The sequence below is a fragment of the Neopelma chrysocephalum genome, unplaced genomic scaffold (assembly GCF_003984885.1).
Source record: "Neopelma chrysocephalum unplaced genomic scaffold, ASM398488v2 Primary Assembly neopelma1_67, whole genome shotgun sequence".
Classification (NCBI taxonomy): Eukaryota; Metazoa; Chordata; class Aves; order Passeriformes; family Pipridae; genus Neopelma; species Neopelma chrysocephalum.
In genome coordinates this window covers 728,160-800,248 of record NW_020897726.1, presented here as the reverse complement: position 1 = coordinate 800,248, position 72,089 = coordinate 728,160, and the positions used below count along the sequence as shown (strand labels likewise).

The following is a 72,089-nucleotide window of genomic DNA, read 5'->3' as shown; positions in this document are numbered from 1 at the left end:
ATTACAAATGTCATTTTCTTGTGAAAATTAGCATTCCATTTAAAGGCCTGTGTGCTTGTGACTTTCTATAACTAAAGGTGAACTAAATTTAGGTTATTCATGATAAGAGTAGAAGAGAGAAAAAATGCCATGAAAGGTTTTCTCTTTGTAAAGAATCTTTATATCTATTAGATTAGTAGAATTTATATAATTAATATGTTTTTACAAAATGGAACATTAAAATGTTTCACTTGTTTTTTGGTGATTAGGTCTGTCTCCATATGGTATGAATGAATTTGCAGAATTCTTTTCCCTTTGCATGTGGAAATATGAGCATTAATTTGACTCATGTTTTTACACATTTTTAGTTTTTAGTTTTTTTGGTTTGTTTGTTGGTTGTTTTTTTTTAATTTTATTAGTTTCCTGTAGAATTCTGGATTCTGGTAAACAGTAAGAACTTAATTACTTTACCTTTATGATTTGCAGCTTACCTAGGAGCATGGAAATTGCTTGTAAATCTGATATCACTTACAGGATTTCAGAAGCAAATCCACAGGGAAACAAAACACATGATGAAGGTGGGGGGGATACTGTAGAGAAGTAAGAGAGCTGCTGTTTGGAGAACATTTCTAAGAACAAGTTTCATGTTGTCAAAAAAGCTGTTTCATACAATACCAAACACCAGTGCTTAGAACAGCTAGAGAGAGAACTTGTGCAAGAAATACCAATCCCTGAGGACTGACGCCCTGGGAACTGGAGAGTCACACAGAGAAAGACCTCATGGAAATGAAATTTCACAGCAGTGCTCTTTTTAAAAGTTCAAAATGCATTTTCCAGAGTTTCTCTTAATACACTGTTGGTGGCATAAGATCTTTCAGAATAGCGTAGTGGAGAGGAGAGGGGAAGGGAAGGCAATAATTCTGAGGAGGATTGCATTACTGATTAGCAGTCAATCCTACAGTACCTTTTTCTTTGCCTTACTTTCAGAGTACATGTGAACATCTTAACATGTTTTTATTTTCTGACAGGCATGCATATGCAAAATGAATATATACCTTAGGATACTTGTATGTATTTGCACCAGTCAATTGAAAATGAAAAGCACATTCTCTTTTCTGTTCTTTTTTTGGTGTTCTGTATGACTACAAGCTGGATATTTCTCCACTGCAAGGTATAATAAGCTGATAGACATGCCATACTTCTGAAAGTGCTCTGGCTATTCTCTGCTGGCAGACGGTCAATTGGCCAAATAGAGGAGTTTCACAGCTGAAGACCTCAGAGTCTGTAAAGCTGTAACAAGTTCCTTTGCCCTATTCCACCCCTGTAGATGAGATGAATCAGGATCAGAAGTCACACAGAGCATTTAACACTGCTAATGTTGGTACAAGGAACTGAAAGAGCACGGAGACTTCAAAAGCATTCTGCTTATCCAGTTAGTGGTTGCGGTAGATCATGAATGCACATAAATCAATGAAAAGAAATGAAAAGTATTTTTTCCCCTCTATAAGCACTTAGAGAATCCTGAGGGAAATTTGCAAAACAAACCAATACAAATGTATGTTTTATAGAAAACTAAGGCCAGCTTGTAGTAAGATCACAATATCAATAGAATAGATGATGGTAGAAGGCACCTCTATTCAGTACTTCATGTGGCTATTCAGTACTTCATGTGGCTGTGGTTAACATCCCAACAGAATGGTTTGATAGGTCTGAAGAACCTAATGTAAAAGACTGAGAAATCTTTTCCTGGTTTGGGTGGAAAAGAATTCCAAAATGGCTCGAGAAAGTACCTCAGAAGGCAGAGAAACACTTTCTGAAGTTATATTGAGTGTGTGATGTAATTTTAAACATTAGAAAAAGACTTGTGCAAGAAGAGGGCAATTTGTTGAAGCAAATATGAAGATTTTTATGATTTTTCCTTTCTGACAAAGATGAAAGATATAATCAAACGGCAAGTTATGGGGAAACTGCAATAGTGCAATTAGACTAAAGAAAAGGATGCAATGTCTAGAACATGGAAACAGGAATTGTAAACTTTTAGCAAACATGGACTCATACCTTTGTGGCCAGAGGTGCTATGTCCTTAGATGTGTGTGAAATCCATCATTGTTCCACATATGTGTATGTGGCCAGAGACACAAACACAAGCTTGCACTGCTGCATTCCCAGAACTTTCTGTTCAGGCTGAGATAATAAATTCTGTTGAGGGAAAAAAAATGTATTGGTTCTGTTCTGATGATCTGATAACATGGTCATGTTGCTTTTGGGTCAACATAGGTTATTTTCTCACCAAGTGAGAGCATAGCTGGGGAACTACTCTTGCCTACAACATGCACTTATCTGTCTGATCAGGGCAGAGTCAGTGGGGGTGGAGTGGAAGAGAACAGTGTCCAGGCTTGCCACTTCTTCCTTTAAGATTCCAAGGGAGTTGCTTGTGAAGCTGGGCTGATCTCACTGAACTTAAAGCATAACTGGAAGTGAACATCACAATATCCTGTTTAGAAAGCTATTATTATAGAAAATGTCTGTTTCATTTGAAAGAATGATGAGGAAAGTAATTCACAATTTTTCAGACTCTTGAGATGATATGTATGTCTCTTCTGTGATTTACATCAGTACAGTCATGATTAGTTTTACTCTTGTAATGAGGGCTGCTCTAGGCAATCCACATTTTTAAGCATAGATAACTCACCATGCACAGCACACACCAATAATAAGACACAATTGCCATAATTCCACATTTGAAAAAATCTTAGTATTCTCAGTGGATACATACGGAACTCTAACTTGTCTTCTGAAAGTAATTATTCTATTTTCTTGTTGCTTTTTTACACATTTTTGATGTTAAGATAAATCATGAGTTTACTGTCATTAGAAATGAAAATAAACAAAACAATAAAAGCTACATCACTGCTGTTTGAATCTTCAAGGGTAACTAAAAAAAACCTCAGTAACAGCATCATTCTGTCTTCCAAATTGCTGCCATGATACCAACTGTAGCTAGATTTGTTAGTGGCATTCTTGCAAAAGTGTTTTATATGAAGAGAATTCACTCTTTCATTTACGTATGAACTCAGTTTTATTTGCCCTGTGAAGTCCTCTTTGAAGAGTTTGTCCTCTTCACCAACAGATAACCACAGAAAGATAAAATGAACTAGGTTAGTTCTCTTAGCCAAATTTAATTCTGTGGATGACTCACTTCTGTGTGGGGAAAACATACTCAAAAGTTAACCTTTTCTTGGAAGTTCCCATGTCATTAGAACATTTATTATTCTGATATGGGTTGATCTTATCTAATGGATGATATTAATCATGAAGATGTCACTGAATCAAACAGTGAAATCCAAGGAGACTGTTTTGGGGTAGATGAACTACGTGGTATGAGCACCATTCCTCTTCTATGATGAAGAACTGTGAAAGTATTTCATATATACTCTGTATACTCTACTAGACTTTTCAGCTTTGCAAAAGTTAAAAAAATGCAAAAGAAGCCCTAAATGAGTACCATTGTTGCTATGCTGTGACAAAGAAGCTGGCCTATTTTGCAGAAGGGGAACAATGACGGTTTCTTATTTAGGAAAGAAAATAGAGACTTGATATTTTATGGAGAGGTTGTTACCAAGGATTGCTTTGGTTAGTGAGGAAATGCAAAATGAATCTGCAATAGCAATTGCATTGTAAGTATCAGAGTGAACTCCACAAGACAGATTTATGAAGCTGATAAGAATCTGTCATGTTGTTTAATATGTTAAGTTCTAGGAAATGAAACTGACATGCACTTTTTACTGAGTTTTGTATTTGATTTCCATTTTTATATTGTTTCCTTTTATAATCAGGTTTGTTTCCATCTTTCCTTTATTCTTAATTCAGGTGCAAAACAGTCTCTTCCCATGCCATCCCCATCCAACATCTCTCAGGGCTGACCTTATTAAGCACTCACTCTGTCTGTTCCTTGGCCCTACCTAACCTAAGAGCAGTTCCTTGTCTGAAATCCGTTTCCTCTCTCGTTTTTTCTTTCATTGCACTGAAGAGACAAAATAGGGGACAGCAGCAGGAACTTTGAATGGTTATGTCTGATTCTCACAGAATCACCTGCCAGGAGTGTTTCCCCCAGAAGCAAGGCTTCTGTGGTGGCTCATGAGGCAAAATTGAAACTCTGGAGAATTAGGAATTGCACCAAGGGTTGTTCATGCACAGATGCCTCAGTTGTCAGTGACAGCTATGCTGCATATCTATGAGAAAGTCACTTAGGCAGCACAGGGGTCTCAGATGCCTGAAGATAACTAATAGTTGATGAAGTTAGCAGAAATGAATTAGATTCTTAGAGGACCAGGGCGTCATAGTCACTGCAATGTAGTGAAGCAGGGATAAAACCAAAGGTTTGGCAGTTCAGTGAAGGCATATGAAGGTGCATTGTCTGGCTGAGAAGCTGGAGAATGTGCTGGGTGCTCACAGATGTGAAAGCTATGTTTCTGATTTAGTAAAGAGGCCTAGGAGAGTCCTCTGCATGCTCAGCAGTTCCCAGGTTTCTGAATAGAAAAAACAGTCAAGAATGTCTTCTATCTTGTTGGAGAGGATTTTGTCCTTTTCCTCTTGATGCACTGTAGAATTGTCTTGAAGATTTTCAACATTAGAGTGGTTTACGATGAAACATTGATCTATTTTTTTATATGAAAAAAATAAAACCTTTTTGTCCAAAAGACACTAGCTTTTCAGTGATTTTTAGTGAAACTAGATGGTTATCTTATGTTTAAAATTAATTAGAGAAACATTTAAAATTTTATAGTTTTGGCTTGGCATAATTCTATTTTCACTGATTTTACGCACAATCAAATCTATAGGACCTGACGTTTGGACAAATTTTCTGCTGTTATTTTTCTTTAGAAACAGAGAATACAATTGCACTGCTACAAGATAGAAAGGTTAAGTGGAGAAAGACCATGTTACTTTCGGAGTTGATTGATGCATACCACGGTGTCAAATGCTTAGCTGTTTTGCTCGAATGCAAATCATTGACTTGCATTTGGATTTGCACTGGAATGCAAAGTGCTCTTCCTGCAAACACTGACATGCAGGTACCAAGAGAATAAATCAAGCAAGATTTGGCCCATTATGGAATGAAACTCAGTACTGAGGTATGAAAATATTCATCTCCAAAAGAGCTTGATGATGCAATCTTGTAGCACTGTGCAAGAATGCTTCAACCTATAGGCTAGTATTATCCTAGGGCACCAGAAATTCAAATATTCCAATGTAGCTTGCTGTAAATTTAACAGATGTATGCAAGTGACTAATAATTAACCCTAACCCAACAACTATTAAATAGGAATTTTTGAAATGCACTGTAAAATAAATAGCAATACCTGGACTATCTAAATCATAACTGAGAGTGCTACCAGAAGTTTGAACTTTCCTGTGTGAGGCAAGTTCCTTGGTGAGAAGTGGGGAAAATGTTGTGATAAGGGAAAAAAGATAAAGAAACAGCTGATGAAAAGATTTGTTGAAGAATCAGAAAAAGCATTATGGGGAAAAGGAAGAAGGCAGGAAGAGGTGTTAAAAAAAAAAATCCCCCACCAAAAAGAAGCCCAAGCCCAAAACACAAGAAAGAGGAAAGAGAGGAGTCAGAGATAAAATGAGACCAGTGTGCAGAAGACTGTGAGAGATGATAGGAACAGAAGGGAGAAAGATCTGCAGGCAGAAGGCAAAGCAGAAGGGAGAGGACTGGAGATACCCACCACCATCAGAAAGAGGAAGACCTGCCTGACTGGCAACTACTTGTTAAGAAAAACTGACAAACCTGTTATTAGACCAGCCCCAGAAAATGGAGTGGTGTGCTGTCTATTGGAGTCATAACCCCAGTAGTTGGGGTTGAGATGATCTGACAAGAGGGATCCACATGTTGCATTACCACTCTATTGCTGGGATGAGTCCAGGATGACATAGCAGAATGGAAAAGGCAAAAGACCTCTTTTTATTAAAAAAAAAGATGGATAGTTGATCCTTAGAACAGTTACAGTTTTTAGGTAAGGTCTGACATGATGAAGAATTGGTGTCATAAAGAAGATCTGCAGATGCTCAGTCACTAGGACTTACTGAAAATTTCTTGATGGGTGACTATTCTGGAAAATTAGGTTCCTAAAGTAAGACTGCTGATAAAAAAGCCATCGAATCATGACTTTGGAACTGCAGAAGTTGTTTTATGTAGAAAATCACAAAATGAAGAGGGTAAAGGTGAAAGAACATATTTGAACTTTGGAAACCTCCCCCCCCGCCAAAAGCAGAGTGATAATTTGAGGTTTCTACTTCTTCCACAGCGTTTAAACAGGATAGACTGGTATCTTCAACAATGTGTGGTGACTTCTGCAGTTGGAAAACCTTAGCTAAGCAAGGAAACACAGCAAGAAGCCTGACCATGACAGTGGGCTTCATAGAACCCTAAGGGTACTGATATTGAAAACGTGTCCTCTCCACTCCCGAAAAATATACTTCCCTCTCCTTGTGAGTTATAACCCTAGTAAGTGCAGGTGCTACAATCTGAATGTGCCATCTGCCCATTGTGAGCTGCCCCATTTCTTTCCCAGGAAGTAGTTCCACTTAAACATAATGAAAATGATCATACTTCTTGAAACCATAAATATTGGTAGGTACTTTGAGTCCAAATAATTTAGGTTTATATTTTCCTCCCTAGATAAAAGAGGAACATGATGGAGGCTGGAAGACGCTGCATGCAGGAAATGCTAAGACAAGAACACACAGGAAATTTTAAAGCAATTTGTGAGTAAGTTTGCTGAATTTGAGTGCAGAGTTATTTTTGCTGGAGCTCATAAAAGTGGTGCTCTCTCCATGTGTGCTTTTGTCTAAATATCTCACAGCAGAAGGGCTGCTTTCAGCCAAACATTTTCTGACTGTCTTGAAGAGCTACTACGGCATTCATTATGTCATCTTCCTTCTGGGTCAGAGGCTTCCTGGGTGCTAAGTCTGGCTCACACAGTGTTTATCTGCTGGTCACTTAATTGAGTAGCCATCTGGACCACTTTTGGTAAATCCTGATACACGGTCTGTATGCACTGTGTTTAAAAAAATGGTAGTGTTTTTTTTTTTTCTGATCACTATTTTGTTTGTGCCAGGCTTGTTTTGACCTTAACCCCATCTATGCCAAGGTGAGAGTAGTAGCTTTAGACAATCCATGTGCAAACCTCCTGGCAGACCACATGTATGTGTCAGAAACCAAAAGAAACATAAAATCTGATGGAGACAGCACTGATTTAATCTATACAGGTGTTTTACTTCAGACCTCCTGCTATGTCTTGGCTTGGTTCACAGAGAGGTTTTGTTGTACATGAACTAGAAACATATTTGGGGAAAACTAAACTAGATTTCCACTTCAGGTGAGCATCCAAATATCCTCCAGTCTTTCCTGAATGTATGTGGGTACGTATGTCCTTTGGACACCCAAAAAATCTGGAAAGAGAATGTGCCATACAGGGTATCAAACTAAGTAGTTTAAAGAAAAAATTCTAAACCATTTGCACTGTAAATGTAGGAGCTTTTGCAAAATACTTATTAATGTAGTCATTGCTGTATGCTGGACAGGAGAGTGGACCACAGATGCCACTGGGAATTGAATTACATGGACCTAGTAAAGCATCGTTACTTCCAGAGCACAGGGAATAAAGGACTCTGTGTGCTTCTCAGAACACAGTAGTGGTCACCTTCCAGGATTTGGTTTCAGTTCCCTTAGGAATAAAACCAAAGGCGTGTGTGTTTGTGAGGCATGGTAGCCAAATGTGACCATGTCACAGCTACCAGGTGTCTTCAGTGCAATGTTGTTCTTATTTGAGTTGTCAATATAAATTTCTCCTTGACCTTCAATATATCTGCATCTCTGTACAGTGATGTATAAGGCTGTCTAGGGTGGGATGCTTTTATCTATCAAAGTCTCTAATGTTCTTTTTGTCCTGTCCCAGGACTGTTCCTGCTTCATAATCTACAGCCTTTGCCCTGAATGTGGATGACCTGAATACAAAGCATGTGTAGGATCAGATACTAGCTCCTGCTGTGCCTAGTTGAGGGATTTGGTTCTCTATCTGTCTCAGGTACTTGTTCAAACCAATAGGTTAATCTGGAAAGTTTCCTCCTTCCTCTTGTTTACCACAAAAGTAATCCTGAACCTGAGCAGTGTTTTCACTGGGACACTTTCCCATGTAAATTTAGTCTCTGACAGGCTAGTTATTTCCCAAGAGGCAATTCGCACACACCATTGCTCAGGTCAAACACCTTATACCACTCAAATACTGCTCACAGCTCCAGTGCTAAACTAAACCTCGGTAGACCAGCATTTGTCAGTTACAGAATAGTATCTTTAAGAGAATATATTATAGCCCTTATCCAGTGTTTTATGTGTTCTCCCATGGCTATTAAATGTACTTTTGTAGCTTTTTTTTACTTACTGTTTAATATAATATTGTCACCACTATAGTCCTTTCCTGGATTTGGAATAATTTTACCTTCAAAACCCTTCGAAGATTTTTATTGGTTTTCAATACTGCCTTTCATAAAATATTGCCTTTATGCTTGCTTTCTTAATTAACTAAACTATAGAGATGAATACCTGTTTTTCTGGTTCTGGTCTTTTTGATATTATCTAAACCAGAACACTTCTGGTAGGAATTTTTCTCTGCCGCTTGCTCCGTAATTGTCAAAAATCTTTACCTTTTGACCAATACACATGACCATGGTGAATTTTTTTCTGCTGAAAGCAAAACTGCTGACCTGAGTCAGATAATTCTCTGCCATAATCTGTTTCTATATAAAAGACTATGCCTGAATTTCTGAATGCAAAGGAAGCTGTTTACTCTTTTCTTGTGTAGATTTTCAAAGTCTGTTTTTCGTATGTTCTGCCCCTGCTCCTTGCAGGATTGCAGTTATCAGGGAGCTAAGGACTTTGCTGCAACAGTAGTGTTCCCATCCTGTGACACTCTACTGATTGCCCTATTTCCACATTGCAGGTATGACAGCACGAACCCTTGCCTTGTCAGGGACAGCCTCATGACTGTTTTTTCACTTCCTACTGCTTTTTTTCTGCCGAGCACAGAAATACACAACTATTACCAAGAAACCCCTTCACCCAAGTGTTAGTAGCAGCTTTCAAGTCCTGGTTGTTGGTATCAAACCAATGGACTGTTGGATCACTTGATATAGAGAGTAGAAACAGCTCAGGAATAGGTGTTACCATCTTTCACATGGGCAGTACCAAATTGCTAAGCCAGACTTCCAGCTCACTTCAGTTACCGATGGAATTTGCTGACTTGAGTAGCTTCCCACTGCTTTTACTTGTTGTAGTATCAAGGGACATTCAGGGATTGTACATAGACACCCATCATGCTGAAGAAAATCTGTGCTCATTCAAGATCAATGACTCACTCGCTGATAGCTATTAAACACATTCAGAAAAATTCCTCCAGCTCAATTCTGTGCATCACCTACGTGGAATTCTAAATGCTGACAGCCTTTGCAATCCATCTGTACAACCAAAGTGTTATAATAATAGTAATATTACTCATAAAAAAGCACCTGAAATTGATATAAAAATCAGTCTACTGACAAGAAATCAATTTAAAAGGCTAGACAGTACTGATGGAAACAAGGAATATCCTTATAGTGTTTGGCTGCACCCAATTTAAGATTACCTGCATCTCAGCTGAGTTGAATGTTACTTATTTTACTCAAAGTGCTCCCTGTGAAAGCTTCTCTTGTGCCATATTCCTTGGTTATATGTCTTTTTTCAGGACAAAATTCTGCTCCCTGGCATTTTTAGATACCATATTTGTTAACAGTGGCTCCAAAACTCAAAGCTTGTAGTACCTGTTCTGGTTTGACAGTCTACAGTGGACATGCTTGAGATTGCCTGACATCCCACTGCCTTGTGCCATGTGCTACAGACGGTCTGGAAACGAAGTCAGAGTTCTCAGATTTTTCCAAAAGACTTCTGGGTGGAAAAAGAGGGCATGTCCAGGAACACACAAACTCAGGAGTCTTATGCTCTTTGTGGTAGTTCTTATTCATGGGATGTGAATTTTCTCTTTGGAAAGATGCTGTCTCTATGGGAATTACAACTGTTCCTGTGTTTGAAACTATTTCCCATGAGGAGTTCTGGGTCTAATTTCAAACACATCACACTAAATAAAAACATGGTCTACTGGAACCAAAGGTGTGTTTCTTTCATGATCTGTATATGTCTATACTCTGCCCAAAGTAGGAAAAGAACTAACAAAAAAACAATCTGCAGGACTGCGCAGATGAGAAATTTTTATGATCTTGCATTTTGATGTCGCACTTTGTCTTACTGCATTTACATTTGGGTGTCTGTTAGCAAAATCTCAGTCAGGGGTTAGTCAGAAGCTTATGTGGATGTTAAAGGGGACAGACATTTCTGGCAGCTAACTTATTCCACAACAGAGCCAAAAAAACGTGTTAATCAGAATGGTGAAGAGCAAAGCTCATACAGGTATGAGCTAGTGTTATTTCTAACAGGGTTCTGAATGCAAAGTTTGCAATGTTTTTGAGCATTGACTAGATTCCAGTTACAGTGAACTTGAAGAGCTACACCCGTACTATAATTTGTAGCTATCATGTAAAATTTCCTCATAATTTGGTACTGAAAAGAACTTCCAGAACTCAGCAGTGCTGTCCCAGAAGAATAGCAAAAGGTACAGCCTTTCGATGAGAGTTCTTATCTGTGTTAGTGCCTCTCATCAAATATAAAGTTATACAACTCTGCTATGCAAGTCTAACTTACTTCTACAATAGTTTAGAAGTATTCTGTTCCAGCTAGAGGGAAGAGAGATGCACCTACTTTGTGTGTGTGTGTGTGACATCAGAAGTAAGTTTTGTGGTGCATAAGCCTTCAGGTTTCCACAGGAGCCATGTGAATGCAGCAGCAGGTTCTGATCCCTTGAACTTATTCTGAGGCCCAGGGCAGCCTATAAAATATAGGCTAAAGTTGAAAATAAAGTTTTAATTAACAGCTATCATTTCTGACACTGCTGCTGACAATGCCTGGCTTGTTAAAATGGGTCATTGTTTGTGAAACTGTAATTAAAGTGATTCTGTGTCAGAAAGATTGGGTGTGTTCCTTCTTGCCTATTTCTCAATGCAATCCACTGGTGTCTTTCCAGTCCATGCCGTTTTCTCCTTGCACACCCACACATGGTCATCACTGCTCTTTGTTATATTCTACATGACAGCTACATGCTCATGTCACCTCATTACCAGCCTTTTCAGTAGATTAACTTGGTTGTTTGTCTTTGTTTTTTTTTTTTTCAGGAATGGGGAGGAATAGGCAGGTATGCCTTATAAGTAGGAGAGTGTGCTGACTGAACATTAAATAAATTATACATGCTGACTACAGAAAACTACTTTGGTTCTGCTATAGAATCAGAGGACTTGGGAATAGAGTCATAGTGTATAGGTTCCACTAATCTCCAAACCATGCTAAAGACTGGATTGTACTAGGCTACACTGCTACAGACCCTCATAGTCCACAAGAGAATGCAGATGGCATTTATCTCAGCAGGAAAAAGATTTTGATCAGTTTAAATAGTTACCCAACTAAAATAATTTTGACCACCCTTAGGCAACTGATTAAGAACATCCTGATGAATGTTTTGGTTTCAGGAATCTGGCTGTTGTGAGCAGTGTCTCTCTTGGTTCACTAGTCTATACCACATTGGCAAAAGCCAATCGGAGTGACGCTGAATGGCATCATGCAGATGAGCTGGGCTGAGAGATGAGCAACAGCACCTTCTCAAATTGAACAGTTGGGCTCATTTTGCGTATTGCAGGTTCCTCACTGACTATTTCTGTGTCTTACCAAAGGGTCATACTTGAAAGAAATTCTTTCTTCATCTGTCGATAACAGTTCAGTATCTTCCATAATTGTTGGACAGAACTAACCTAACTTCCTTTTTTTTTCTTTGTATAAACTACCTTATGCATGACAAATTGCTTGGTCCTAAACTACTACTACTACTTTGTTATAAAACTACATAGGGCATGCAGTGGTTAAATAAAAATGAAATTATATAAAGCTATGTTTTTTCCTCATATCATAGTGAACTGCACAAACAAATTGGTGCCAGGTCACCGTGTCTAGCTCAATCCAGTGCCCCATTAAATTAATAGAAAGACTCTGACCCCAATAGATCTTCAATCAGTGTCATCCTGCAGACAACCAAATGATAAAAAGAGCTTGGTGATTCTTGATGATTTACTCTTCTGTAACAAATGAATATTACTTTATTTTGGGGAAATAGAAGGCAGGAAAGCGAGGAGACAAAGGACAATCTGATTTTACTGCAGGAGAAAGAAAATAGAGGAAGTAGATTATAAAAAAGTATGCTCGCAAAAATGAATTGTCTCCTTATACAAATCATACTCTTTGAAGAGCTACCATACGTTGCAGCAAATCAAGCTACTTTAATTAATTACTTAATACTTATGCAGTGTTTTACTGATCAGTAATAAAGATTGTTAAGAAAAATTTGCTAAGTTGTTATACTATATCCTGGCACTTGTGTGCTGTTTTAAAAAATCATTCTGTCACAGAAGGATGCTAATGACTTAACAACCTTTAAAGCTTGCCAGTTCGTGAAACCTTGATGTTTAATCCAGATAAATGTGCTTGTTTATGTAGCTGTGTAATCAATGTGTGCAGTAGAATTATGGTGCTGTGCAGCCATTAGCTCTATTTACATAAATATTATGTTTTATCAATAGACAAATTCATCACTTTATACAAGAATGTACCACAGAAAGAAATTTAGAATTTTAATGAGAACGATCTGCTGTATTTTTATGTCATATTGGATGTTTATAGCATATAGTATAATTTTTCATAAAGCTTCATGAATCATTGTAGCAAATAATTGATTTCATACAATTCAAAAATTACCAGGCTTGGAAAATTTGAACTTTCTCAGCTATTACTAGTTTGTGTACTCTGAGGAAAACTGCTTCTGACTGGATACTTCTCAAAATAGAAGTTCTGTTCTGTATTTGTCACTTGTGAATATATGCAATAACCATGCATTTAAAAGAGCTGTTGATATAGGCATCGGAAGTTTATGTTTCTATGAACTAGATCATAGGAATAGAAAATCACAAACAAGAACAAAAGTGAAAGCTACGGTCAAGGAGGGGTTGTGACTTAAAGTATAAATTGGTAGTTGACATTGAGATCTGCTTCAGAGCTTTTCCAGTTTTAATTTGGAATATATAAAAATGGATCAACTACTGCATAATATACCTAGACATATTTATACACTTGAAGACATAGAAAATAATATTTTTATTTGTGATCTGATACTCTGAGAAAAGTTTATAGGAGTGGATTAATTTTTTGGCAAATAGTAAATTTATTAGTAATGAAGCTGAGGAAAGGAGAACAACTGCCTATGCATTTGAGGAAATTGGTAAATAGATAACCTTAAAATGAAAGAAGTAGATAAGATTTTAAAAAAGTGAAAAATGTTTTCCTTACATGTTTTCTAAATTAAAAAAAATAACTCTTCATTTTGAAATGGTTTCAAATTGAGAATTACTTTATCTTCTATGAAATTTATCTTTTGAAAGGAAATGAAACAAAACTATAAAATATAAATTCTTTGAGGTTGATGTAAAGTAGAAGTTTTTTTATTTGTGTAGGAGAAGAGATTGGGAGGATTTATAGGGTGCAGATAGGAAAAATTCATGATTCTCACAACTTTGCCTGTCTGATGTTCTCTGCTATGCATGCAGCCTTAGTAAAATATCCGGTGGTTGTGTTAAATTTGTGGAAGTTCTGTTTTGAATTTGAGAGGATCCGTGATTTTACTCTCAATATTTGTGTTTTTAAGAAGGATTTCGGCACTTATTTAATGTAGAGAGAAAAACTGGGAGTTAGGAAGGCAAAGGCTTTTTGAGATGGATGAATTAGGAGGATGTTCTTCCAAAACAATTAGACCTGGATATAACCCCTTTCCATTTCTCATGTGTCCCTCCCTAGTACTATTTCATCTTGATTCATTCTCTTTCCTTAGATTTCCCTGGAAGTGAGAACATTCGGTAAATGCTGCAGTGAAAAGTGCCAAAATTACTCACGAAGTGCTGTAGTTCTTCTGCTTCACCAAACAAAATATGAGGAAGTGGCCCACAATATGTTCTCTCTTTCTGATTACTCCACGTGCTCCAATTCTTAACCAGGTATTGAAAGGTAGAAAAGTCCAGTGGACTAGGTAAAATTTTCTAATACATTTTAGGAGTAGGATGTTACTTTAATAACACAAATTAAACAGTACTCTTAGGAATGTCTTCAAATCTGTACTTGGGATTAATTTATTATTTTATTCTCAGAGAAATGCAGGTATTGAGTGGGTCTGAAATAAACATTCAGGGATGAACCCAGCAAAACATCTGAAAACTTCAGTACCTCGTAGTTATTGCTACAAATACTGTAAAAGTTAAGTTTTAAATGTTCACTAACATTGTGCCATTTTATTTATGCTTCTTCATGGGAGGATATATGCACACATGTTTTGGCACTGTGTATGCAAATGGGACACCAGGCCAACTGCACAGATTTCACACAGAAATCCATGTTTCTTCATGTACAAATTATTAGCCAAAAATTCAACAGTAGATTTGAAATCCTCTAAAAAGGTTTTGTATTTAGTATGAAACTTATGTAATTTCTTCATTTCTATAAAAGTGTTTTTTTTCCTGCAGCTTTATCGACTGTGAGCACATTCAACAGTGATGGTTCCTAAGTGGTTCAAAATATTTTAAACATAAATTACTTGCATTCAAAACCTTGATCTTTGTTCTCAAGCCCTTAAAAATGGCAGGAAAATCAGAACTTCTTGTCATTTGTCTTCACCCACATGCATTAGTAACATTCTATTTCCAGACCATAATTCTGATTCAATGTCTTTTAATTGAAGAAACAGGCAATTTCTTCTGTAATTTTCTTTGCTTCCTATTTGTGAATTAAGGGACTTGACAACCCACTGTAATGGTTGGACAATTCTTGACATTTTAAAAAATGACCTGTCCTTGAAATGCCTTATTTTTGCATGTTTATAGGTTGAAGGGTAATGATGAGGGTGATAGAAAGGGAGTTAATAATATGCCATACATATTATGCAGCTTTGAAGTGAACCATAGCATGACCTATTCAATGAAACCTAGGTAGGCTGAGACTTCTCAGTTCTTAAAGAAAAACTTGCATCAGAAAAGAACATCTAGACAAAAAAAACCAACCACAACACCAAAAAATCCCCCCAAACAAACAAACAAACTTGAAAACAAAATAAACAAAAAAAGCCCCCCAAACCCCAAACCAAACCAAAAAACCCCAAACAAATTCCCCCTCAAAAACAAACAAAAAAACCCACCTTTGGAAAAATTCTGTTTGTTTGTAAGGTCCATTTAAATGCAACCATCTTCCTCTGGAACTAATCATGATCCCACACTGGTATTCCTCATACTTCTTTTCCACAACGTGATTTTCTGTCCACCTTTCAGTGTCCTGAAAGGTCATGGCACCATCAGCCCGATCCCAGGGAAATAATAATTAAAGAACTCTTTTCTGACCTCAATGTCCAATAAAAAGCTTCAGAATATAAAGAAGGAGCATCTTCCATTGATGGAGACTGATATGTGATACATGAGATTAGTTGGAGGTAGGGTGTGAGAGGAACTTGGGATCTGTCTGGTAATAATTTCAGAGCCCAGAGTCATCAATATCCTCCAGTTATTATTAAAGTTTATAGCATTGTCTTTTTTTGTCACCTCTATCAGTTCACCCTTACTGGTTTGACTGAATGAAAGCAGTCAGGTTTTGGTGGGGGATGAGCTACAGGGATGGCCTCTGTGAGAAAAAGCCAGGGCCTGGCCCCAGGTTGGAAACAGCCTATTCCAGATGGATACAGCAAACGCTACAACAAACCCAGAACCGGACACAACTGAGCCCTTCAGCAATGCTGGTAGTGCTTCTCTGAAAGCATATTTAAGAAATGGGAGAAAATTCTGGAAGGGGAGACAAGGAGGGAACGAAAAGGGGTGAGAAGTAGCAGAAGGAACATCAAGGTGAGAGGTGGAAAAGGAGGAGGTGTTCTGTGGCAGAGCAGATATTATTAAAGGGCCTTCAGCTCATGGAGGATCAGCAATGGAGCAGAGAAAAAGAGGAGGACTAGCAATGGAGATAGATTGCTGTAGTCTGATCACAGCCCTGCTACAGCCCTTGTTGTCTCACTGAGGTGACTGTTACCTGCAGCAATAACAAGTGGGAGGGGAGGAGTCTGAAGTCAAGATGAACCTGGGAAAGGAGGAGGGGTGTGTTTTCCCTAAATGTTTTAATGTTTTTTCTTTCCTTTTTAAACATTTTTTTCCTCCCAATATCTGAATAAATACTTCAATATTTACATAAATCAACAATAAATTAAGCTAAATTGCCAAGCTGAATATGTTTTGCCCATGTCGGTAACTGGGACATGATCTCCTTGTTTTTATTTCATTCCACAAGTCTTCTTGCTCTCTTATTATTCCAATTTTAAGCCTCCCTGTCCTACTGGGGAGGAGTGCGTAAGCAACTGGGTGGGTGTTTGGCTGCCAGCTGAGGCTAACTCACCACACCAGCTTGTCTGTCTCCATGGGCAACCTATCCATACCAAAGTGCCAACAGCAATTGGTGGCTACACACTTTCAAATGAGTATGGCCACTTGTTAATGAATAGTTAAGGAATCTCTCATACTGTCCTATCAACATCCCTGGGACAAGCTGAGCTGTAGATCTTCCAGTGGTCAAGCTTCTGCATAGACTTCTTGCTTACCACACTACACTTTCTAACCTCATCTGAAAATTGACCTAAAGCAAAACAAGTTCTTCCTGAAGCAACTTGTCAGTCTCCTGGTCCTCTTGCTCTTGGCACATATTCTCTGCTCCTCAGAGTGCCTAGTTTAATTTCTCTTGTAGTTGTGATCAATGGCTGTCAGCTGTTTTTCTTTTCTCTGGAAACTGTTCCTAAATTAGCCTGTCATGTCTTCCTTGAAGGGCACATGTAGCAATTGTCCTTCTTCCTTCCACCGTCAACGAGAAGTCATGACTGCTGCACAAAAGTCTTATCAGAACTGACCCCATCAAAAACATTCTGCTTAAGATTTCTCCTTGTCGTAACACCTGTCTTAGACATGAAAACCCGACTCTTATTTTCAGGCAATCTCATTTACTTAAGATTGGTATGGTATTTACTATCAGGTTTTGGATGCCTTTAACAGATAAAGCAGTAAAGAAGAAAAACACCATATTTGTGTGTTGGTTTTTTTTCTGCAAATAATGACATGTTAATTATTGCATTATGCACCTTTGTTTTCATGCCTACAGGAGGCCCTACAGAATGTATTTTATGATTTCCAGTGTATCCTAGTAGAGGGAATTCAGTTTTTAATATTTTTTCAAGAGCCTGTCATTGAAGATCATTAGTTGCTAGCAAAGTAAAGTCAAAACACAAATGTAATTGTTCAGCCAAGGAGGGTCTAATTTCTCATTCTCTCATTTCTTGTGATCTCATTTTCCCAGTTCTCTAGCCTTTAAAATTCTAGATCTTAATTTTGAAAGTAAAACAAGGGAAAATTATTTCAGAAATTCATACTAACTCTATAAATAAGTAAAAAAGAAGTAAAGCCTGAGTAAAGCTGAATAAAGCTCATTTATTTTTCTTTAGTCATTCATCCTTCGCATCTGCTTTTGTGATTGACACTTGCACGTGTACAAAAGGAATGAGGAGGAAACCGAATTATTTCCACTCCCTCACATGCTTCCTGGGCAACCTTCATCCCAGCATAGAGTACACTGCAACAAACCAGTGTTCTGGTTAGATCTGGCCTTAGGTGCCAAACTAATTCTGAATCTAATTTACTTTTGGAGGTCACAGGAGAACATGATCTTAAAAGTGTAAACCAAGATCTAATTGGAGTTATGCACAGGGCTCTATCCAATAATGGAGGAAAATAAAAAGGGAGTGATGTCTGATTTTGTGCAATGCACAGGAATCAGGTATTTCGCAATGGCTGTCCAATGACTATTACAGTCTTTCTTTGCTGTTTTGATGGGTAGCTTTTTTCTGCTTCCCTTTATAGCGTTCACGGTGACACTGCAGTTCCACCTAATAAGGAGTCACGCTGAGATGGGATGATCTAATTTGCTATTTTCATTGAATCAGATTCTGGAAATGGATCAAAATTATTTTTCACTGCTTCACCCACAATCTTTTCTCACATACTTCTTTTCCTCTTTATTCTTTTTGAAAGTAAGTAGCATCACACCAAATAGTAATGGTTTTGAAAAGATTATTCTAGAAGTACTGAAATTGCTCTATCTTGCCATTTTTATTCAATTTAAAACTTTAGGTTAGAAAGGCTTCACGGTACAAGATAAAATTATGTCTGAAGATGTCTTCTCTCCTAAAGAACATCCAATTGCTGAGCAACACATGCTATTCTCAACTGATATCTTGCAATTGCCATAAAAAACTCTTCTGATCTGTCCATCTATTATCACTCAATGCTGATTTAATAAAGTTTGAAACTTTTTAAGGAAGTATATTTTGAATATTTTCCTGAAATGACAGATCCATATATCTTAGATATCTGGAGTTTCATTATGCATCCTTGAAGCAGCATCTGTAACTTTCACTGTAGATGAAATACCTAAGACATTTAATTATTTTTTATGGTCAAATGCTTCTGACAGATAAAACCTCCATTCTGAATCAATGGTCTGAACACTTTCAGACACTTTTCAGTACTAGCCGTGTAGTTCAAGACTTAGCAATTCTGTCCATCACACAACAACCGGTGAAGAATGAATTGGATATTGCCCCTACTATGGGAGAAACTCTTAAGGCCATACAGCAGGTGAAAACTGGCAAGGCAGCTGGGGTTGATGGAATTCCACCTGAAGTCTGGAAGCATGGGGGCCAAGCACTCCATGCTAAATTTCACTAAAGTTTGTGGTGTGCTGTTGGGAACAAGATGTACTACTATCAGACCTTCGTGACGCAGTCATCATCAATTTGTACAAGAAGAAGGGAGATAAATCAGACTGTCCAAATTACAGAGGTATTACTCTGCTCTCCATTGCTGGCAAAATCCTGGCAAGAATACTTTTGAACAGACTAATACCCGCTATAGCAGAAGGAATTCTACCTGAAAGCCAATGTGGTTTCAGAGCCAACAGGAGTACCACAGACATGGTATTTGTTCTCAGACAACTGCAAGAGAAGTGTAGGGAACAGAACGAAAGTCTCTATGTAACCTTTGTTGGTCTCACCAAGGCTTTCAATACTGTGAGCAGAAAAAGTCTATGGTAGATTTTGGAACGTTTAGGATGTCCCCCCAAGGTCCTTAAAATGATCATCTTACTTCATGCGGATCAGCATGACCACGTCAGATATGGCAACACACTTTCTGATCCCTTTCTCATAACCAATGGTGTGAAACAAGGCTGCGTTCTTGCACCAACCCTATTCACGATCTTTTTCAGCATGATGCTCCAAAGGGCCACGGCAGACCTCAATGAAGAAGATGGTATCTACGTTCGATATTGTACCGATGGAAGCCTATTCAGCCTAAGGCGACTGAAGGCACATACTAAGACCTTAAATCATCTTGTCCGGGAGCTGCTTTATGCTGATGATGCTGCCCTCGTCTCCCACACAGAAGCAGCTCTGCAGCGTTTAACATCCTGCTTTGCAGATGCTGCTGAGCTTTTTGGGCTGGAAGTCAGCTTAAAGAAGAAAGATCTTCTCTATCAACCGGCACCTCAGGAAGTCTTCCATCATCCCCACATCACCATTGGCCAATCAGAGCTCAAATCAGTCCAGCAGTTTAATTACCTAGGTAACCTCATCTCCTTGGACGGTAAGATGGACGGAGAGATAAACAACAGGTTAGCAAAGGCTTATAGTGCCTTCGGAAAACTCCATAAAAGAGTTTGACGAAATAAACACCTGAAGAAAAGTACAAAGATCAGTGTTTACAGAGCCATAGTGCTGTCTACTCTTTTATGTGGATCGGAATCATGGGTCATCTACCTCCACCTGTGACTCCTAGAATGCTTCCATCAACACTGTCTCTGTACAATCCTAAACATCCACTGGTCAGATTATGTGACTAACACATCTGTTCTAGAACAGGCAGCAATCACAAGTATTGAGGCCATGTTGCTGAGAACACAGCTGTGTTGGGCAGGGCACGTCTCCAGGATGGAGGACCACCGCCTCCCTAAGATCATACTCTGTGGTGAACTTGCCACTGGCTGCTGCGAGAGAGGAGCCCCAAAGAGGAGATACAAGGACTCCCTGAAACAACATCTCAGCCTTGGCCATATTGATCAACATAACTGGTCTACTCTGGCCTCCAGTCAGGAGGTCTGGAGACACACTATCTATAATGCTGCTGCTTCTTTTGAGAATGCACACAGGATCACTCTCGAGGAGAAAAGACAACGCAGAAAGAATCATGTCTTGCTGATATCACCTAAGAAATCCTTCTGCTGTGCCTTTTGCACTGGACTTGTCTATCTCATATTGGCCTTTTTAGCCACCAATGTGCTTGTAGCAAATGTGGGTAGAGCCCTTCCCAAATCTTCATTCACGAAGCCTAGCCATGATGATGATGATGATGATGATGATGAAGATGAATTAGTATAGATGTAGTGAGAATAGAACAGAGATAGCCTGTGATTTTCACATATATTGCCAGTATTTTCCATCGTCTAATGCCAAGAAATTTCAGTGTGAATGGAGATGTCATCTTACGTACACACATATCCTAAAATAACTGTATATTTTTTTACTAGTGGAGTTACCTCTAAGACCTTATGATGCTTCTAAACCTTGATAATGATGAACTGAGAGACATTATTAGTACATCCCAGATCATGAATTTTACAAAGCTACCCATCAAGTAGCTTCTTTGCTATATAGCTTCAGATTTGAGAAGGGAGGAATTAACTGAATGATGTGATTAAAAACAGCTAATTAAAAGACTAAAACATGAAAAAAATCATTAAGAGCAATGATGTTGAAGAAAGTTTTATTTTCTCATAAATTTTCTTTACAGAGTATAGGAGGCAACAGTCAGCTGCTGTGGAGAAAAAAAAGAAATATGGAAAAAAATTAGATCGTAATGTTTTTTAAAGCCTTTGATGAATTTAATACCTCTGGAAATCAACTTTACTGTATCTGTAGATTCCTTCATCTAGCTTATCTTGTGATTGACAGTCATACTGTTAAAAAGATTTCATGACTCGTGCATGACTGAAAGCCAGCTGTCAGGAGAAAATAAAGCATAACTTTTGTTGAGTCACACAATAAAGAAAAAAATGTTTTTGTCTTCTTGCCATTTATTTCAGTCAGCAATACCAGTTAGTTCCCATTTAAAAAGAAAGAAAAAAATTGTGAAATCTGAAAGCACAATCAAAATGACATCCAGGCAAAGCCCCTGACTTCCTGGATGGACTTTCTTATAAGATTTATAATTCATAACAAACTAGAATGAAGATTAGAGGAATTAGGAAGCAAGAAAAAGTTCAAGTTGCTAAGCATTAAAATTATGTGGGTTACAGGGCCCAATGTTTGCACTTAATGGGGTATAGGTATGCACATCAACTTGAATCAACAGTGACTGAAAACTGATACCAGCTGTGGCTCTAATGTCAAGCGTCAGCTATACTTGTACTCTACAGCCAGGGCAAAGAAAAGGCAAGGAAGTGGTTGTCCTTCACTGACTATCAGGACAGGAGTGCCTTTGGATGCGTGCTCAATGCAGAGCCTATCAAAGAGTGCCCAGTGACTCTTCAATTAAAAATGTTCTTAGATCTTGCTCTTCTCCTTTTCAACTCTATCAGCTCCATGGGTAGAGGACTGTCAGTACATTTATCAGATGTAATGATCAGCGAAGGTAAAAGAGACCACAGAGTGGTTTGGGAGGGAAAAAACCTAGTCCTTAAAGTTTGAAACATTTATTATTTAACTTGATTAATATTATGTCAGTGTGAATGAGATTTTTAATGAAAATTAGCAGGATGTTTTTCTCTTTGCTGGGCTTACTTTCTGTTGCTGGATAACTTGGAAGACCTGTTTTGAATTTCATGTGAAAGTCACAGAATTACACATTAATCAGGTAGCTAGATTAAATAGGGCTTGAGTTATAGTACATTAATCTGTTCTGGCTAAATCTTGAATGGTGTGATTGATAAATTCAATTAAAAAAAAAGATTTATCCAGTTTGGGTAGTATGTCTTGATGTCTGTGAATCCACAGCAGTCAAGAAAATTGAAGGAATCTGTACCAGGAATCTGCTACGTAAAACAGGTACATATGGGTGGTTAAAGGGACATTTGCTCTTCTTCATTAATGGAGTGTCACAGGATTCAGGTCCCTCACTTTGACTTGAAAATAAGAGTAGATATTGGCATGAATTTTTGGATTACACCTGGGACATTGGTTTCAGACATTAGCTATCATCTTTATGTTCCTGTGTTCCTGTTTTAAGGAGTATCTTATATACAAGCACAGCAAGGAGTTAAACCCTCTTGTATTTGTACGTATGAACTCATAGATATACTGAAAAACTCTGTCTATAGTTCTTGTTTGTCCTCCTCTTTGCATACTTATTTATCTCAGTGCAAAAATGAGCACCACATGGATGCAAAGCAGGATAGACTTTTCACCAAGGTGAGGAAAAAAGACATATCTGAACTTAGTGGTCCTTTAATCTCAACTTCTTTTTTCAGAGTGTGGTTTTGTTTTTTTTATTTTTGGGAGGGATAAGAGAGGATGCAATTAGAGTCAGAGTTTAACATTTTCTCTGTGGCACTTTTAGAGTCACTGACTAGTTTCCTCCTTTCAGTTGGGAACAGCCAACTTGTATTTCAAAAAGATCTTTCATCTTTTTGATTCCAGTCCATTCTATCTTGATAATCTTACATCCTATATTTATAGGTATACTGAGTAGTAAATAAAGAGAACATACTGTGATTTTGTACTATAAACAAGAAACGAAAAATAAAGGAGAAAAGTGAAGGGTGGATAGGTCCACGATTTTTTTCAGAAAACTTTAGATTTCATTTGTAAGGGGAAAAATATCCAGCCAAAACCAAGTTTTATGGAAGCAGTGTGTTCACAGATAGCAGAATTTATGCAGTGAAAGTTCAGAAATGCATAATAAATAGGTTGTTCTGAGTTTTCAGTCCTCTTCCTTCATATAGGAAAGACCTGGACACTTCTTATTTATAGACTTTAAAGAAGAATATAAATCTCTGAAAAATGGAGTTGTGAAAGAAGGGGATGGAAAACCAGTCCCAAAAATGCATTCATGAACACAAAAAAAAGTTAAAAATGAGTTTGTAATTTATTGCAGCTCAGAGGCAGCAATAACTAATACACTGGAAATTCACCCATTTTATGCATCTATTTTGCTTGCTTTACTACTCTGCTGTTCATAAAAAGAGCATTTATTTCAGCAACTGTCATGCCACTTGGCATTTATGTGATCTCTGAGCTATGTGTGAAAATGCACTTTTTTTCCAGTTTCAATTTTTATTGAAAAGTTATTTATTTTACAAATTGGTATCAAGGTGATTTGTTCTCCTGTCTAACTAGTTTTACTATTCTGCCTTTATTACGTTCATTCTTATCACTTGGGAATCAGAACCATAAATCATTTGGTTTTGTTTTTCACAGCCTGGGTCCTACTATTGGAATTGCATTCCATCCTCAGCATGCTGCTGTCTTAAGTCCACCTCCTCCTCTCCCAGTTATTAACTGGGAGATTAGAAACTATATTTTTTAATTTTTATACATTTTCCTACTCTTATGCTGCACGTATGAAGCACTTAGGGTTATCCACTGCATTTTGCTCTCAGATGAGTCTTTTGACAATTTACTCCATTGTTTCTCTTTGCTGTTGTTATTACCTCTGTCCTGCTTACTGCAGACCTCCATTCCAGTGTCAGAGCTGCTCTGTGGCTGGCACTGCTCACTTCTACCTTGGGAACCTCACCTGTCCTGTACAAGTTCCAGCAACAAATGTGGGATGAGAGACATCAGACACATGAAAGAACTAGACAGGGAAATGCAAGGTAATCTCTTCCTGATGAAGCACTCTCTGAGCTAAGGCTCCTGATGGCTGTTCCAGCTGTTGCAGAGAGGTGCTATGGTCCATATCTCTGATTTGTAATATCATAGTTTCAGAGGTTCCCCAGTAATCACCTAGAGGGAGTGAAGATTATTAGATGAACTCCTGAGATTATCTGTAGTTTCCAGGAGACATTTTGTTCCTAGTTTCACCTCCAAAGATGCCAACTGAAACAGAGCTAGAAGATAATTAACTGCAGCAAACATTTAGAATTTAAAACGAGAATCAATTTAAAAGAACGGGAATTAATTTAAAAGAGATAGTTTGAAAATGTGTAGTTGAAGTTTTCTTTTAGCAAACTTGGCTTTCTAACAAAAAAACTCCCCTATATTTACTCAACTATTAAACAAACCTGCAGGTCACCTCATTTCTCTGCTCTTTTATTGTGGCTGCAGATTAAGTGACCTTGCTTCTTTAAGAAGATTGGCATAAAATGGAGGCTGTTTATTTCTAATTGCAAGCTTTGTGTGTGACAAGGCCATATTACTACTTCTTGGTCTAAAACTGATCATAGAATAAATGTCTGCTCAATGGCTGTTGATGGGAAAATCTCATCTGTTGCCTTGGCAGTTTCAGTATTTAGGAGCCGAGAACCCAGATGTGAGCTTGCATTGTGCTTGTTTATGACTAACACAATCTGCAGGGCTGCTCAGTCCTGTAAAATATTCAAGACTTTTCCCTTCCTCTAGATAATTTAGCTGCAGTGTCTTTCCTGGGCTACACATTTTGTCCTGACACTGTGTGGAATGTATAGGGAAAGGGTAAAGGTGGAATGAAACCTAATTTTGTGGAAATGAGTCAGAATTGCTATCTTCTGAGCATCAATTGCGAAACATAGAGGGTTGGCTGCCTCAGTGAGGAGAACCCACCTGTGCCGCAGGTATTTTTACCACTGCGCTCCTATTCCCATGGAAAAACCTTTTGAATTCACTTGTACTGTGTCAGATATCTGCAAGCCAAACAACAACTGCATTACTTTCTGTGCTATAAGGACAGCCTGGTTGCTGGCCCATAAAATAATAATGGGAGAGCTACAACAAATCCTCCAAGAGATCTGCTCATTTGAGAAACATCCATAAAAACTGTGTTTCTATTTACATGCAGAAGACCCTCTGATCCTGAAGGAGATCCCAAGCATAGGTATGAATCTCATATAATCAGTCACATTTGCTTTACAGGTAATGTCATTTTTGGTGCATCTGCTCTCAGACATACCACTGCAAATAGTGCTGCCAATTAATAGTTCTCCTTTGCCTCAAAATTTAGAGGAAAAAACAGAGTGCTGCTGACAAAAAACATAAAAACGCAGACTTTGCTAGCCAGCTCTGAACATTGCTTTATTAAGCCTGGTATTCCGCATCCAAGAGCAACTAATGCGTCATGCTTCAGAGGAAAGGCAAACCCCACAATTTGTGCAAAGCCATAAAATAGAAGTATTCCTTGCCGAGCCTGAAGCCATAAGCTTATTCCCTGAAGCATAAGATTTGATTATATGTTTGTTTCTTGGGGAGAAGGGCTGTGAGTATTTAAGCTTTTCAGGCTGGAGATCATGCATTAGATTAACCTGGAGGACTCTGAGGCCCATGTAAAACAGATTGTGGAATTCCCTTGGCAGAAATGAGCTAAGCAGCCATTACTAACATGCTGTCATACTGTTAACTGGAGCCGAATGACAAATTCATAGGAAATTTTGCTTCTATTTCTGCTTTTAAGTGATCAGTGAGAAGCTTGTGATTTCTTCCGGGTGTAAGTAGCAACCTTATTTCCCACACGGTTTCTAAGTTTGTGCTGTGTTTGCAAACATTATAATCTGGTATGAGTAGTAGCTGGGACTGAAGAGCTGGATCATTATGCTTGTTCGCCTCTCTAATTGTGGACTGCCTGCAAGGCCTGGGAAGCAACTATTTTGGCTCTGTTCACTCTTTTCTACCTACCTCCAAATCATCTTTCCTTTTTCCATTCTAGGCAGAACAAAGTAATTTTGTTTTTGCTTAGGTCTTTTAATTTTTTTAATTGCTTTTATCTGTTTGTTTGCTCTGAAGCTATGTAATATTTGCCAAGGAAACCAATGCAGACAGTACCTATGGCTCCAGTCACACATAGGTTGGGGCTGGTCCAAGTTTTGTGAGGAAGATTGATCTAGAGTAGGCAGGTGGAAAAGAAAAAAAAGAAAAAAAGTTGTGATTTGAACTGTTATCCTGCGGCTTGTGAACAACCTCACAAAAGTCGAAGAAACTGCAAAAAGATTTGGGTTTGCACCAAAGATGAGTTCAGATATTGCCTGGCTCAGGAGCAGGAAGAACATAGAGGCCTTTTAAAATGCTCATTGCACCACCCTTCCTTTATGGCCTGAAGGACTAATAGACTACTACATGGTGCACGTTCTTCAGTCATCCTGCAGTATCCAGCTGGAATTATTTTTGGACTATCAGTAGCCAGGTACACTTACATTCAGCCTAGACTCACAAACTGCTACTCTTGCCTATGAAACCTGAGAATAAGGAGTTGAGTACCCTTGTGGCAGCATTAATCTGATTCATTCACTCTTCAGTGCTTCAGAGAGTCAAAAAATCAAAGTTCAACCCAAAGTTTTGGTATGAGCAAAAGGTTCTTTCCCACCTGCTCTAGTTTTGGACAGAAAATGCCTTTATACAGTTCTTTGACTTGTGAAGTTCTTTGACTTGACTGGGAGGTCCTGCAGTATTTCCTTCAAAAGTGGTAAAGTTCTTTTAGCTTCCAGTGGGAGCTAAGGGCAGTTCCTGATGCCTCCCAGCATAACATTTCATAACAACTCTTATTTTGCTCCCCCTGTTTCGGCAATCACGTTTTTGTGACTGAAGACTAAAGAACTGACAGCAACAGTTGACACTTGCATGTCAGCGAAGTTTCAGCTCTGCCAGTACAGAGTAGCTTTGTTGTCTTCTGGGTGTAGTTTAGGCTTAATTTTGACCTACAGCAAGAACATGGAGACTATGAGTACCATCCATTGCTTAGATTGGATGCAGGTCCAGGCATTGCCTTCAAACCACCTAGACCCTGCTGTTTACTCCCAGCTGCACAAGGTGGGTTGCTGACTTCATGGGACTGAGGTGGTGGGGTAGGACTGAGGAACATCTCTTCCTAGAGATGTGTTCTCAGGGCCCTGCTTAAAGCAATGGTAGGTGAACCTCGCTTGTTGCCTTCACTTGCCATCTTGTTTTTCTCTGATGGTTATTGGATTGTTGATGGAGTCTGTCACGATCACCCGACCCACTCTGCTCACCTCACTCAGGTACAGTGTTTTGGTCAGGGAACTCACATGCTTAGGATGTCCATTATGGATTACTCCTGTAGTCTGGACCCATAATAGCCCTGAACAACTTAGAAAGAAACCCATTTTTCAGAATCACTTGCAAAATGTGATCAATATTTCTGGTTTCAAGGGTATTGCATATTGACAGAAAATAGTAAGTGAAAAGTATTATTTTCAAGTTACAAATGGTGATATTTCCTGTCTTCTATTTACTCCAATTTTTTTAATCACATAACTGACTTTTTCATCAACCAGTTGTTTATATTCTTGCAAACACTGAAAGAACTTATGAATGTATTGATTTGGATGAGAGATCACATACAAAACAGCGTAAGGAAATGCAGCTAATAAAAAGTTATTCTGCAGAAAATAATTTTTCCCTCTTTGGAGCAGTGAAATTTACTATCAAAAATATCCATAAAAAGTCAAATTCTGATAAAAAGCCAAATTGTTTACAGGTGAGTCCTGCTGTCCAGAAGCATATCATCTTCCATTTCATAAGACCTAAAACCTCCATTCTGGTGGTAAGTGTGAACTTATATTAAGTTATAAGATGCAGAATAGTCCCTTCATTTCTATTTTCAGGCATTACTCCCTGCTGAAGACTGTCATCTGTATTATTTATTTTCTTGGTTTCAGATGTCTTGCCTTCCAAATTTATGTTCTTTTAGGAGTAAAGATAAAAACTGATTTATGTAAAAATATTTTGATGTTAATATAAAACATAATTCAGACCAAAAAAAGCCTGCTATTACACTGTAGTACTAGCAGCCCAAATACCCTAGAAGGCAGAATGCAAAAGGGTTCTGTAACCTGACTGAGAGGTGGTGCTGTTCTTGCTGCTCTGAAGTTCTTAAAAATTGCCTAATCTTTAAGGTTTTAGGGGGCTATAATATCAACAGCACTGTTACAAAACATTTTCAGGCTTCCAGAACAGTTGAATTCAGTTTCCAAACATGGAAGATTTTAATTTCCTTGGAGCCAGGATGGGAGCAAGGTGGTGGTCTCCTCACAAGATGACATTTTCCTACCATTCTGCAGTAAGATTGTTTGCAATATAAAAATGCAAAAACTTGTTAATATTTGCCAGTGCAGCTGGACCCCCAAAACTTTATTTAAGATAGTAAGAATAACAGAGGAGTATCAGATTACAAATGCCATCTTCTAGTTCACTGTTTTGGTCTCGTCCTCTTCTTCTTCTCCACCCAGTCAGCAAAATGCACCTTAGACACTCAACTGGGATCACATTTTCAAGGTGTCTCTTAAAGCTTTGGTTTTTTAACTTAAAGGTTTTAATCCTGAATTCCTCTTCTTCTTGTTCCTTGATGGAGCTGTTCTCTCTTTACTCACACTGCAATCTGTACCAAATTCAAGCCAACAAATCAAGCTAGCAGTTTGACAGAAGTGACATGAATGGGTTTTTTACAAGCAGTATTCTTGGAATTCAGGTGTGTCTTTCACAGTGTTTGGTACTGTGTTCCCTGAAATTATGGTATTGTTTCAATTTGAGAAGAAAAAGAATCAATGCTGGCATTGCCATAACTTATTCTTTCCAGGGTTTCTGTGTTATGAAACATGTATAATGAAATGCATGTTGAATATATAACACATTAAAATATAGGAGAATACAACTTTAACACAGACTTCCTGTACTGGCAGTAAATAATTTCTAATATATAATGCAAACTCTTATTCTCATGATGTTTTTGTCTTGGGGGATACTAGACAGCTACAGAGTAACACTGAGCCTTGCAGTCAGTATACCTGTTAACCACTTAGTAATAAAATACATTGGGGTAGTTCATGCATTAATTTATTCATTGATCAAAATAATGTTTAGGGTAAAGGACCTCTGCTCACAGGAAGCCATTTGGATTTGCATGAGTTTGGGAACATCTACAATTTGCACCGTAGATGAAAATTTTGTGCTACCCCGGTATGCAGAAACTGGATTCTTTCTTTGAGTTGGGCTGAGGATCAGAAAATTTCTCACATGAGAATTCTCAGACAAGGAGATTGCTTTTTTTGTTTAATTTTAGCCTTCTCAGTTCTCAAATTAAGTTCATAGTGCCAGCATAGCTGAAAGGGAGACACTGATGGCAGAAACACTTTAGGACAGCATTGCTGCTCAAAAACTTCATCTTGGAAAACTATAGCCTCCCAAGTACTCATTCATCTTTCCTCAGTTTATTGTGTTTTCCATCATAACTGCTGAATTTTAGATGGAGAATGTACTTCTTACTATCAAAGCTGATTTCTCTCTCTGAGGAGCTGGCTTCTCTTTGTGCATTACTGTACTTTAGCACATAAACATGAATTGTCAAAATCTCCCTTTAATTTGTGGAATTGTACTTTGGAAACTGAAGCAGCAGAGCCCAGTAAGCATTTTCAAAAGCTACAGTATTAGTGTACTGATGTCTCTGACCTGAGTAGCTCGTCACTAGCTGGGATCTTGCCAGCTTGTTCTCCTTGAGAAACTGATAACACAAGCCAAACATTTTTCTTGGTGCTGATGATGTACAATGGGTTTACATAAAAGGCCTTGCTTCTCCCAAGGGAGGAGAAAAACAGTAGAAGGCTCCCCTACTCACAATTCCCAAGCCTTTTTCCAGCTATCTTACTCCACAAAGGAGTAAACATAGTTGCTCCTAATTGTACCTAAAGGTGCCAAATATTTTCCAAAGCTTTTTCAAGATCGGAGGTTGCCTTCAGATGAGAACCAAGGTTGAAGGCAGCCTTCAGAGGCTTCCCAATCAGAAACCCACCAGGGGCTGGGCAGGAAAAGGATCTGCCCAGACATGCAAACAGAGAGCAGCTTTCTCACCTGAGGCTTTCCAAACAGCCTCATCCCATCGCTGGGTATCTTTAACAAAAAAACCCTGTGCAGAAGGGGACTGATAACTAAACTTAAAGAAGGATTAGGTATTTTATTTCTTGGTTTCAGATAAGAAAAAGTAAATGTTAATTACTATAATTTTGGGGTTTTGGTTAACGGGCCTTAAGAGGGGATTAAATAACACAATTTAGAATACTTCATAGAAGACAGATAATGAAGTTTTTTTTCCTAGCAATGCTTTTTTAAAAATAGATATTTTACTTGCAGAGGACCTTCACTTCTTCACTTATTACTTGTCAAAGTTGACATTTTTTAAAATAGATATTTATGAACCAGATGCTTATTTATCTTGAGTAATATGTTATGGCATCAAATTTCAGGAAAGCATAATGCGTATATTCCTTCCTACTGTTATGAAGGATTGTACTGGGTAGTTATGGCTAAGCATAATTGAGCATATGACTCAAGAATTTTCCTAAATGGGCATATACAAAGAACCACATTTATGAAATTTGATGATTTAGAGTTCATGTACAAAATTAATTGTCATATTAATGTCATATTATTAGCTGAAATTAACCTCATGATACCTTATAAATTTATTTTGATTTATTATATTGAAAAAGATTCTGGGCAGAACTTAAAATAACAACCACATTGCAATCTATGCTGAAGAAATATGTAAAAGGCAATCTTGATTATTTTCTGTGCCTGTGTTAAATATTACATTTTAAATAGCATCAAACTACCAGCATTACCCACGGCAGATTTAGTGACCAGAGCATGTGCTTCATGTTGATCATCAACTCTCCTTTCAACAATCTGATTTAAGACTTGAGACAATCTTGATCTTTCCTGATTCTATTCATGGAGTCCTTGTACTACCCATCAACACTGACACATGAAATCCTCCTAGATCTGGAAGTACCTATTCCATTTTCCTCTCTGAGTTTATAGTCAAGAAATGAAATTGGTGGTCTCCATAGTACCAAGTGAATACAAGGTAGACTTAAATCTGACTTGGGAACATTTTACACTTATTTTGCAGTTGCTCAAAATGTCTAGAGAAAATCTAAGACAATGACTAAGCAGGATTGTGTTTTTCCTGGTAGGAATAAATTACAGAAACATTTTTTCTTAATTCACACTTATGTATTAAAATGTTTGTAAAACAGATCACCCGCAGAAATGAGGGGATGAATATTATTAGTATCTGTATGAGTCATATACAAGTAATAGAACAGAACTTCATTTTTCCCAAGTAAATATTGCCGCCACCTTCTTTTACAGTAACAAGTAGTTAAGACTGTTAGGCCAACCTCCAAAACCCTCTCCAGAAATGGAGAGTGTTGGCAGTTCTTGTGACTCATGCTATTTGTTATTCTGTGCAACAATCTAAGCAGCTTCCTGCTCCCTCTGCCTCATATATATAGAGTCTGATTCAAAGGCCTGAAAGACAGAATCAAGGGGGAAAGGCAGAGGGAGTCAGTAGAGTATCTAGGAATCAAAACCTAGAAAGACCAAAGAACCAATTTTCAAGCATGACATTTCATTTTTTCCCCTGTTGTACAATGATGTGCAAGAGAAGAGCCAAGAGGTGAAATAAAGACGCATGTGTGAGTTACAGAACACCGGTGTGTATGACTTGGGTCTGAAGTAGGTATGGTGAGATTTATTAGATACAGTAAGGCTTAGGACAGCTAGTTTTATGTCCTTGTCTTGATCATTGTGAACTAGCATTTTACCTTTTTTTCACCTGCAACTAGTCAGAAGTTTAGAAACTGAGAACTTTCTTTCAATAAACAGTTCATTAAACATTCTAATAAACTAAATAAATGACAAAAAAATTACAATTTATATTAGAAATCATACTTTAAAATTCTACATCAGCTCTAATCCTGAGGTCTAGCCATCACAATTCCTGTATCTGACTGGTTGTTTTAAACTTTTTGATCAAATGATAAATCATATTGATATGAAAGAGACATCATACTTTAGAGAAAACAAATCTGAGTAACATCATACTGACAGACTCTTTACAGATTGAATTGTCAGGATTGAATTCTCAGACATAAGGAGAATGATTATGATATTAGCTCGCACTACTATTCAGGATAACCCAATCATAATAGGGACAATACTTATGGTACATTAAAGGAAATCTGTGTGCTTGAAGAGGAGAAACCCCATTAATAGCAGGAAATTTCATTTATGCCATGCATAAGCAGAGTATGTCACAGAGAATAATTTTACGTATCATAAACGACTGTTTCTTAGAAGAGTTATTTCAAAAAAGCTACAACAGAAAAGCTAATTAGTCCTGATGAAGTCATGAATGACAGGTAGAAAAAAGTTCAAGGCATAATCACAAAAAATTTTCTCTAACATTAGTATAAAAATACACTAAAATTTACAGCCTTATTGGAAAAGAAAAATGTATGTGATTTGATTAAAAGGGATTGAATAAAAGTGTGCAAAAGCATGACATTCTTTTAGGTGACATGAAGATTTCAGATATCACAGTGGAAGCATTGGATAAATACATATTGCTTAACAAAAGAAAAGATTCTGAAAGAACCATGTAAAATCAAAATGATAAGCAAAATTCTATCATCATTAACCACATAGTCTGTTAGAATTAAAAGTCACACTTAAGAAATAAAAGGAAGACTTGTCCAAATGAGAAACTTTGAAAGGAGCATACATACTCTCTAGTTGAACATAAGGCCATAATAGAGGAGGCCAAAAATTATTTTGACAAAGAACTTACTTAAAACATTAACAAATACTAAAAGTTCCTCAGAAACAACAAATGCTTGTACTGTGGATTCCTTGTTGAGATATAAAGAAATAAGGTCATAGCAAAAAATCATAGAATCATGGAATGTTCAGAGTTGGAAGGGACCTTAAAGATCATCAAGTCCCAACCCTACCGCTATGGGCAGGAACATCTCCCACTGGACTATGTTGCTCAAGGCCTTATCCAACCTGTTTTTGAACACTGCCAGAGCTGGGGCACCCACAGACTCCCAGGGCAACCTGTTCCAATATCTCACCACCCTCACAGTAAAGAATATCTCCAGCATTGCCAGCTGGTTGAGGGAGGTGATTGTCTCTCTCTACTTTGCACTGGTGCAGCCCCACTTTGAATGTTGTGTTTTGGTCTCCGCAACGTAAGAAGGACACTAGGCTATTAGAGAGCACCCGAAGGAGGGAATGGAGATGGTGAAGGGCCTTGAGGGGAAGCTGTATGAGGAGCGCCTGAGGGCACTTGGACTGTTCAGCCTGGAGAAGAGGAGACTGAGGGGAAACCTCACTGCAGTTACAACTTCCTTGTGAGGGGAGGTTTAGGTTGGATATTAGGAAAAGGTTCTTCATTCAGAGTGTGGTTGGGCACTGAAACAGGCTCCCCAGGGAAGTGGTCACAGCACCAAGCCCGATAGATTTCAAGAAGCATTTGGATGATGCTCTCAGGCACATGGTATAACTCTTGGAGATGGTCCTGTGCAGGGCCAGGAGCTGGACTTGATCCTTGTGGGTCCCTTCCAAATCAGCATATTCTGTGATTCTGTCTTACCACTACATTTCCAGAAGAAGATTTCTACTTTGGCTTCCCTGTAGGCCTCCTTCAGATACTGGAAGGTTGCTATGAGGTCTCCATGCAACCTTCTCTTTTCCAGGCTGAACAGCCCCAACTTCAGCCTGGCTGCTTGTGTTGGGGGCACCAAAACTGCACACAGCACTCTAGGTGGGGTCTCACAAGAGCAGAGTAGAGGGGCAGAATCACCTCCTTCTAACTGATGGCCACACTCCTTTTAATGCAGCCCAGGATTCCATTGACTCTCTGGGCTGCGACCAGAGAGAATCAAAAACACACAGAAAAATTATATAATTAATATAATTTCCCTAAAGATGTCACTTATCCATGAATCTTAGCAATATTTGAGGTAAGGAATTAATTAAAGGATAGGCATCTACGAGATCTGGATTGAAAATTATCTTTTCACTCACTGAAGACTTAAGGAAATGGAACTGTAAATAGAGACTGTTCACTTCTAGATTAAAAATTGCATAATGAGCATATATATACTGTGGTCCAGAAAAGATTAAGCAAAGCTTGGAAAATTTGATCGGAAACATGGAGCAAGGAAAACCAAAACAGACTAAAATTTTTTGACTTTGAAAACTCTAAAGTAACTAATTGCATGGAGAAAGTGGATGTATTCAGAAGATGGCATTGTATGAAAATATAAGTAGGGTTGTCAGAAACAAGATGAAAAGGAGTGGTTTTCCACATAAAACATCATTAAGCAGATGAACCTAAAGGTTTTGATACTGAAAATAGACTTCAGCACAGTAAAGAACAAAACAAATTCACAAAGAGCAATCCAGCAGGAGTCATAAAAATAGGTGGCTAGATTGCATCCAGATTGAATCTTTGGATCTGAAACCATACTGTGCTGAATGGTGGGTTGACATAACAGGGAATTTCCAGTGGATGGTCGTCTAATACTTCCACCTTTTGATAAACTTATGTCATAGGTCAACGATGTTTATATTGGCCATATATGGCTATTTTTATGGTTTTAGCTTCATGTTTCCTAGTGGATATTTTTTGCCTAGTCAGGTCGTATAATGGAAGGAACATATTTTAGAAATCACTTTCATGACATTATGAATAATTGTGATATTTCTATCTACAATAATTCTATTAATATTACTAATGGAACATTTATCAAAGGTGCCTTTTCAGTTTTGATCCAGTTTCTATAATTTTTAATGTGAATTTCTATTTGACCTCAGGTCAAGGTCTTCTTTAATTGTTTACATTTAATGTGGGGACTCTTCATCAATGTAATTTTTTCTCCTAGTCACTGCTAACTCAATTTCATCTCACAAAACGAATTTATGGCATTTAGATTATATCAAATGGTAGTAGAGTGTGAAATCTAAGCAAGTATATCTCATGACATTTCTATCCTTCTTTTACCTTCTGTTGTTTTAACGAACCACTTTAGAAAGTTCAGATGTCTGTTTTATCTTTTTTTTTAATCTTTCTGTATTAAAATTGACCTTCTAACACTGCTTTCTCCTTTACAAGAATTCTTAGCTGAGCATTCATGATAGGTAATTGGTTTGGAATTTTTATTTTTCCACTTTCAAATTGTATAATCTGAATTTAGAAGGGATTCAAAGGGCATGGTGTGGCCTTTACAGCATTCTTAGCTGTGGATCTAGGTTAGGTACAAATTATTCTATTCAAATCCCAGTTTTTGCATAGGCTATTGTATGAGGTAGATTTATGTTCCCAAGTACTTTGTAGGAAACAGAACCTAAATTTCATGCTAAACTTTCTGTTAAGCAGGACTTAAGCAAAAGGATCATTTGCCACTAGCTTGAATGTAAAATGATAAAAAATACAAAATAGCTAATTACAGAATAAAATAATTTAAAACCCAATTTGAATCATAACAACATGCATTTGAACAATTTATGGTAGTGAACATTGAATTGCATCATTTGAACTTCATACCATAGCACCTGGGGTTGGTTTGCATTTCTTGCTTGAAAAGTTAGGTTTGTAAACTTTGAAATACATCAGACTTGAGCAAGGGCAAGAAAGAAGCTGCCATTTCAAAGAGGGGAGCAAGGAAAGATCTTTGTGAGATGAATTGCCTGGATCTGTTAATCTGGATTTTACAAATGTTCCCTGCTGTTCAGACCAAGGAAAAAATCCCAAGGATTTTTTGGTCACCTTGGCCACAGCTTTCTTCCTAATAATTAATTTATGTGTCTCATACTTCACACACAGGCTTTTATGCCTCCTGTTTTAGGTCCTATGTGAGTTTAGTGGCCTATCTTGGAATTACAGATTTTATAAGGTATTGACAGCCAAAGCTCAGATTTGATATGCAGAAGTCTTTGTATGGATCTCATTTTTTATCAGAATGACCTAATGGAGGAAATACAGCAAAGTATGTATGCAGAAGATATTGTACATAGGATCTCATCTAAGAGGAGAAACTGCCATTTTCTACCCAGAGATGTGTCTGCTGAGAGTCCCTCTGGAATCTGACAAACATCAGAGAAAAGTTTGCTCTGCAACTCCAAGTCTCTTAAACCAGACTGAAGCCTTCAGAAAAGTGTTGCAGGCAGTGAACACATTTGATGAGCCAGACAATTGTTACCCTTTTGTTTAATGCTGGTAAATGTAGGAGTGTCCTTCAGCATCTAAACAAGCTTATTTCTCTCCAAATAGGTTAACTTCATCTTTCCAGTTAAAGTACCTTGTCTATGATGATGTATTTAAGATTTGCTAGAATTAACTACAATCGTAAAAAGTTTTTCATCCTTTTATGAGTAAAAGTCACAGTCAAAATGTACTTTTGTGTTTACCAAATGTGAGACACGGACTTTGAGGAGTGTAAGTAAAAAGATTCAAAAAAGAAGCAGTAATCTGCCTGCTCCCTGATAAAAGGTGAATTAGAAATACAGTATTCCTGCAACATAGGCAACTATAAAGCCTGCAATTCAGCATTGTAACTTGCTCATTTAAGTGAGTTCATATATTTATGGAATGTATGAATTAATCTGTTTTACAGAAGAAAAATTTTTGAAGTGTTGATGTGGAAGAACTTGGACAAAAAAAAAATAAAATTTTTGGGACCTGCCTATAGGCTACAGAAGGACACTTTTGCTACATTTTCTGAGATGCAAATTTAAGTCTCAGAACAACAGGCTGAATTTCAATGTTATGCTTTTGAACATTTCCTAAATTTTTGACAATAATCATTCACATGGAAGTGTGCAGTACCTTAACTGATTGATTATTTTGTCAATGAAATTAGTACACTATACCTTTAAAAGAAAACTAGATATGAGGCTGCCTTCAGACCTCAGTTTAGAAACTGAAGTGTGAATGGAAAGTTTGTAAATATACATAAGAATCTGAGAGAAGAAATGGTTAGAGTTGGACATCAAACTAGGTAACACCAGATTTCCTAGGCCAGGGTGTTAGGATGGATATTTGCATATTAAATTCTCAATTTTCAGCTCTACCATAGTGTGCTTTTCAGCAGCAGTCAGTACTTGAGCAATAGCCTTTGCAGTTATATGGAATTAGCGGTGATTAAAATAAGTTAAAATTTAATGATAAAACTCCACGGCATTGCATCATTTGATATAAAATATTGCAAATCAAAAAAAAGTAAACAAAAGCCATAATAAGTGTAAAGATATGAGATAGGATTCAGAAAGTGCGCTTTATAAAGTCCCAAACTTGGAAGGAACAGAGATAGAACTGATAAATATTTTTTCATTTATCTTAGCTTGCAACTGAGAGGCCACTCCACATATTGAGCACTGTTTGCCCAGATTTACTGTGCCTTCTGTACTGTGTGACACATTTACTCAGTGGCTGCTACTAAAGGTTAATGGCTTGGTCACAATCTTCTTATTAAATATGGTACGAACACTAACTTGTTATTCATGGGTCATGAGAGAGTCTCAGGGTCATCTTTTTACAGCCTTCTAAATATTGTCTTTAAATTTATGTCTGTTATGTTGCAGGTATCCAGCTCCAGCTTCACCAAACTGTAGAGACCGTGAATAAAAAGGAAATTCCACCCTTTGTAAAAAAATTGGCCCTCGATCAACAGCCACAAATAAATTGAAAGTAGTCTGAAGGTATCAGAGTTTGGGGAATGTCTCTTGACCTTCCTGCAATATTTCTTCTTTAGTATCACAAGGCAATTACCTTGTCACGGTCATACCTGTTGACCCTAATTCTTCTTCCTATACAATTATTAACATTGGCTAATACAAGCCATTCTCTGAGCTCACACAGTGGTCTGTCAATCAAAATGCAAACTGAAATTCAGGAACAACTACAAAATGCATGTCTGGACACAAACGGTTTATCAGACTGTAAGACACAGGCTTCATAATGTTTCTTGGCACAAGCAGAGGCAAAGAAGCCTTTTCAGGCTATATGCACTGTTTGGGACATAGATGTGCCAATAGGCTGCACAGAGCAGCCACCACCATTCAGGAGAAGAGATCCTGTGATGAAAATCCACAGATTCTGTCCACATAGTCATCAAATTCTCCTGGTTTTTTTCTGCAAGACCTCTGACTCATTTCCACTGCCTTTCTTCGATTTCTCCTAGATCCTTTCATGTGCTCTTCATGTTTAATCCTGCAAAAATGAACCCATGCCAGCTGGCTGCTGCTTCTTGAAAGACATTTTCGATTGCCTGTCCCTCAGTGTGACACTCACAGTGGTCTTCAGTCCCCCTGCTAGCTTCCAAAAAATGTGCAAAGTCCTGGACATTTGCAATCTCTGCCTTAATTTGATTTTGATCAAAACTTTCTTGGAGTTTCAGAAGTTATGAGGAGTCCTTGATAAAGAAGATGGTGTTGTGTCTTCTTGCCTCATGGGCATCCTGATTTCCAAGTGTTCTGGCAGAGCTCTTTTTACAGCTCCATTCTCCAATTAATGGTTTTATGCAGGAATTGATACAAGAGAGTAAGGAGAGTTTAATTTGAGAAGTAAAGAGGATTCAGAGTAGTATGATGAATGCAGATGCTTTGATAAAACCAAGAGGTCTTCCTAGCCATGACTCCCTAAGAATGCACAAATGACTTCAGGTTTCTGAGGAGAAATTTAATCTTTTATTAGATCAATACATACAACTGGCAAAAGCCAAGCTGTTTGGGGCATACTTTTATGGGTCTGAACTGTAAGCACTAGTCTTGATAATTGAATACAGGCTGGGAATGACTACTTCTAATTTAATTGACACTACCCATTTAAATCAATGAGAATTTTACTTCCTTAGTGAAGTGGGGAAGAAGGAACTGTTTGATTTTCCTGCATTATAGGATATTCTGAACAGTGTCAGAATTTACTGGAGCAGAAGACAATAGTCTTGTTTGCTGCAAAGCTTGTAATTTTTCCAACTATATCAATGAGTCTAACAAACTCTACAAATCCTAGTTTTATGTACTATTGCAATACAATGAAGGATGTAACCAAAACATATTCACAGGTTAGCAGGGACATTTCTCCAGTCAGTCACACTCCTTGAAATTAATGTTAATGACACTCAGCACTTGCATCTCACTGCTTTTTTCCAAAATAATTTAATTAGACAATATTTGTAGAAATAGTTGGTGAGGTACTTGAACTCAAGAGGAAAGAGTTGTGGGTTTAGGTGGAATATGAAACTAAAAAGCCACTGCAGCTTTGCAAAGGAACAGTTGAAACAATAGACTGTCAATATGCTCTGGATATTCCATCCACAGCATTTGAGTATGTTTAGCTACCTGAGATAACATAGGTCACCTACGTCAGCCAAGGTAGTAGTTGTAGGATCCTGTTTCAAGGCTACAGTAGACTGCAGAAAAATAGTGAGGATATGGATCTATAGTTAATGTTATGATACACTGTTCAGTCCAGACAGAAGAAACAGACTCCCTACTGAGTCATAGCTGGCAGCAATTACAGTTTCCTGCACACATAGACAATATTTTTATATTCCTCCTGGGTGATCTGATCCTGCTTCCATGTCTTGTACACTTACTTTTAATGTTTCACTATAGTCAGGAGATCCTTGCTCATCCACCTAGGCCTCCTGATTTTGCTGCTTCATTTCCTGCTCATTGGGATAGACAGTTCCTGAACTGCGAAGAGGCATGTTTGAAAATCAGTCAGCTGTAGTAAGCCCCTCATCTTTCTGAGTCTATATGTCATGGTGTTCTTCTAAGAAGATTCATGAGATCTGCTCTCCTGAAGTAGAGAATGGTGACACATTTTTTTCCCCCCGTTCTCTGCTCTTGGGATTCTGAACTCCATCATCTCATGGCTACTGCAGCCAAGGCCACCCCCAGCCTTCACGTCTCTTGAATCCGAAAAATCAGTCTGAGAAACTGCTCAGAGACTTTTTATCTTTAAGCAGCAAAGGTATTTATTAGCAGCGCTGGGAGCAAGCCAGCTATTGCTGGAAAAACTTGCTCGCCGGCTTCACACAAAATCAGGAGTTTTATACAGTTTTTCAGGTGTGATTAAATGCATATTCAAGTGATTACAGCATCTATTCATACATATTGATAACAGGCGGAGTATAGGTGGAGCTCAGGCGGAGCTTGGGGCGGCGCTTCTCTTGGCCCCCAATTTTAGGGGTACAACTGATCTTCATCCCATGGGGAGGGGGCTTATTCTCATCTTCCTCAATGTGACCTTTCTTCCTTTCCATTGTGCTTGACCCGCTCGCTCAAGCTTGGAGAAAGCCCTAGCTCCCGGCCTATTTCTCCTATTCAAATGTCTACTTTAGCTTACTGTATCCTTAATTTATTGCCTCTAGGCCCATTACATGTACCTTTAGCACTCTGTTAAGCTCTGGTCCAGTTAGCAGAACAGAACGAATCATTTTGAATGTAAGTAACTTGTTAGTAGGCCCAAGTTTCTTAGTTAACTCTTTTGGGCTTACCCTCCTGTTTCACTCTAACTAGTTCTTCTTTATTTATAAGTCTGAAGTTTAGCAGAACATCTCCCCTCACCAGCTTCTTAATCACCTGTGTCAGGAAGTTGCCATCAACACTGTCCAGAGACCACTAGGACTGCCTGTGCTGCTGTGCTGACCTTTCATCTGACATTGGAGTGGTTAAAGTTTCCCACAAGAACCGGAGCCTGAGAACAAGAGGCTTCCTCTAGCTGTCTGAAAAAGTCCTTACCTACTCATTCCTGATCAGGAGATCTGTGACAGATGCCGCAACAGTGGCATCACTCTCATCTGGCTCATCAACAGTCCCAAAGCAGAGTTCCATGCATCCTCTCTGCTCTGTCACGTAAAGTGCAACTCGCCCTGTTCATCATACTGTCCTGTTCTTCGTAAAGAACCTGTAACCATTCATGGTAACACTCCGGTCAGGTGAGCTCACCCACAACATCTCTGTCATCCCCAAGAGATAGCCCTGTAATCGCACGCAATCCTCCTATTCATTGCACATGCAATCTCCAATGCCAAAAGTCACAAGTTCCCAGCCTTCACCATCAGAGAAGTCTGCATTTTCCAACATGATAAGCTCTGGGTTTGTCTGGCCCTCTTTCAATACACTTTGAGGCTTGAGCTGGTGAATCTACAGGGTCTCAGAGAAGATCCAACCTTCTTTTTGGCATCCCTGATGTTGTGCAGCCTGCTGACCTCCTGCCACTCCTTTGTGCAGCTCCTACACAGATTCTTGCTCAGCACACTCTTTCTGCAGGTCAGGAACCTATCTTCCCAGCCCCAGTCCTGGTGGGAGGCCACAGACATGAGTGTACAGAAAAGGTGAAACCTGTGCTCCAGCCCTCTGAAGCCTGAAAGGAGCAGAGCCTGCATTCCAAGAAAAAGCAGATTGTCAGCATCAAGCAGGAAGTGAAATGAAAGAAAGAAAGAAAAGAAAGAGAAAGAAAAGAAGGAAAGAAAGAAAAGAAAGAGAGACAGAAAGAAAGAAAGAAAAAGAGAAATTACTGTTACTCTTATAAAATGATTGTGATTTGATCCTAATCACAAAGAGATTAGGATTTTAATTTTACATTTTATGTGTTATAGCTAGCAACTAACTAAAAAAAAAAATGGGCTCAGAGTAAAAGCCAGGGTTCAGTCTGATCCTGTAAAGGGAGTCAGGTTTAAAATAGATCTAATGTACCATATATACTGATTCGTCTCTCTCCCAGAATTTTAAAGTCTGTAGTTGAAACCAGAGAAACTGGAGATTACAAGTACATTTTCTGACCCAGAACTAAAATGCTACCTAAGAAAAACAATTAGTTCAGCCTAGTGAACTGATCCAACTCCACTCTGACAGAGCTACAGAGGCTTATGAGAAAGCTAGTGAGTGACTCTTAGAGTGCTGCCTTAGTACCTAGTGCGAGATGCAGTCTCTTTCAGCTAGAAGGAAGAATGTTTCTAAGAGCAGCCAAAATAGATGCTAGTCTAGTGACTTTTTGCATAATAAAATAAAAAAAAAATCCTCCAGGGACAGTTGGTAATTAGAAAGTCTCCAAAACTGGTTCATTAAGCCATTTGCTGGCCAAGTACAAATTCTGAACAGAGAAAAAGAAATTACAGTCTGTGTTTTAAATGTTATTACATGTTTTAACTGTCATTATGACCAGCTAAAGGAGCTAATGGTGTTAGAATTAGTGCCTGCATCTCTGTGGGAAAAGCAGGCTCAGACAGGGCTCATTATACTGTAAGTGGAATGGCCATTTGTTAGCTATCGATTGCAATTCCAGCTATCTGAAGGCTGCTGTGCTGTCAGATGCAGCATGGATGTCATGCCCTCTCTAACAGCTCTTGACAGTTACTGGATATGGAATTCCCAGCACAAAAGCCATGTGGGATATAGGGGACTGTCCTGTCCTGTTGCACGGTAAGAAATGTATGCACATCTCAGGGAGTGAAGCCCACAGTTATATAGCTTTTTCTCAAGGAGGTGGCCAGGCAGAAATAGATCCATCCTTAACAAGCTTGCTATAAAAACACATATAATTCTGTGTGTATACAATAAATATAAAATGGATTTTTATAAACATATATATAATAACATATATAAACATAGACACATAAATCAATCAATATGCAAATTTTTGTGCACATGTGGGCACATGTATTCATGCTTAACTATGTTGGCATGCTGTGGTTAAAACTGATTCTGGGATTTTTTTTTTCCAAATTTGAATTGAGAAGGACGATTAACAAAATCATTCTTCTGTTGCCTTACAGTGCTGATGAAGCTTCCTCTTATGGATGTTTTTTATGGTGCTATAATTAAAATGTTACAATCTTGAGGAAGGTGCTAAGAAGTGCCTGGCAAATTATCTGGCTTTTTCTGAAACATTCAGCATTTTGGAGTTAATGGACAGAAAATTTGAGTTCTATGAAATGAAGCTGATTTACATGGAAATGTTAAAAGAAGAAATCTGAATTCTATCTTTAGAAATCATGTCCGTGAATATAAAGGAAGACTGAACCAGAGTTAAATTTTTAGGTTGTCAGCTCAAAGCCCAGGCCAATTGTAGAGGCAGCAGTACAGAGCAGCCGTGGCTGTTTCAGATAATACAATGAGTGGACAATATCTGCTTGCTTGTGGAAAACACAGCATTCTTAGGAATGATTAATGCTGTGATGCTTAAGGGGCGATGAGATGTAGCTGAGCCAAGTTTCATCCTTTGCTTGGTCTGCTGTTGATGGGCATGAGGCTTCTGAGTCCTACATGAGTGTCCCTGCTTCTAGAGATAATCATCTGTTCTGGGAGGGAAAATCTGTTTCCTAATTTGCCCAGGGAAAAATAAACAAAAAGCCTTGGGGAAAAAGAAAAAATCCATGAAAGGTGTCAGTTCAGTGCTATCAACATATTTTTCAGCCATTCAGTGTCCTGAGACACTACAGGAGCTTTTCTGAATAGTTCCTGCCTTCTGAGGAAGCAGGACATGAGGATGCCCTCAGTCCTACCAGGAAATATATGCCAAAATGGCATGACTTAGCTTGAAATTTAAAACTCTAAGCCTTTTACAAGTAGGGTGCACTGACTATGGTAAGAAATTGCTGTGTGTGAAATAAAACCAGAACATCTTTTCATAGGTCAATAGTGGATATCAGGAAACAGAAGTGAAATGGGGGAAAACAAGTTTTCAGTGATGAAAGTGTCAGTCTAGAGATTGGTTGGTCAAATTCTTTCTACCAAAATTGTTTCTGATAGAAAATTGTGGGAAGAGGAGAAAAAGGCCAATCCTAAAAAAACAATTTTTACTATTAAATTAGAAAATACTTTTATTCTGAAATGATATTTTAGTTCTTGATGGAAACATTTGCTGATTGCCACAGACTCCATCAAATTTTTTGTTTTGTTTGACACTTTCAGGTACCTAAGACAGTACACAATAGTGTATCTCTGTATTCAGCTCCTGTATACATCCCATGACATTTATTCATTTTGTTTATCACCAGGGTAAATTAAGTGGTGCTGGAAGGCTAAAAGCATGTAATGGGGCATGTATCACATGGCTTATAAGCCTTTAATTATGGGATTTTAGCAGTTTTTTCACAGCCTCCAGGGAGGGATGAACAATTCTCAAGAAACATGTCAGTCTGCACTGTGAGAAAATCTCTTCTTGACCCTAAATCTGAGAGATCAGTTAACTGCTTTGGTTTAATGTAATTTTTATTTATTCATATGTGTTACTCATTTTGTCAGTCTTCAATTATAAGAGCTGAAGTTTTCCTAGGTGGGCAAAGAGTGAGATAGACATTGCACAGATAACTAATGGGGTGGTGGTGTTGGTGATAGTAGTTTATGTTTTATATTACCTGCTTTTGTAATTTAAAGAATTATTCATATTTTGAGGGTTGCAAATACATGTATATGGAGAATTCAGTTTTCTCCAGATAGTTTGCAATAAATTTGAGAAAAGAGAGGCAGAACTGTCTTTGTTCTGACCAAAGCCCATTAGCTCTCTTAGAGATTTTTTTCCTCATTCTGCTTTTCTAGTTACTAATCTTTACTTTCCAGACAAAGACAATGACAGCTATTTGATGCTACTCCCACTTTCATTCTCTACCCCTCCCCTCAATCCCAAATGTTATCTATTTCATTTGAGTCCTCCTTGGCTGCATCTGTTTTTCAGGTGAATACCTGTAAGTTGTATGTTATTTCTCTCCTGTTCCTTTCGGAAACTGGAAATAGAAATTCTCATGGCATAGATTTAAAGGGATGCTTTTCTTATGTAGTTAGGAAAACAATTGCCAGATTCTGGATGACTAGGAGACTGGCTACTGTATTTTTACTGGTATTAACTATCAGTGGACTGCTGCTAAAATTCATAGTTGAGGATCCAGGCACAGTTCCATTAGGAAATGATAGAACTTTTGCCGTTAAAAGCAATACAGCTCTGGTTACTCATGGGCAGCACAGTTTCTCACCAGGCAGGTAAGCAAGCAGAGGAGGATGAGCAGGTGAATCTGGTGAATATGTGTGAAGTTGTTTAACATCATATTCCCTGCAGCTGCCCACTCTATCCCTCTGCCCAAAGTAGTGCTACTCCAGCAGCAAGAACAAAGTGTCTCTCTCCTTGAAGCTTCCCTAGCCCAGCCTCTCATCCTTTGTAGGCTTTTTAGTTCATCATTTCTTGTATTGGCACAAAAGACATATAAAGAAAATGCAAGTGAATAAAACACGAACAGATGTAAATTTCCTCTGCTGTCTGCCCCTGGGTCAGCAACCAGCTTGTCGCAGGTGTCTAAGGATGGGAATATCTCAGAGTACATTAGCCTATTTGCAAAAGGATGCCTGTATCCCTCCAATGTAGGTTTCCTTGAGGCCAAAATATTTTTTCTTTAATAAATTTACATAGGTTTTCTCTAGTCTCTTTGCATTGTGTTACCAGCATATCAAGAGCATTAACATGTTTGTTATTAAAATCAACTAATTAATACCAGAATCATTGTTACTTGGGCTGAGTAGTGATTTACCCACTAGTTATTTAAAAAATGATTTTCAGGATTTCATGCTATTCAGAAAACATGCCTCATTCTCCCTGGAATTCATTCAAAATCTTCTGGTATCTAGAAAAAGAACATATTTTTTCTGTTTTTTCCTTTTTTCCTTCAGAACTTCCAGTGTTGTGTTTGGGTATAAATTTTGTGATTCCACAAGGCTTAACAGAACTTCTTCAGTGATGTCTCCTAATAGAGACTGTTCAGTATAAAAATATCTACATCATTTAGTATAAATGGCACAGACAACAAATGAAGTCCATATCTACTCAATTTAAAAATTAATGTTTAGCATGCAGTGGTTTTGGATGGCAACTTGGTGTTAGAATAAGTATTTGACTACCATCACTTTCTTATCTTTTTTATCTATGTTTTCCCCTTTATGTACTTTGCAACTGAACAAAGCATGTCTATACTTATGTAATCTTCTCCGTCCCTCCTCCCCTGAGAAAACAACAAAATGATGTTTTTTTACAAAGGCTGAGGATATTACATGGCTGCGGGGAGAAATTATCTGAGGATCTCTGCTACTGCACTGAAACCTAATGACAGATCTGGAAATTTCTCAGGTTTCAACCTCTCCTGTGGTTCCCAGGGAAGCGATTCTAGAGAGGACAAGATGCAAAGTAAATTGTCTTCAGACCATACTGCCATTTTTCGAGGAATGTAAATAAAGATGTTCTCAGATGTAGACCCGGGCCAAAAATCTTCAATGCATGAAGGGAAAAGTATTCCCAGAGAGAACTGTCCCTTCCAAAAGAAGCAAGCCTCACAAGGGGCTGATTTCTGGGAGGAAAAAATCCCAGTTGAATGAGTAAAATTTTTATCAAAGGACTGGTGATTTGATTAACTTCTTGTAGGATTTAGCCATGGGACAACAAACAGATTGTATCACGAGACACCTGAAAATTGTTTAATGCATGATTTAATGTCTTGCAAAAATATTTTATTTACCAGAGAAAGGGCATAGGTTATTGTTCTGAATTAGCTGTTTGGTTTAGGATGGCATTAGAATAATTTAGGAATAGGAACAAAAGATCCAAAGACGGTTACTTAAGTATCTGCATTTCTGTGATCCTTCTGTGCATGAGACTATTGACAAAGAAACAGAATAAAATTCTGGGGATGGCTGTTACATGAAAGCTAAATGAGTAATTTATTAGGCCTTGGCTTCAGTTCCTACAAAATCCATGTTAGAATTGATTGCTTTAATTGCTTAACCAACATACCGATAGTTCCTTTGATGAGCATAAAGGCAGTTTTCTAGTCCTACAGCTGATCACTTCACAAGTGATCCGCTGGGACAAGGGAAGAACATGATGCTTTTCAAAATATTTGTTGGCTATTTTATATCGGAACTCCTGACACATGCACATGCCCACCCACACAAATCCTTCTCAAATTTCAGCAGTAAACAATCCAAAGGCTAGTTTCTTTATGCCACTGTTTTCTTACATGTATGTGTCCTGCATGTGGGACACTGTTCCACTGTTTTCTACGAGCAAATGTTAACTGTCCTTGCTGCTGCTGCTAATGAGTAAAGTATAGAGTTTTCAAGGCATCTCTGGGGAATGGAGTCCATGGGTTCTTTTCTTCTTCGGCCAATAATTCTGTAGATACTGAATTTAATATATAAATAAATAGGAGCAGCATGTGGTTCTGCACAAGTAATCTGACCTGACATTCGGTAGCTCATGCAGTCTCTTTTAGCTCAGTGACCTTTCCTGGAAAAGTGAAGTTCTGTAGGTGGGATCTGATTCAATACCCACTGAGACCAAATTAGAGCTTTTCTTTTACTTCACCTATGTTTTGACTGGGACCACATCTAGAGATGTAAATGGGAATCCAGCACTTCATGTCATCCTGACTTTATGAAGCACATGACAGCCTAGAGAGATGAAACTGACTCCAAAAGAACCTGACTATAAAAAAATCTTTTACAGCTAATGTCAGAGAGGGAAATACCTTTGAGAAAGTGCACAAAGAGTAGGAATCAGAATGTCCTCCGTGGATGTAATCTGAGGATAATGAGCATGAATAATAAGCAAGAAAGGAGAGTGGTCTAAGTTAACAAACTTAAGTTGAATTTCTCCTATATAGAAAGGAAGATCTTTACAATTCTCAAGGTAGACCCACAAGTCACTGTGTTGTGAGGGTTGATTTCTTCTCAATGACTAAGTAAAGAAGGGTGTATTACTATGCTATGTACTATGTAGTATGTCAGCATCCATGGGTTAGTATTACCCATTCTGGTGGGTATATACTTGTCCAGTAAAGTAAGGATAAGGTGTAAATGGAAGTCAGTGTTCACTGTTTAAAATGCGTAATTCATTAAAGTGAGAGACAGTTGATCTGGCTACTGTGTATTGAGAAATAATCATTCTCATGGGACAAGTGAACTGAACATGCAGTACTTTTCATAATAATTAAAGAGCCCATGTCTGGCATGATTGACAGCTGGAAATGATGTTTTATTTTCCATATCTTGGGTATACAGTTCTGTCTACTGCTATTACTTGCTGTTTTGTGGAGAGGATCCCTGGGGATTCTTTTCTGTCTCTAACAACGCAGCAAGCCAGTGCTTTGGCATGTACATCTCTAACGGCACATAAGTTCTGAAAAGGAATCTGAAAAAGCAAAGAGTCTGTAATCTGTTTCAAAAGATTTTAAATTGCTTCCTCTGACATCTTTAACTACCAAAAAATGCAGACGCCTTTACCATTGCTCCAAAGAAGATCAAATGACAGTAATGGCCTTTGATGACTGGGTCCTGGTGATTCAGTCCTGCCTGGTGCTGATGACTTGTGTGCTCTTCTAAATACTCTCAATTTTCGTGGTGATGAAGGGAATCAAGGTATTAAGGTCTATATAATTTACATTTCCTCATATTCATTCTGGAAAGGCATTATTTTAAACTGAACTGAAAACACTTGTGTGCGGTAAATTTTTGGTTTTAGATGTATTACAGACATCAATAGTACATCGTCATGCAAACCCTGAATGAGAGCCTCATAATAAAATTTTATGTCTTGTTTAAACATTCCAGAAAGTCAAAGTTTGTCTAAGTTGCAGTTGCAGCTGCTTTTCAAGAAAGGTGCGACTCTGAGGTAGCTAGTGAAGTGTTTGACCCACATAAAGAAAATCTTTGTCCACATGATAGCATTCAAACCCTACTTTAAATGTTCCTGCCTGTCCTGTTACTTTAAACTATGTTCAAGCAGAGAATTTGATGAGGAATAAAAAGCCGATAAAATAAAAAAATTTTAAAACCCTGCCTTATCTCTGTAAACACATTGGAGGGAGTATGAACCTTGACTGGCACCTTCAAATGTCTGGCACATTACTGCATTTTGCATATTCAGAAATAAGCTTCACAAAATCGTAGAACAGCTCAAGTTTGAAGGGATCAAAAGATCATCTGGTCCAATTTTTCCTGGGATAGGGAGCCTAGATGAGATTATCTGGTATCCTATACAATTGCATCTTGAAAACCCACAGTAATGGGACTCTACCCCATCCCTGGGGAGGTTGCACCAGCATGATCAACTGTTCTCGTGGCAAATAAAATTAATATATTGAGATGAAACTTCTCCTGCCGCAACTTGTACTTATCCATCATCTTCTCCATGTGGTTCCTCACGAAGATAAAGCATCTGTCCTCTTTGGAGCTGCCCTGTAGGTACCAGAAAACTGAGGCTTCACTTCCTCAGGGAGGAAAGACCAAAACCTTCAGTGTTTCCTCAGATTCCCCATCTCTTTGATCACCTATCCTTTTGATCACCTTTGTGACCCTCATTTGAACTTTGTCTAATCTGTCTGCATCTTTCTTGAATTCTAGGGACCAGAAGTGGACACAGTACTCCCAGTACAGCCTGACAAGCACTGGGTAGAGTTGGGAGATCACATTTCTGTCCTTGCTAGTAAACCTCCTGCAGATGCAGCCCAGGATCTCATCTGCCTTTGTTGCTGCAGTGGTGGGCTCTTGACTCATGTTCAGCTTGTTACCAATCAGCACCCACGTGTCACTTTTAGCAAGGCTGATCCATGTAAATTCTAACCTGTACTGAGGCCTTTGGTTATTTAATCCCAGGTTCAGGACTTTGCACTTGTCTTTTTAAACTTCATAGTGTTCTTGCTAGCCCACTCTTCCACCCTGTCCTGGTCAATTTATTCAGCAATAAACTCCTTTTTCACGAGGCCATAGGTGAGTTGCTTATACGAATGCATCCACATATTTCATGAAGGCAGAAAAATGCACCCCATTATCTACTGCTTGAATCCTTCCATTTGTCTTTGCAATGCACGCAGAGCTCCAGGGCATGTTTTGATAAATAATTAAAGGCTAATCCTGGAAATGCTTTCTATATGGAGCTGCCACTGAAATGGATGGGTGTTCTGAGTATGGCAAACTTGCCCTAGTGGACCCTTAATCTTTCAGTAAACCAGAGAGGCATTTGCTTTGCAACTGAGTGTTTGGTGGAATAATGAGAGCATGTGTATTAAGATTTTATTTTTCATCATCAATACAATATAAGAAAACAATAGTGAATTTCTGGAGATATTATCTTCTTAAATTTATAAACAATTCACTGTTGACTATCAATCATGATCAATTTTTTATCAATTAGTAAATGAAAGACACATCTCAGCAGTCATTGAAATATTTATAATCACCATTATGTTATCCTATGATTCTATGAGTCTGCTCACATGAATAGAAGTAATCAGAGTAACTCTGATTTTCTCTCTCAGTAAAAACATCAGAGATAAAACTGCAAGCAATCCAAGACTAGCTCTTAAGTATAAATGACTAAGGTAACTAAAAAAACAACCATGATGGATGGCATAATAACATATAAGATAGAGCTTATTGAGAAACGCTGGTGTTCTGAAAATTCTGTATGAAAAAAGCTGTTTTGCATTGCCAGTGTCTGAATAATTTCTTTCAAATTGCTAGCTGTTTTATCATCATTATTATAATAGTTTTTAAAAACAAAATGGTAACTCAGCGTAAAGGTCAAGAGCCACAAATAGACAAGACTTTCCTTTAGATATACTGTCTGCATATGAAAAAAGGTTTTAAGCTCTTTTTGGAATGAAAGTTTGAGTTAATCCCTCATTTTTTAATGCTGTTATTTACAAAGCAAAAGATTCTACGTGTCTCAGTGGACTAAAGCAGATTATTAAAAAGCCAGATATATACTATCCTAAATTGAAGTGTTGCTTTACTTGTTATTTTTTGAAATGTGCTGTGGAGAGTTCTCCATATTTTATTTTTCTCATCAGAGAAAAGCTGCAATAATAACCACAGAATCACAGAATATGCCAGGTTGAAAGGGACCCACAAGGATTGTTGAATCCAGCTCTTAGCCCTGCACAAGACCATCGCCAAGAGCCACTCCATGTGCCTGAGAGATTCTTCCAAATGCTTCTTGAACTGTCAGGCTTGGTGCTGTCCGCTCCCCTGTGGAGCCCAACCACCCTCTGAGAGAAGAACCCTTTTCTCATATCCAACCTAAACCTCCCCTGACGTGACTTAAGGCCACTCCTTTAAGTCTTGTCACTGGTCACCACAGAGATCAGTGCCTGCCCCTCCTCTTCCCTTCACAGGGAAGTTGCAACTGCAATGAGGTCTCCCCTCAGTCTCCTCTTCTTCAGGCTGAACAGACCAAGTGACCTCAGCTGTGTCCTCCGAGTTTTGTGTCATCTGCAAACTTGCTTAGTATCTCTTCCAGTCCTGTGTCTAAGTCATTTATGAGGAGGTTGAAGAGCACAGGGCCCAAGATGCAGCCCTGTAGAACCCAACTAGTGACAGGTCGCAGGTCTGATGTTGCCCCATTCACTGTTACCCTGTGTGCTCGACCCGTGAGCCAATTGCTCACCCACCACATGAAGTGTTTATCCAGCCGTACAGTGGTGAGAACCTGGGGTGCTGTGCCAACCTTGGCAGTCCCTGCCAGCAGACCTGCTTGACCACAATCACGTAAGGCACATCTGTCTCCATGGTGACTGCAAAACGAATTGGTGTCTGCTTCCAAGTTGTGTGAAGTGATGAGACAGAAGTTGATATTTGGCTATATTTTTGATTCTTTCTGAGACCCACAGTGTGGCCCACTTAGAACAACCTTATTCCTTGCACCAGGTCTGCCTGCCATGGACCAGAGATCTGATTCCAGAGATGTGTCCTGACCTCTTGTCCCACTCCTGGACAGTGTAGCAGCAAGGTCTCCCCAGGTCCTCTCTTTCCTCAAGGGGAAACATGGCATAGGTGCATACTTGACAGGTTATGAAATACTGTAGAATTAAATACTATGATGTGTATGAATTTGTGTATGAATTCCCCCTTTTTAAATTTCTGAAACAACATTAAAATGTTTCTGGTTTGTAAATATTGATAAAACTGTATTTCTAATATGTGAATATAATTTTAGTTGGACAAAATAAATAAAATGCCCCTGTGAGAATAAAATTTCTCTTCACAGAACACGGTATTTGAGGTTAACATTTAAATTTACTAAAAAAAATTTGTTAGCTTTTATTTAAAGTTTCTCTATTTTCATGATTTTCATGGGCTTTATCATTTTCTCGCACCTTTCTATTCTCAAATTGCAAGCTTTGCCCAGTCGTGTTTTGCTTGGCCTTATTTCTGTCACATCCCCTGTCCTGGATCACAAATGTTTGTGGCTAAAATCCTTGAGGCAGTATGGGAGGGAAAAGAAAGCTGGCTCGGGAAAAGGAGCCCCACAGTCTGATTACCAACATTTCCAAATCTTTTTAGCACATTTGCAATGGAAAGCATCATATCTGTTTGTCATTAAAAAAAACAAACAACACCACAGGAAAGGGAAAAAAAGACAAATTAAGACCAGTCCCCTTGTCCTGGCATATCCATGTTCCATGACAGTGGCTCTAGAATTGCATTCTGTGTTGTGCCAAACTGCCCAGCTATCCTAATTTTACATCTGGTAGATCCGGACAATGATGGATACCTTCAGGTGAGAAAGGTTGTTTCCACTGCAAGGACCAGTCTTATCCTTGTTGTTCCTTTTTGCTTCCAGTCTGGAGGCAAAGTTCCCCTAGAAGAACCTTCCCCATGTCTCACTGGTTGTCCCAGTTTAGAGCAACCTTCAGGTACTTGCCCTGTGCAGGATAGAAATGGGATTGGAGGACTGAAGTCACAGAGTAGCCCTCTTCATAGTAAATTGTTATAACACTGCTGCTGCCCAAGTTGAAAAAGGAGAAGCAACTTCACTTTTTGTTTAACTAATATTGCTTTTGAATTGGCAAGAAGCTGAAGGTCTAATTTTTACCCTGAAATGGGTTGTTAATAGAGTGGGGGAATCATCAGTTGCAGCTCTGCCTGATGTTGGTGGAATAACGTGATATTGGTGGAATAACCTCTGTGCTGTACACAGTAAGCTCCTGGAAAAAAGCAATCTGTGCAGACTAAGCATCAGTGCCTCTGGTTTTAGATTTATGAAAACCACTAATCTACCTGATGAATGAAAAAAACCTCGAAAAGCCATGAACAATTCTTGTGTTTTGAACTTGTGGAAAACTTACTTTAAAAATGGAAAGGGACATTTGAGTTGTGATAGATTCTGCTGAGGTAATATTAAAATTAAGTAGAAGCTACACTACACCACTCCAGAAGGCACGAGAGAGTTTGTATTTCATTGTTAAACCAAGCAGGTGTCAGAGGACTGTTGTCTTGTTGATGTGATAACACTGTTATTATTTGTTTTTTAGAGAACATGTTTTCTTAAAATGAAAATTATGATGCTATGTTGGCAGAAATAAATTCATTAATGGGATTGTCAGTTGAGACCATTAAGTCTGATGATGAAGGAGTTCTACTTTTGACCAGACAGCCCTATGTCAGGGATATCTGGAAATAGACTAACAGATTAACAATCCCATCAATTGTTAGCATCCTCATCTAATGCATCCAAGTATGTGTTCAGGGCATTCTTTGATGGCATAAGGAAAACTGAAATACTGTGTGCAAATTAAGATGACTGCTTCACGCTCGGCGTTAGCTGTATGGTGTCTATTCCATATGCAGGATTCTGCTTGCACTCTGGTAATGCATGTTATATAGTGTCACATAAATAAATGTTATTTAACAACTTAAATGCTTTCGGAAGTGTTGTCTTGGGATTTTGTATAACAGTAGAGCCATGGTTGCTCTACATAGGCTTGTGTGTCAGAGAGCTAGGTGTGTGGATGTTCCTCTTCTTGGGAATATAGAAATAGAATGTCCGGGTATTAAAAGAAGAAATGAAAAAAAAAGAGAGAAATCTGGACACTACTGCATTCATCTTGTTGCAGACATAAGCTATTGCTAGGTCTAAGCAGCAGTAGAAAGATTATGCCATTGGCAAGGCTTTAATCCAAATAATATTGTTGAAAAATTAAACCATAAAGCTAAAGTTTTCCTTAATGAATAGCTACAGCATTTCTTTCCAGTGAATTTGGACATCTTGGAGAACTGGCTTGTTTTTCAATTGAATGCTTTTAGAGAGTGGGAGTGGAGCAAACTATCAAAAAAATCCAAAGACAATGGTGAAGTGCAATCACTTGTTTGGCCTTTTTCACCACATTTTTTTGTTCTTCTAAAATAGCACCGAATGGCAAGCACTTGGATAACTTTGTACTGTGGCCTCTCTGGTTGTTGGTCTAACTCTTCAGTTAAAAAAGTGATTTTCAAGTTAAAGATGCAATTTTTAATTTTTTGGGGGCTAATGATATTGCAGATTTTCTTGTACATACATTAGTATATTATTGGCACATCCAGATACAGCTTTTGGTAGTCATGTTCTCTACAAAATCCCCAGGCAATTGACATTAGCTGTGCTTCAGTACCTGCTTCAAATGCTCTCTTTCGTCCTTTTCCATCTTATTTTTCAAACACCCGTTTTGGTGTGTCAGTCAGTCTACACAGGTGTGATTATGTCTGAAGCACATGACATTGGTGTGAAATTGCTGGCTGTGGTGTGTTGACCCTGCTGGATGCCAGGTACCCACCTGAGCCACTTTATCAGTCCCTTTCTCAGCTGTAAAAGAGGGACACACTGATCCTGGTGTCTGCAGAGTTGCTTTCCTCCCATATTCTTACTGCTCTCTCATCTGGATGCAGTTGCTATTGTGCAGCAGCTTTTCCCGCCATCTTAAATACGCTGTTCCACAAGCACTATCACTGTTGCTGATGGACTTGGCCTTGGCCAGCACTGGGTTTGTTTTGGAATCAGCTGGCCTTGGCTTTGTCTGACACAGGGGAAGCTTCTGGCAGCTTCTCACAGAGACCATCTCTGTATATTGCCCACTACCAAAAGCTTGCCACAAAAACCCAGTACACTGACACAGAGACTGGACCCTCTTTACTTTTTTTATTCACTCTTTAAGACTGAATTTAGTAACACTGAAATACGTTGAGAGTTCTGAAATCTGGGGTCTTTTGTTTTTTCATTGGAATAGATATAGAGCAAGCAGAGAACATAGTTTCTATGCACGGTATCTACCATGTGCTACAGCCTTGGCATTTTGCAGACTCTCTGGAGCTAGAATAGTAATTCAATCTCTATACCCATTGATACTGCAGCTTTCCTGAACCAGTTGTCCACAGAAGTGCTGCTTCCTGCCAGCTGTGTAAAGGGCAGGGTGTGCAATTTACTGTAGTTGTCACTTTAAACTATATGTGGTTGGAACAAGCCATAAATAGAAACCAGCTCTTTCATTCAGAGGGAAATGTCTGGTATCTGCCTTGTTTTGATAAGAAAAGAACCCCAAACACAAAACATTTAGAATTTGATAAAAAATCTAAAACTTTTCATTTTGCTTACAATGTTGCCATTAAAATTCAGCATTTTAAAATTCCAAAACATAAATTTTATGTTTGGCTGAAGATTACCAAACAGCCTAGTTCAGCCAGCTGAACATCAAAATTGAGCACCATCATGCCTGAACGTGACCTCTTGGGATCTGAAGCTGGATTTCTGGATGCTTTTACTTTCTCTAATCAAGTAATGTAGGTAAACAACATATGAATACTAGTCTGTGTCACACTCTTGGGTCAAAGGGGAGAAAAAAATTGCATCATGAAATATAGTGTTCAAGTAGAAAGATAGGCTTGCACTATCAGCCCTGTAAACTCCCATGAAGCAATATAGCATTTAATTCTGAAGTGATTCATCCCTATTGTAAACAATCTTAATAAGATGAAGTTTTTTACCAGCCCTTAAGAAAGACACAAAAATACTGGAGAACACTCAGTAAATAGTCAGGTAAAGAAAGGATCCAGGACCTGGGAAACCACTCTTGCGATGGCTTGGGAAGTTTATAGAGTTCAGCCTAACCAGTTTGCCAAAAAGATACTAGAAGGTGGCTGCAGGAGACGTTGGTTACATAGAGTTGCTGCATAAATAAAAGAAATTTGAAGTGAAAAAGAGACTTTTCAACTCTCCACAGGAGGAGACAACTGATTTCAGTGGATGAAAATTTAAATTTGACTTATCATATTTTGAAATATGATGTGCTTTATCATTAAATATTAACACTAGCTCATTTTTGATATGTTAGTTTGACTTTGTTTTGTTCCACTGCTTTCTAATGCATATGTTTTAATCCAGATTCTTAAAAAAAAAAATCTACAGCCTTTACACACTGAAAGTGATGCTCTCCTTTGGCCTTATCTGGGTCCACAAGTACAGCTGGTAGCACTATTCCAGTTTGTTAAGATCCATCAGCATGTAATTTTTTTCAGAAATATGAACAATAGCTTTCCTATAGCTAAATTAAATTTCTTGATTAATAGATGCTGACTGGATCAAGACTGTAAAAAGGCATGTTTTCAATTTGCTTGATCTTTTTTTCTAAAGATGCCTTAATATGTGGGTTTCTATATTTCCAGCAGGCCAATTCATCTTCCATTTTGTTTCAGTCAACCTTTTTAAAAGGGAGTGCTATAGAGTTAGAATGCAAAGAGTAAAATTAATACAGTTATTTTGCACCTGGTCTATGAGAAATGATTTAACTATTTACAGAAAAGAAACTAAGTTGAATAAAAGATGCTACCTAAACTGTCTGAAAGCAATAAATATCAGCTAGAAACTACAGATAATAGCATCATATTTGCATCTATTGCTTTAATGAATAAAGTATATCTAGGATCTTATAAATTAGTATTTTTGCAGATAATAATTTATTAAATTGAAATATGAATGTATTGCATGGTATTACATAGCAAAAGAGGGAAATTGTAAAACTTAAAGGACATTTTATTATTAATGGTACACTGGCTTGTAACCATCTTTTTTTTAAAAAAATTTCTTTGAAGTAAAATTTTTTGTAAGTAACATTAGTTGTCTGCCAGGGGGATGAGTGGGAGGTGGAAGAAACTCTTCCATTAAAAAAAAATGTGTTTTAAGCCTTGCATTCAAATCTGAAATTGCTTATCAACTTTACATGACAATTGAAATCTATTAATGATGAAATTTCCTGAGACAGCTTCTCTTTGCTATCTGCTAGGGGAGGCCATGAACACCTGTGAATTACTTTGGGGTCTACATTTAATGGCCTGCGCTCATATCATGAAACCATTTTCTTGACTTCTGGTTTTAACATTCATCTATTCTCTTTTTTTCTGATTAGGTCTTTGGGCTCGCCCTATGCCAAGAGCTCCCAGAAGCCAATTCCAGAGAGTGCCAATTGCCAGGAGAAAGCTGAGGAAATGAATTAGAGGAGAAGAAAGCCCAAGACACTATTTATAGTTTGTTTCACCTTATTCCTCTGCTTCATTGATAAGAAGTTTTATCCAAGGCTTTAGATTAAAACTCAGACTCCCTAGACATAAATAAATGTTGCTATATGTTTGGGTTTTTTTACTAGAGAACAGTATAAGGCACTAAAACAATGTGTTCTGATTTGACCTGCTGCTCAATCTTTAGCTTGCTTTAACAGTGATGTAACTGAAATTGCTTCTACTCTGGCCCTGTTCCCCTGCCTTTGAGGGAGGAGCAGCAGGAAAATGGTTCAGCTTCCACTCTTCCTCGGTCATTTTGGTGATGTCTATCACTTGTTTATGAATCTCTACCAGTTAGTGTCAGACCCACACTAAACAGCTATTCAGGCTGTGGTTGTGCTCTTTTGAAGGTTGGTATCAGTCCCTTTCAAACATTCTACCTCTAGGGCAAGCTACTACCAAACCTTAAGAGCCAGCTGGATGCTTCGCTACAGACAAACCCAGAAACACCCATAACCCACAGCTCAGGTTTTGCTCTCAATACTACTTGTGCTGCAGCTCTCTTTACCTATTCATATTTCATATGTCCCAGGTCAGCCTCCACCAAAACACTGTACTGTAGTTTTGACCTGGGTTTTAGAATCCTCCTTAAAAAGGCAAGTGCTAAATCTTTCCTGTACTGTCCAGGAGCTCTCTGCATCTTCCATTCTCAAGCCTTGCTGAGTCTCTCATTCCTTAGGTACTTCTGAGACAATGGCAGAAGTTTCCTTTCTGCTTATACCTATACAGTGTGTCTTCCACAATACTTTCTGACTCCCAGTCTCCCTTACTGTGCTTCTCACAGCAGTCTGGTACGTGATCAGCTGATGCTGCCCTTCCCACACTACTTTGCAAGTTCTTGTGTGTGGGGCTATAGGTACCAAATACACAACAAGGAAAGTGCTCACATTCAACACTGCATAAAAAAACCCACAAAAATCCCCAATAAAATTGTTGTCCAATGCTCCTGAAAATAGGCCATCTGTCTCCTTGCTCTGTGCTGGTTGTCAGTTTGTAAATGCCAGATTAGCACAGGCAGTTGTGCTGTGGGAGCACTGTATTTACCCTAGTCACTGACCAGCTGTGTTATATGCATCTTCTTTTGCAGAAATGCTGCTTCCTAGCACGAGAGTCAGGCTTGTTCTTCTAGAAAATGGGAAGCAAAAGAGAAATTAGCTGGCATGGAGGGAGATAAAACCCATGGAATGCCATCTTAGCCTGTGGGATGACAATATGAGAGGAAGAAATCTAGTAAAATGCTGGAATGAAAATGTGGACAGTTGGGGGAAGGTAAAAGACTAGCAAGATTTGGAAAAAGGTGAAATGGGAAAGGTGTTTGGAGAAGAGAGGAAGGTACACCAAAAATATAGAATGTGTTAGGACTGATTTCATAATTAGAGAATAGAGAAATGGTAAACAGGAAAAAATTACCGATGAAAGAAAAATACTAGAAAATGGGAAAATAGGGCAAATGACCAAGTGAGCCTAGAATTTTCAGTTCACTTTAGTCATGGCTCAGTCTATTGTTTTTCTGTTGTCCTGTTGATGTTGCAATTTATTTTTGTATTTAGTGTCTCTTACTACAGTAATAATGGTTAGGTTTGGAAAGCATTAATTGGGCAAGAATTGAAGCTGTTAACTAACTGCATCAGGATTGAGGAAGAATAGCTTTCCCCAGAACAATAATTCTTTTGAAATCTAATGTTTCATGGGATTTCTGTGATGGGAGAATGGAAATGACTAATGTTTCTCTTTGATAGTGTTGAAATATTTATATCAATTTGATTTGACTTACTTAGTAAGGATAATATATTCTCTTTAACATTTTAATACATGAGTTTAAATGAAATGACCCAGAATAATGAAGTCTGAGGTACTTCGACAGTATTGAAATGAAAGGTTTTGTTAATTAATTGAATTCTTCTGAGATGTTTATTTGTCTTCATTTTTTTTTACTGAACAAAATGAAATTTCAGAATTCCTTGTGGAATGAAAGAGCTGATTCCAACTCAAGTACAAAAATAACTTCTAATACCTGCTTAGCTAGCTAATTTAAAAATTAATAACTCTGTTTCTTAAACACTGGAGTAATAGGTTACAAATTAGAGAAAGCTGGCTACAATCCTCTAGCTGAGTCCTTTACATAATAGAATGTCAGTCAAGCAATTCCTGTTTTTACAAAAACCTAGTGCTTAGAATGTGATTTAATATGGCAAAACCACTATAAATTATGCTATATTGCCAATTATAAATATTTTCAGTGATGCAAATTTGTCTTGTTGCCAATGCAAAGCTATTTTCCCTCAATCTTCAGCCACTGTGGGTTTTTTTCTGGTTTTGACTGTTAGATTAAAAAAAAATCTGTTCTTCATGTTAGTGTTATGGAATGGGATAATACCACCATTTAATTTACCCTTTCTTAAACTAAATAGTCTGAGATCTTTAGCTCATTTTTTTAACTGACAATTTCACCTTTCTCCTAAAAGTTGTTCTTGGTTTACTTCCTTTTTCATTGAACCTTTTCTGAGTTTAAAACAACAGAAGTCAGCAGAGCACTTGATAGCTTGGTAGCAAATATAGATTTTTTCAATAATCAATATTCTTATGTCTACACTTGTGAGGTGATGATCAGCCTGTCTGGCTAATCTTGCACTGAAACCACTTACAGCTGAGGTTCAGCTGTACTTCCACATCAACTTCAGATTCTGTCTACATCCCTGCCTTTTGTTAATTAGCCAAATTCTTCTCAGATGGTTATTTGTTTTCAAATTTTTTCCTGTACAATATGAAATTTCAGAATTCTGTGGACAATAAAAGAACTGATTCCAAGTCATTTGCAGAAGTAGTTTTTGATACCTATTTAGCTAGTTGCTTTAAAAGTTAATGAAAGCCTGGTTTCTTAATCACTGGAGTAATAGGTGATAAGTCTGAAAAAGTTGGATACAATATGCTGCTGAATCTTTTATATAGTAAAATATTTTATTGTATACCATCATGTAATTGTATTTAACAGGACAAAATCACAAAATCACAGAATCGTTAGGATTGCAAGAGGCCTCTGGAGATCATCTAGTCCAACCCTTTGTCAAGGCGGGTCAGCTAGAGCAGGTGACACAGGAACACATCCGCGTGGGTTTTGAATCTCTCCAGAGAGGGAGATTCCAGGACGTCCCTGGGCAGCCGTTCCAGTGCTCTGCCACCTTCAATGTAAAGAAGTTCTTCCTTATGTTGAGGTGAAACTTGTATTTTAGTTTATAGCCTTTGCTCCTCATCCTGTCACTGGGCACCACCAAAAAGACTGAGAGATGCTCCAGAACCCTAATCTTCTTTGTGGCCCTCCACTAGACCCTCTTCAGCAGCTCTTTGTCTTTCTTGTACCAAGGAGCGCAGAACTGGGCACAGCACTCCAGATGTGACCTCAGTACAGCTGACCACACTCTTCCTGATGCACCCCAGGATATCATTGACCCTCCTGGACACAAGGACACTGCTGGCTCATGGTCAGCTTGTCATCCACCAAGACTACCAGGTCCTTCTCAGTAGAACTGCTCTCTAGTAGGTCAGCCCCCAACCTACACCGGTACTTGGGGTTATTTCTCCTCAGGTGCAGTACCCTACACTCCTCCTTTCTGAACATCTTTAGGTTTCTCTCTGCCCAACTCTCCAAGCCTATCAAGATCCTGATGAATGGCATCACAGCCCTCAGGTGTATCAGCCACTCCTCCCAGTTTCATATAATCTGCAAATTTGCTGAGGGTGCATTCTATCCTGATAAATAAAACCTCCCACATAATGTCTGTTTCTGCAGTCTCACTTCATATTTAATGGTACAAAATTCCACTTGAACTAACTTCCTTCCATTCTTTCTTCCTTCCTTCCTTCCTTCCTTTAAATTGATCTAAGCAAGCTGCTTGCTGCCAGTATCTAAGTACTTGCAAGTTCAACATATTTGTCCAGCCCTCATCAGTAGCAGCATTTCTGAATTCACAGCTGACACTGCTCTCAGTAAAAGATTGGAGCAGATGATCTATTGTGGTCCCTTCCAACATGTACAATCCTCTGATGCTATGACTTTATTTCTAGCAAATAGAAGAAAATAACAAATGCTTTCCTACAGTTTTCATGCTTGATAATAATTCACAACTGTACTTTGAGACCAATTAATTAGACCTTAATACATTAATGTCTGGCCTGTTGCTTTTGTGTTCCCCTAATATCTTGATCAAAGATTGCATGATACCAAACCACATGTCCTAGAGAAGCTGTCAATATCATTACTATTCATTCTACCAGCCAAATTTATATTCTTATCAAAACCTCTCAAGATGCACCACCCTTTCCAACATGGAGTTTTTAAGCAGAGACTCATAGACAACTAAAATTAATGTTTTAGCAGAACCAGTAGAGAACTGTAGAGAATTCTCTTGGATTTATTGAGTGGGTAATGGTTCTTTCTCATTCCACTCTGTAACATCCCCATGTTATGGCTTAAGTCTTTGTTATGAGAACAGCAATTTGAAGGATGATACCAAAATGATCAAACCTCTTTTTCAAAAGTCTCTTTCTCTCTCTTACTGCCATCTAGTTTTTAGGTTGATAAGCAGCAGCAAAACTCTTATTTCTTACACAAATTTTTAAAAAACATTATTTTACCACTACTGAAATAGTGGACTCTGGCTGCTTGAAGTAAAAGAGTTCCTTTCACCTTCCAAAAAAAGCAGGGACTGAGACAGTATTTTTATTTCCATAGTTTGACTTGTTTATGAAATATATTTACATGATGTGCTTGAAATTGATTTTGCATATTATAATGTTATTTTTATTAATATATAAACTATTATTATATCTTAAATAAATCAGTGACGTTTATTACTTAGGAAAACTCACCAATTGTGTTTTATGCAGAATATTCAGTCTGCTGAATTTCACTGATATGCTGTTACACTTCTGTAAGAACATCACAAAAAGATCAGAAGGAAAACAAGAAAGAAATGTGGAAGGAGAGTTAAAAAAGGATAGCACAGTTTGTGTCCAGGTAAAAGAAAATGATTATAAAATGATAGCTAGCTCTCATTCAAATACTCAGATGAGTTCCAAAGGCTTTTGTCACTTGCAGAGGCAGCAGTCCAGGGGAATGCTCCATCTCACCTGCTGGCAATGCAGCAGGGTACTACAAGGAAAAGCTGTGGGATTTGCACGAAGGAGCAGAAAGAGACATGTCAGAACTAAATTACTGATTCTCACCTGCCATATTCCTGACAAATGCTCCATCACCCTACCATCAGCTGCCTTAAAGATTGCTGTCTGCTAAAGTGTTCCCTCTGCACTCAAAAGGCAGTTGCACAGCCACCTGTTCAACTTAATTCCACCCATTTTAGATAGTGCTGGATGTGTCAGTGTTCCTCTGCTGAGAGGAGGTGCTTGACACTTCTGACTTCAGGTAACTTATGTGAGTGTATCGATGGTGAATGAGAGAGAGACCCAAGTAGGAAATCATTAACAGTGACAATTATATCCATGTTTTCTAATACTGACTGATATTTCAGCCATGACACATTAAGCAGTGCAGAAGAAATGGCATGCACAAGGATGCATAGGTATGTTGTTTATTTTTTGGAAGTTAGGTAAGTCTGTGCGATCTTCTTTTAATGTGGTTTCCCCAAAGTTTGTGGTTGTTGCACCATAGGACATCAAACATACCCTTTTTCTTTGTATGGTTGTCCAGATGAAATATGAAATACAAACCAAACAGCAGGCTAAATGGGTCTCATGCAAAATAACAAAGCACTGCACATTAGCTGATTATGGTAAGTTTGTCTTCCTGACTGCCTAAGGAAAATAACTCAGTATGGGTCAGGTGCTCAGCTGACACAGTGGTGCAGATTCACTCAAACAGAAAAGAGGCTGTAACTGTAAGTATTTTGCCAGTTCAGAGTAACTGTGAGATGAAAAATAATATAGTAGAGGCTATCCTTTACTAAGTCGTTCTTCTTCCTGCAGGTACCACCTCCGGTGAACTCCAGGCATATTTAATTATGTTACCATATGTTGCCCTCCTTAATAGACATGTTTTTAAATAACTTAACTGACGACTGTTCATGAATAATTTAAGACTGGTGGAGGTGGAAGCAGAGAAGGTTGGGGGTTTTTTTCTCTTCAAACCAGCACCTCAGCAGACTCAAGACGTAATCTTTACCAGCGATGTGTTTTGCTTCCTTTCTAGCCCTGTTCTTATCTCCTCTCTCAAAAATCCTCTCAGTTTTAAAGTCACTACTCAAAACGGAGTGAAATAGGTTGCAAACAGCAGGTAGAGTGCTCCTTTAACAAATTAAAATGTGGATTGCAATCTATGCTTTTTCTCTGGTCAACAGTAGAAGAGTTTAGGCCAAGAGCAAGAAGGTTTAGGGAAACAGTTTATCCCACTCTCCCTTCGGTGTCTAAGGCCTGTGTGATGGCTAGGGTGAATCTATGTCCAGTCCTGAAAATAGTCAAGGTGATCAACTTTACTAGGCAAGCTTTGGATTTTGTGATGAATGAAAAGGAAGTAAAATAGAAGGGAAAAATTTGGTCTAATGGAAAAAAAATTTGGAAGCCTTGATTTTTTTTGCAATCCTGGCCCAATATAGCTGCTGCCATGACACTTAATCTAAAACCCTAACCTGCAGGTGTGTGTGGATGAGCAGAGTCCCAAAACAAGTGACTTACAACAAGCAGTGCAATTAGTACTACCTGCTCTAGCCTACCACTGCAGAACCATAGAAGTACATACATCTATAGACAAAGATGCTGCTGTTTCCATTTAATTGCTGGGTTTTGGTGTCATGTGGAGGATGCATAATTGGCAGATGTAGCAGAAAATATCCCTCCTTTCTGAAGAGAAGATAACTGCTGTACCCAATGCCTGATGATTCTTGCTACAGTAAGAATGAGAGATTTTTGATATAAAATTTCCTATTGGAGACTGGGGAAACATTCTACTGCTTTGAACTAAAGCCAAGATAAAGACATACCTCTAACTAGAAAAAGAATACAGTTCTTTTATCAATAAGGAAGCAGATTTATTTTGGAAGGAATGGGAAATGAGATTTTTCTCTCAGTTCTTTGAGGTCTGAGGGATTTTATTTTCATTTTTTGAACACTTCCTTATGTTGCAGTGTCAGTGGGGAATGTGTTTTGTTCTTTCACTTTTGCTGAGTTCACATGATGTCACTCCTGTTACTAATGTCATAATGTCAGCTTAACTCCGTTAATAGTCATTGTCCATTAAACCATTTTGCCACCTGGCATCTTTCTCTCACAGCATCCATTGCTTTCAACAAAGCAGCCAGATAATTTTTCTCTGTGGCTGGTACAGCAGAATACGTGGTAGGTGCTGGTCTGACATAGCAATGATTGATGACCATAATCATCCCTGTCAGGATAGAAAGTGTATCACCTACCAATTTTTTCTGTTCCTGCCAGCTGGAAAAGCAAACTAACAAAATAGCTAAAAGTCCCTGGCATAGCAACTAACTTCTGCACCAGCTATTAGAATTGGTTGACACCTATTTGCTATGTGAATAAAGAAACCTAAGCTTCAGCATCTAGCTACAAACTAGACAGCTAATTCTTCGCTGCAGAGTGGCTGAGCAGGACGGAAATGTAAACAGACAAAAGGAGCTAATTCTGCATCACAGGAAAAAAAATGTGTCTCACATCTCCCAGTCTCATATCATGTCCAAAGCCACAGCTTTATAACAGGGAGGGTACTCTTCAAACTCTTTTATGTTTCTCACAGTCATCTCATGTTCTCAACACACATAGTTTGCCTTGAGACAAATAGTTATAAGGTGACCAAATATCTGAATCTGGAAAGAAGAAGAATTTCTCTGAGTTGTCCCTCTAAAGTTGGAATATAAGGGCAGCAAGATGATGTAGGAAGACAGGACAAGCAACCCCACAAGGCAGTTAGGAAAATTATTTCTGCAATTCTGTTCAAACCAAAATATACTGAATCCACTGCAAGGCTCCTCAGTATCCAATGCGTCTCTACTCTGCAAAGGCCAAGGCTGATAATTTTTTTCCTGTAGAGAGAGGCTTGAGACATCTTGCTTACCCAGCTATCAAAGACCAACCCCACATTCAAGGGGCTGCAGGTTCACTGTCAATATTGCAAATTCTCATGATTTTATCAAGAGTTTTCTTGTATCCATTGCTCTTCTAACAGTTTCTGGAACCAAGTGATAACATGTCAGTCTCAGATTTCATTTTCAGCATCACGACATTTTTATTCCTTCTAACTGGGAAAAAAGCTTGAAATTGGGGATCCAGAAGGACTGATGGAAAAATCCCCCAGTAGCTGTTTTAATTATTGGTGTTTTAAGAACATCTCATAATACCTTCCAAGCAGACTTGTAGTTTTGTTTAGTTCCTAGCTTTAAACGCTTCTTTTTGACAGTTCCAGGTAAGGTGGAGAGTGTGTGTCAGGTGAAGAGCTGTATAGGCACTTTGTCCAGGAAAGAAATACTCCTGTAGAAAGAGTGACTGCACAGGATGGATAAAAATCAGTGTTCCTTTTGAAATCTAAATATGGCAGCATTTATTTTGGGATGGCTTTTAAAGGTCAGATCTGCTTATGAATGCTGAGAAAATCTAAACATGAAAAAGTCATATAGGTTTTATATAAAATAAATTAGAGCGACTGTTTCATCAAATTAAGGAGTAGCTAGAGGTCCAGACGTGTACTGTGTTCATTACTATGTTTAGAGTTGCATAGGCCCTTGATTTTCTTTTCATATTTGGGGGTGATCCATTTAAGATTAAAGTCTTCCATAGGTGCTGCATAATATATTGCAAGTGCCCCCATGCTGTGACAGTCTGGACAGTTCCCAACCACTGTGCAGGTTTTTCTGTCAAAGCAGGAAGATTTTATGGTCTTTTCCAGTGAAGGTTCTTGAAGTCATTGAATGCATTCTCTGTCCAGGAAACCTGCTACAGGATAACCTATTTTCTCTGAAGCAGAGAGGCATTTTCAAAATCTGTATTGCTTTATCCAACTGATCCATTTTAATTTTACCCTTTTGCAGAAATTTCTTCTGGTTACTGGTTTGATTTGGGTTATTTGGGTTGTTAATCATCTGGGATTGTACCACAGTTCAGACTTCATGGTTACTTTTTTATTGTCAATTTTGTGAAGCTGAAAGAAGTATTTCACTGCTTGGAGGTATTTCCCACAATCCTTGTTGCTTCCTGTTCAAGAACATGAGTAATTATTAATTCTCCTGCTGCTTTTTATCTGGTGGAGAACACATTACCTTAATGCACAGGTTGTAGCCAGGTGTGTCTGTCCATCAGAAGATTCTTGCAGGACAAAGTGCAAAGTTGTAAAGAAATTGTTTTCTCATCTTTATTCTCTGTGCATGCTTGCCTGTTTTTGTTTCTTGTTTTTTTTTGTTTTCCAGTGTGTCTTTTGGCCATGGTCTTGAGGCCATCATTTTTTCTTTTTTTTGTTGGAGGATGCTGCTTCGCCTTTGGCTTTTCTTCCAGAAACCTTTCTTGATTTCCTTTTCTAAAACCCATTTACTCAAGGAATGTCATTATGAAATCATTTTTGAATGCTCTCCTGTTTCAGGTGGTGATTACATTACTTTAGGAGCTGAGCTAGAGCTCAATGTAAAAGTAGAAAGCAATTACGTAAAAGTTTCCTGCTAAAATTTTATTATGCAAGGAATTCACAGGATGATAACAGCCCTGAGCCCAAACTGCAATGGAAACTAAACAAACAAAAACTTAGGGCACATAATAAGGCCTGCAGCTTGCTGCTACACTGCTGTCAGCAAGCAGTGCTCAGGATTATGAATCCTCTGCTTGGAATACTAGCCCTACGTGAGGATTTCTGAGCAGCCCAGCTCACTGGGATGTTTGGTGTGGGCTGTGACTGGCTGAGCCTTTTGGAAGAAGTGCAACAAGAAAGAGTACACTAACTGGTACTGAGAGAATTATAGGTTTTAAAATCAGACAAAAGAGTGACTTGAATGCATGTCCAAGCCCATGGCTGAGTGCCTTTCTATCCCAACTGCAAGCAGGTTTTTTTTGCTCTTGGAAATAGGCGGTACAGTTCCTTATTGTTTTCAAAACCAACTTACCAACCAGCCTGAGGCAATGTAGCATTGGACACTTCAAATGCTTCACACTTCATGAAATGGCCGGCATCTGGGACAGGAATTTGCAATGGAAAACATCTGACCATGCGGAAAGATGCACTTTCTTTCCTCCTACATGGCCTGATAATTAAATGAGACTGTTAGCTGGTACCTCTGATATCAGCATCCCAGTTAGCTCACCACATGTGAGAGAAGCTGGTGGCTTTTTCATCTGACTAGGACTGCCTAAATAAAATGTAGATGTCTGTCTTAAGTTACAGAGGCTTTTCCTATAGTAACCACAGCAAAGCAGACACAGGTTAAATGTTTCAGAGACAGATGAATGGCACTCAGATATGTACCTGTCTTTCACTGATAACTCTATGGACAGCAGAGATAACTAGTTTGACTGCCCATCTTAGACTAGGCAATTAGCTTTTAGCCAGCTATAACACTGTGCAATTAATGCTGTGTAGAATATTTAGAGTCTGTCAGTCTACAGCTTTGTAGCACAGGAGACATAAGAAAGAGCACTGATGGAGTTTACTTTCTTTACATTTGTGTTTTTCCTACATTTGGTAAACAGAAATGTAAAGAAATTGCTGATCTATTTTTTTTAATATATAAGGAATAACTTCAACTCCGATCATAGTCAAAGAATAGAAAAGACTGCAATTTTTTTTGCTGATTGCAGGTTTTTCCCATTGCAAGCTCACACCTCTAGTAAACTCAGCTCAGCAGCACCCTTTGTCTTCATAAAACTAAATATTTACTTTGATGTTAGAAAAATAACCAAGTAAATTAGACCTGCAGTGCTATTTGAGGACACTGTTATGATATAATGCACATTCTTACTTGTTTCCAGTAAGTAAAAAAGTAATGGATTTGCTTGAAGTTGCTGTCTGTGTAATTTGAAGCTGACACAAATCATACTTGCATCATTTATTGATTGTTACCAAAATAACATAAAGAACATTTTGCAGTATTTACTTTATGTTCAAGACTTCTGTACACAGTATGTCTGACTGTACAACTCAACATGGCATGTAGCTGTGAAGAAACTGAAAAAAAATCATATCTAATTTTGCAAAAAAAGACTTTAACAAAAGAATGGCTTTTACTCATTGAAAAAAAGTCCAAACTGTAAATCAGTTTTATGCTTTATCTTCATCAGAAAGAATAATCATTGTCCAAGGAATTGGTGTATAGGGAAATAAGCCTGCCCTGAGCTGTGTGCTACTATACAGAGGCAGCTTCAAGGTTGCCAGCTAAACCGTTTGACAAGTCTGCCAGTGAGTCAGATCCTGCTGCGGAAGAAATATCTTTCAAAGCCCAGCATCTGAGTCCTTTATTGTAATCCAAGACGATTGGGAACGATGTTTCAGTTTGATTGTAGCTGGTACAGGCTTAGAAAGAGCTGTCAGAGTTACCATTGCCTTTATCTCCTTACAGTTAACTTATTTCCTCTCAGTTGCTTATTTAATAGATCTGGGACACTTATTTGACTGTTTTGCTTTATTCCCCTTTCCCAGTATTGTTTCCTAATTTTTTCTAAATATCATTGTTTGAAAGAGGCAGGTTCAGCTCTACAAGGGGTTAGATGCAGACCTTCCCTTTTTTCCCACGTGTGTGATGTAAGAGAATCATTGACTAGAAATTTATGTTTTGCATCTGAAGACTCAAGACAGAATAGTCATATCATTATATATATTAGATGTAGCTTTTCAACTGAAAGGGCAAATAAATTCAACTCAACCTGTGTTAAATAGATAGGAGTAGGTTTGTTTTTTCCAATTGAATTCCAGTCAGAATAGAGTTTAGTGTTGCTGAATCCTCTTAATTGAATAACATATTTAGGGCGATCCACACCTTGAAAATCATAGCAGTTTGTCTCCATATTCTTAATTACGGCTTAAACGATAACAGACAGAAATAGTTGACACCGGGCAAAGCATCCAGGCAGTCTCCAGGAGGCAAAAGGACTTGTAAAGCCCAGCATAAAGCTCTTGTAACATGTCTTGCCATATATCTTCACAGAAATGAGCTCAGGTAACTCACATGGGTTGGGGGCTATACCACCTTTGCTAGCTCTTTTGTGCCTTCACTAGTGATATCGCTCTTGAGCACAATCGGGATACAACCTTTGCCTGCAAGGCCTACTGGAGACTGGTACTTTCTTGGCAAAACTACTGGCATGCTGTGTTGTAGCTTGGGACAGGACAAAATCTAAACATTTGCGATCCTGTGCAGATTCTTTCATGCAAGTGAGATTTAAAAAAAATTAAATTAAATAACAATATATGTGAGACCAAGGTATTGTAAATTTCTGCTTGGAGTCTTTGAAATGATCCAAATTGTTCATAAGAAAATAGTAAATTTAAGGAATGGTTTGGTTGGAAATACTTTTTAGTCCAGGAAGTAAGAATAACTCCAAACCCATATTTAATCTTCCACAAAAAAAGTGAATTTTTCTCTGAAATTTTAAGGAATTCCACATATATGGGTATGCATACTTTTGCATTTCATTCATAAGCTCTATTCTGCCCTGTAGTCATTCATAGGCACAGATTTATTATCTGGGGTAAGGTGAGTTCATCACCCAAAAACTGGCCTAGAACATACCTTTCGTTATAGGTCTGATTTCAACCAAGTGACTGCAAGTTCCCTACATTTAGATCACCCTGGTGTCTGTCCTTGTCTTCAAATGGTGGCACTGCAGCTCACCAAGCAAAATACTCAGTAAGTACCAGCTCTTTTGTCAATTCTTTTTTGATAGAACAGTTGTACAGGGACAAGCCTGGCAATAGGTTGGTTTTTTTCCAGTTTTTAAAAATCCCATTCTAGGAGAATCTGTGGAGTTCCCAGAAGGCTTTCTGTGTTCATATCATACTTATTTAGTTAAACTAAGACAAAACTCTTTCCCTTTATAAGTGTAAGAAGCATTCCATGATGGTCCTATATTAATTTCATGTATTTTCTTCTTTACCCCTAATTTGGGTTTTTTTCTTTTCTTTGTTTTTTGTTTCCTTGATATATGCAGATGAACATCATGTCAATACTTCTCTTCATACACTGAAATCTCTCTCTGACAAGGAGATCTGCCTATTACCTATTACACCTGGAGAACTTGGTTTTTCATTTTGGGTAAATGTCTGGCTTCTTATGTCCCATTTTGAACTAAAGCTAATGCAATTAGCTGATGTGAAAGTACAGACTTCACACCTGCGGATTTTTCCTGCACTTTTTCCTCTCCAACTTGCTCAGGTCATTTTTTTCTTCACACTGCGGATGGTAAAGGGAGTCAGGAGTTATGATATCCCAGGGCAGGGACAGCTTCATCTATCAGGAATCAAAATTAAAGGCCATAGGATTTAGATTAGAAACCATTACAGAAGTGAGGAAATTTCCTTAACACTTGAGATATGTTTATTTCAAAGAAAAAATCTGATAATATTTTAGTACTGTTAATGTCTGGACAGTTTTATTATTTCAGAAGAGAACCCATTTTGGTTTCTACTCACACAATTATAGATGACTACTATAATGGTAAAACACCTATACTTGCCTAATTACAGGTGTATCTTATCCTTCCTGAACTAATACAGCACATTCCTTAAAGACCGAATTGCTCGAGATGCATCAGTAGTTTGTAAGGCTTCTGCTATTTTTTACCATTTAAACTGTATCACCAAAAAATATAAGCGATGCCTGAGCAAATAGTAATATTTTTAAAATATTCTAGCTACTGACTTTCTTGATTAAGAGAAGAAGTGTTTTTCGGCTTTTCACATTATTGCACTCTTCATGTGACTAGTAGTGGGTGGATATTTCAAACAGAACCTTTTTGATTACGAGAGTGTAGGTGATATACTATTTTCTCATTTCCAAATAATTCCTCCATTAGAGGAGGTGTGAGTGGTAAATGAGGAGTTTCTCCTTCGGGTGTCCACTGTGTATATACAGCATGTTTCGAAGGCAATGCTCATTGGTATTTGTAAATGATCTGTTCTCCATCTGAGAACTTCAAAGTACTGAATGCAGCTGCTTATGCTTTGCCACATTTGTAAAGAGTTTTAAATATGCATGATCATCTCTGGCAGATTGCTTTACTTGCAGGATTTATGATTTTTCTGATTTCTCCCTTATAAAATAATTTACCATAGCATCTCCTGCACATTCTCTCAAAATAAACAGAGAAGCTGCACATTCTGAAACCCAGGATTTTAGAAGGAACAGTCAGAAAATGTAAAGTCACGGAATGTCAGTAGTGCTCATGTTTAGACTGCTAATCACTTACCCCCCAGGA

General features: G+C 38.2%; 1 long non-coding RNA gene across 1 annotated transcript; it reads right to left on the bottom strand.

Annotated features, from left to right (window-relative positions):
• Window positions 1–24,276: 24,276 nt before the first annotated feature.
• LOC113968349 lies at window positions 24,277–39,951 on the bottom strand. Its single transcript, XR_003534483.1, has 3 exons — window positions 39,929–39,951; window positions 26,298–26,355; window positions 24,277–24,290 (listed from the first exon to the last, which is right to left on the bottom strand). It is a non-coding gene; the product is annotated as an uncharacterized LOC113968349 (long non-coding RNA).
• Window positions 39,952–72,089: the final 32,138 nt, after the last annotated feature.